We start from the raw sequence: 72089 nt of genomic DNA on the forward strand, positions 1-72089 counted from the left end.
AAATCTTAAAAATCAGTATCTTATTGTACGTGGGATACTGGATTTAAAAATTGGTCAAAATTTACAAAATTATTATAAATTTGCAGAAAAATGCTCAGTTTTGAAGTCATAGGTACTTATTTTTTAATGAAACTTTTTTGCCAAAATAAATATTTTTAACGCTATTATTTAAATTATAATTTTATTTTCAATAGAAAACAATTATAAATATAGATGCGGTTTTATTAAAAGAATTTTCTAAATTATTTAAATTAACGAATTCTAAATAATTCTAGACAATGCATTTTTTTTAATTTTTCGCAAATATGAATGTTTATTCTCTTAATTATAATTTAATGAAAATAACTATAAATATAAACTTAAATTATAAGTAATTTAAACCATATACGAAATTTTGGACCTAATGAAGCGAAGGTTAAGTCAATACAATCTTACTTAAGTCAATACAATCAATACTAAGGGACAAAACCTTAAACTTGTTACATCTTGCAAATGTGTGAGCATGTCGTTACTAGAATTGCTTTGTAAGCTTTTAAATTCTCGATATATAGATATATCTTATAGTTAATAGCTAATTTGTAACCAGCAATTGGAACCAGTGCTAGTGATCTCTCTCAAACTTTCTTTAAACTCTCTAACAAAGATGTTATCCTAGTGAACGCCCTCCATGACATTGGCTTCCAATAGTTATGAAATATTAACCGTTAACATGAATTTAGTATTTTTTACTGAATGCGTAATCCTTGGTGAGTGTTTTGGGGAGTAATCCCTGGCCTGTACCCAAAAGTATCCAAAACTCGAATTTGGGATTCAGACGTGCTCTTCCCAACCGATTACAACAAAAATTTGACATAAAACTACAAAGTTGAAAAATCGCGTGCCAAATTTGATATATTTAAGTCATTCCGCTTTTGAGTTATCGCATTTACATGTTTCTGAAAGGACAGAACGACAGACGTTCAACCCCTTGTTGGATTTTACACAAAATTGACAGGTGTCTATAATATAGATATTAAATTTATATACCCACTTTTATCCATCTTGCTCTCTTAGTTATGTTGCTAGAGTGTTAACTTATATTCGAGCAGTTGGTCAGACAGATTTCTTCTCATGGGATTTTGCTCAAAATTTAATAGAATTCTACAAATTTCATTTTAAGCCTACATGCCAAAATTCATCCGTCTAGCTCAAAGCTTTTTGAGTTATATTCGTCACGGACGGATAGACAGACATTTTCCAGAAATGTGGTTTTCGAATTCAAAGAGATTTAAAAGTGTAGATTCGCCAAAATATCCAGTTCGAATTTTTTTGACAATTATTATACTTTCTCTATGCATTGTATGAGAGAAAGTAAATATGCTTTACATGAAACAAGAAATTATATTTTTTGTTGCCTTTGTCAAAAAGTATATTGACGAAAAAATTAAAATATCTTAAATAAAAACAGTTTGTCTGTTCTACAAGTAAAATATTTTTTACACTGTATGGAGGAGTTATGTTCTTTCATGATCGAAACTGATTATGTTCTGAAGCTTTTGATTTTATTTTTTTAAGTTTATCAAAGCCACCCCAAAGAATTTCCGTGCATTAACTGTTAGTGTTTTCTTCGAGATAGGCCTTCATTTTTTTTTATATCGTCTAAGGTAATAATATTCAAAGTCTTATTCTCAATTAAATTTTGTCACAAAAAATCGACTTTTAAAAAAATTCTAATTGTTAAAAAATGTTTTTTCTAAACACGACTAATAGGATCGAGATTTTGTAATTTTTTTCAAGTACATTAATCGTCTCAAGCAACATAGAATATATCTTTTTATGTCATCTAAGATGCTCATACAAATGGAAGAATATATCTTATAAATTTAAACGAACAATTCTTGAATATATATAAATATATTTCTTGTATTTATGAAATGACTCTAACGATTTTAATCAAATTTTATATTTAGATAAGGTTTTGTAAGGTAAATACATAAGCTTATCTATATAGGTGAATTTTCTGAAAAAAAATGAGATTTTACACATAAAGAACTTTTTTTATAACTAAGAATTAGAATACGTATGTTCGACTTCCTCTTCGAAGTGTGGGCAGTTTTGTAAGTGGTCAGAACAACGGCAATGACAAGTGTTTTACGGGTCATTGGTTCCAATCGTGCTTTTTTTGGTTTACTTTTTTTACTTATGTATTTATATTTAATATTTTTGCTTTGTAAGTTTATCTATATAGTAGGTGTCTTTCCTGAAAGAAAAAAAAACACCCGGGATTTTACTCAAAAAAAATCATTTGTTATAAATAACCATTAGAGTCTTTTTCTATCTGCTCTCTGGCTGGCATTGTCACATAGCTGCATCTCGGACCAGATTTCATCATGGTAAAACTGAGTGCAAGTCCAAAAACATAAGTAATGATAGATAAACTGTAAAATGAATACTGTAATATAGTAGACTGTTTCGAATAACAAATTAAACTAAGTGCATTCATGAGTTTTTTTTTATTTAAATGACCAGTTCATATGTAGGTAAGATTGAGAAATATTTACATGTAATAAGTATGTGATTCGTATCTAAATATTTTCTCTGAAAAATTACGATTTTACAACAGCAAAAACAATAATATAAAATCAGTAGAACGAAGCTTGGTCTTAGAGATATTCTATTCATAATGGTTTAGAATTTAGTACTAAGCTATGATTAAAGTGAGTACACTACATGTATATATACAGCAATTTTACAGAAAGCTGATTGCTAAATAATCAATATAATATGCATTTACACATTTCTATGTTAAATTCTTTTCAAAATTTCCATTTTGACTTTACCAACATATTTTATTGCGAATCTATTATTTGGGAAGCGGTACAGTTTCAAAAGCAACCAAACGACATTCGAAATGAACAAGGAAGAGAAGGTGCTTTTAGTTGTACGGATCTTTTATTGTGCGGCTTTTATTGTAAGGGGCAGGTGCTCATATGGAGCAGGTGTTAATCACATCTGCATCTTCCATATGAGTTGTCCATTGTTATCTAGTAATAGGCTATATATCTTTACCTATTATAATTGCATCAATCTATACTATTGTTAAAAATGAATGTTATGTGTATTTGAGTGTATTTTTATATCTTTACGTTTGTGTTCTACAGTCCAGATCATTTGACATACAACTACCAAATTTGACACATATGTATGAATAAGGAGGTTTGAATTTGCACCTCGTAATTAATTTTTGGTTAATTAATTAAAAATCAAACAGGAAGCTTTTTTTGTGATAACTTCCAAAAATATTATTGCAAGAAAGAAAATATTACACAAATTTATTTGTGCATATTAATTTTATTTTCAAAATTATCTTTTTAATAATACCAGTAGAATAGCTCTGCATGTTTTATTTTTAACATTTTGGCAATTTTAAAAATAATGTTTTTAATAGCGCTTAGTGTCATTTGACCGATTATTGTCACTAACCATTTGACCTACAACTACCAAATTTGACATGCATTGACATTATCTAGGGAGGTATTAATTTGCACGTCTTAGTTAATTTATGACAATTTTAATTAATTAAAAATCTAACTGGACGTTTTTTTTTGTGATACTTCTGAAATTATTATTGCAAGAAAGAAAGCTTTACACAATGTCAAAATTATATTTTTAATAATACCAATTGAATAGTTCTGTATATTTTTCTGAAATTTTATAAATATTTTAAAAATAATGTTTTTAATAGCGTTTAGTGCCATTTGACCGCTTAATGTCATTAACCATTTCACCTACAGCTACCAAATTTGACATGTATTTGACATTATTTAAGGAGGTATGAATTTGCACATCTTAGTTAATTTATGACAATTTTAATTAATTAAAAATCTAACTGGACGTTTTTTTGTGATACTTCTGAAATTATTATTGCAAGAAAGAAAGCTTTACACAATGTCAAAATTATATTTTTAATAATACCAATTGAATAGTTCTGTATATTTTTCTTAAATTTTATAAATATTTTAAAAATAATGTTTTTAATAGCGTTTAGTGTCATTTGACAGCTTAATGTCATTAACCATTTGACCTACAGCTACCAAATTTGACATGTATTGACATTATCTTGGGAGGTATAAATTTGCACATCTTAGTCAATTTATGACAATTTTAATTAATTAAAAATCTAGCTGGATGTGTTTTTGGGATACTTCTGAAATTACTATTATTACAAGAAAGAAAGTTTTACGCAATGTCAAAATTATATTTTTAATAATACCAATTGCATAATTCTGCATATTTTTGTTAAATTTTATACATGTTTTAAAAATAATGTTTTTAATAGCGCTTAATGCCATAGTACTGTCTTCATTAGAATGGTTTACATACACAATGAGAAAAAATTATATAGGGCTGTTAAAATAGCACGGAATCATGGACATGAAGTTGCAATGCGAAATTAAAATAAAATAAAATACAACCCATATTTCCGGCGAATCAATCGGTCGCCACAGGTCACGAATTAGTTCTAATATTTGCAGGATAAAATTTCCTTATTGTAAATGAGTGGGAAGTGTGTTTCCTCTTTTTCAACTATTACTTAAAGCAAATATGTGTCTGTCTGATTAAATACTGTGACTCTCTAGATCAACCGTTGAATCTAGAACTTTCACATTTGCTAAAAACTTACTCTAGAGATTTGGAATGTGAAGTTTGGAATATTTTTTTGAAATATTAATTATTGAAAACTTTAAACAAAATTAAGCGTTTTTATGCTCTACAATAACTTTGTGTGTGTATTGCTACACAAAAATGTTTTTTTTTGTGCTGTATTAAATCTCAGATATGGTGTTTTTACTGGTATTAAACTTAATTTTTTTAAAGTTATTTTGCTAATTTAACAAATTTATAAATGATACATTATATGATATGTAAAAGGAAATAAAAAAAATCATTGTTGTAAATGAAATTAAATATGATTCTTTGCTTCATCTTTTTTCCGTTTGCATGTCTTTCTGTATTCTTGGAAAGTGATATAAAAATTATTACCATTTTTTTTTGAAAGCTGATGTATGAAAACAGACTATTGTCTTCAGTTGAGAATTATACTATAGACATTTTGTCTTCAATTCTAATAAATTTCATAATTTTGATTTTAAGCATAATTTATAACATTATTTCCTTTTCTTGTAATAAAAAGAAATTCTCTTTCATTACTTTGCTAATTTCTTTAATCTGGTTTGAGACTGAAATGTACATGTGGCACTGTTTTTTATTACTTTTTCCCTGAATGAAAAGCAGTTTTAAAAGTTTATTTTTACTTTTGATACTGTTTTAAATGAAACATGCGATATTTCTGTCACAAGTAAGAAGCACTACGATTGCGTAAGAGAAATGTTGCTATATAAATAAGAAAGCTCTCCTACCGAAGGTGAATAATATTAAGAGTTGGGTTTGAGTTATTCCACTTCAATGAGGGAAATTATTCTTTACGGGAGGGTTATACAGTGGACGAAGGTGGGTCCTGAGATTCGATTCCATCTTCTCGCTTCATACTTCCCCGACGGCGGTTAATCAGAACAACTGGGATACTTAGGAACTCATTTATAACAGCTACAATTTCAAATGTAATTGGAATATTGGTTTGAAAGCAAGTAATTAAATTAAATTGAAATATATATTTGTGGCAAATCGGCATATCGCTAGAGTTAAGTAAACTTTATTAACAACAACAAAAAAAAGTTTTAAGTGCGTATTTTAGGCTCTACAAAAAAAAAAAAAAAAAAAAAAAAAAAAAAAAAAAAACCTATCGAATTTGGCATAGATAGAAGTGCGGGAATTTTAACCTCGGAGCATTTTCTTTTTAGAAATTTTGAAAAGAAGTAAAAAATTAAACGAATTTTTTATGCGTTTTCTCGCGATCTGAAAATATTTTAACTCGTAATTAATTTTTGCGCTGTATTAAAATAAAAATAAAAAAATGCTTTTTAAAGGGCATCAGCTTGGTTCCCTTTCAGACTTAAACTAAAGAGTAGTAGGGTTTTAGAAATAGTCCCCGAGATGCGTTAATAATACCCAAAAATCAAATTTGTACTTTAGACATGCTTTTCTCAACTGATTAAAGCAAAAAGTTGATACAAAACTTCACTTCTAGTCTAAAAATCCCATACCTAATTTTATATATTAAATCATTGCGGTTTTGAATGATCGTGTTTATTTGTTCCTCAAAATGTAGACCGACAGATAGTCAGCCCGTTGTTGGTTTTGGCTCAAAACTTGACAAAAGTTTACTCTTTGGATGTTAAATCTGTGTATTTATATTAAATCTGTATATCTAGATTTTATCTATCTAGCTCTTTTAGTTTTGTAATTATCGTATTAACTTATAAACGGGCAGCCACGCAGACGGACTTTTTATAAGCGGAATTTACTCAAAATCAAAAATCTGCAAATTCAGAGTGAAAACCATGTACCAAATTTCAACCGTCTAGCTCAAGACGTTTTTGAGTTATCTTTGTCACAGATAGGATATGTCTTTGTCACAAATATACAGATGGACATTTTCTAAAAATGTGCTTTCGAATTTAGGTAGGTCTCAAAAGTGGAAATTAGTCAAACTCTTGTGTTCGAATTTTTTGATGATAATTATATTTCCTCCGAGCTATGCATACGAGAATGTAAAAATCTCTGAAAATTTCTTGACGCTGTACTTTACCTGAGTATATGTGTGTTCAAATCAATACTCTCTCTCTCTCTCACACACACACACACACGCGTTTTTATTATTAGTAGAGATTGATTCAGTTGAGTATTTATTAAGCCCTTTTAACTTGTGAAATGTTGCCAAAGCTTCTATTACAATGGATGAGCCTCAAAATTGCTCTTTACAACTTTTTTTATGAAATGTAGGATTATCAAGCTACATTTATTCGAATTTGTAACCTTTTAATAGAAAATTTATCATATAATTGATGCAGCATTTTTATTTAAAATGCATAAATTACTTTGTGAGTAATCGTCTTTTATATTATTTTATCAAATTTTGCTTCTCAGGTCACGTTGTAATATCACAGCCGTTGCAGTTGGTTAAATATAGACACTGAATACATTCTACGAAGCATATATTTCAAGGTTTTATGATCATTTAATAAATGGTATTGTTTTCCCTGTTACTGAAACATATGAATTGCAAAAGAAATGCAGGAGTAATTTGGTGAAGAATATTGCCTATGCCTTTAGTAGGAAACTCTTTATTATTTCAGTAATTTGTCAGTAGTAATTGGTTAACAAACGGAATTAGTAATTTATTAAAACAAATGTAATTTTGAATCTCGTTTCTGCATAAGTTAATCTACTTTAAACGCCTTTTCAACGAATTAACTGAAATGTAAGTAGCTATTTCAGATGTTATAATTTTTAATACAATTGACAATTTTTAACCACCCTTAGGCCAATCAATATTTGATTTTGTTGTGACAGTCTTATTCTGTTTATGTATATAAAGCAGATTATTTTGCATTTATTTGTGTTACTTGCACATATCAGAAATTTTTCCTTATATTTTTGAAACTTAGCACATAAGGCTTCTAATAACAGAGAAATCACCTTTTTATCAACCTTTTTTAAATATTGCAATTAATTGTAAATTAAATTAGAATTGAGCATTTAATCGCAATAATTTTTGAAACTATTATTTCAGACACACACATACAAAAAAATATTTGACATAATTTAAAATATTAAAATATTGCCTTTCTAACGGCACATATTTAATTATTGAAAATTTTTCTCTAATTTTATAAAATTTTTCAAAATTAATTCATTTTACCATTTGAAGCAATAACTTTTTAATGCCGTAAGAATTTCAGTTCGAATTTTTCCATCATATTATTGAAACGAGTGCCTTTGCCAGTGTTAAAGTTATTTTGAAAAAAAAGCCCTGCTTTCTTTGTATAGTAAAATCAAAAGATCATTGTCAAAGCCTGAAGTTTTCTGAAACAGAAGTAAGTGAAAATCTTCAATTTTTTACAACTTCAATATACATTTAATTCAAATGAATATATTCACATTTTTCTATTTCATACAATACGTACTTTTTAAATATGAACACGCATTCATTCATATTTTAAGCGATACTTTTTAAAAACTGATTAAATATCTTTTGTTGTTTATACTAAATAGTTTAATTTTTTTTCATATTTTAGAATTTTGGGTCTGCATAGATTGGTGTATCATAAATCGTTTTATGCCTATATTTTTAGCCCGTGTTCATTGAATATAGTTTTATTTGAAACATAAAGTAAAAAAAAAATGTTGTATTTTCCTATATTTCGCCTACAGCATTTCTTTTTGGTTTTGCATTCTGAGTGTCTTTTTAAATTTCGTTGTATTTATAATTCAGATATTTTTTCTTGTTAATAATTACAATTAGATACAGTGTTATCAGTTTTATTTTTTTGTAATTTTTTTTCATTTCATGTTTCTCTGGGGTTTGAAAAACTACACTATTGTTAGACATTTTTAATTTTGAAATAGCTTCAGAAATATGAAGTGGTATAATCAAATTTTATAATTTTGTATAAAAATTTTTTTGTCAGTCCCTCAAATTTATAGAATTCAAGTAATATTTTCCAATTGTAGGTGATTGTTCTTTATAATTCTTTTTGAAAAAAACTGCTTTTTATGATAATTGAAATTATGAAATATATCCAAAAAACATATTTTTTGTAATGCTTTTATGAGCAAATTTTATATTAGCAAACACGCTACTGAGTTCTATCTCTTTTTGTCCATTAAAATAAAGTTCAGATGATTAGATTAAAGAATTAACAATCTTGTGTGCTGAATGTGCGAATGCTTTGCCCAAAGAGGCACGAAATCTTGTCCAACCTAGTTCCACCATCATGCTTACAGATACGAACGCTGTGACCAGATGTAGACTTATAAATCAGATTTCTAGGAAGTCTTTAATCACCGACTTTGGTTTCCCTAGAAATGTAACAATATACTGGCTAGATTAAGAACAAATCACTATAAGGGAATGAAGATCCTTCCTGATGGGACAAGAACCTATATCTACTGCAAGAACTGCCCGGAAACACAGCTCATACCGAGACACATCTTCGAGTGCCCATCTACTACCGCAGATATTTTAAAGCTTGGCTGGTTACTGCCCCTAACCTTTTTCCTTGTGTCCTTGTGTCTACCGCTGATGGACCCACTTCGGGAGATCCCTTTCATTCCTGAAGCACCAAAGTTGGTGGCAATGGTCCTCCGGATATTTGACAATATCTGATACTTTCTTTCCTTACTCTTTGCATTTCCATGGATACAATAACAATAATGAATTAATTAATAAGAAATACATGAGAACATCGAATAAACAATGCTTCTAAAATAGTACATATGTGATTATGAATACGACCTGTGGAAGTGGTCTCTCTGAAACTTCTCTTGCATGGCCCTAGTAAATGATAATTACGAAATATAAATATTTGTCATTAATCTAGTATTCAAACTAATACTATCTCTTTCGGTATTTTGGATGCCTTTTTTTTCCTGGTCGATAAACACTAAAATTAGCAAGAAACTTCAGTTGTGGTCACAAGATAACATACTGAATTTCATTAACTTAATTAAATACGCTTGTGAATTATTGCGCTTACATATATGCCGCAAAACTTTGATTCAAACTTTGTTCATAACCGTATTTTAGATATATTTATATATATATATATAATATTCTTTGTTATATAGCCATTATTTTTGATGCTAAATTCGAGTACTAAATTTTGTTTGCGTACCTTTCTGTGATACTAACGAGCCCACGTGTATTGGAAGATCTTGTGAAACAGATTTCCTGTGAGTATAAATTTCATTTAAAATTTGACAGAAATCTACAAATTTGTTAAAAATGCCTTAAACTGAATTTCAACCATCTACATCAACGCGCTTTTGAGACACACTGTGTTCTTAGACCGACAAACAGAGAGATACCATGCCAAAAATATGTTTTTCGAACTCAAACAGGTCTGAAATGTGGAGGTTCGTCAAAATCTCTAATTTGATCTTTTTAACGATTGCAATACTTTCTCTACACCACGTTAAACTCTCAAGATTTAACTTCTTTCTCAAGCACATTCATTAAGTTGTAAATTTAGATCACGTGATTTCTAGAATGTATCTATCTTATCTAAATGAATCTTACTACTTTCGTAATTCTATTCACTGATTGGCTTATAACAGCGTTTCTCAACCTTTCAATATTCGCGGCCCAGTTTTCAATCATAATTTTCATCGCGCCCCCCCGTTTACAATAAAATATACACAACAATAATGCATATTGAGTATTTTGGATTCTGTTTTTAAATTATTTTTAACTAACTGCCAAAACAAGAGTAAAGGCGAGCCAACGTTGGCGAGAAACCAAATGTGGCATTTTGCCCAGCGGCTGGTGAACAGATGAAGCGAAAGAAAGCGGGGAAAATTTAAATATTATATTTGAAATGAAAGCCAAACAGGGAGATAACGTTAAAAGAATATGAAAGCAGAAAAATGCGTTAATGAAAGTTAACCTAGACGTGGTGAGCTAAATTTAGAAACTGGGAATACATTTTTTCGAATAATAAAAGAAATAAAACAGAAGCACGACTAAAATAACAAACAAACAAAAAGTTACGTTTGTGGAAGGGAATCCACACCACCGATGCCCTCTTGAGCAGGCGCAGTGCACATGTTTTCTCATAGAAAGAAGGAAAATGTTCGATAACGCAAGTTTCAATTCCTGCCAGTCTCATTGGAGTCGATCCTTCTATCGCTATCGAATCTATCGTGAATTTGTATGTTATATATGTTTTCGTGTTAATTGCATTATTAAATATTCAAGGCAGTAGATTTATGCAGACTCGTGGATATATTTTTAAGCGAAAGTAAGCGAGAATTAGACGATAGTCAAGCAGCAACAAATACACAGACGAGCGTAGAAAATAAAACCAAGAAAAATTCTCAAGAATACTTAAATTTTGGGTTTATCAGTACTGAAGTAAATGAAGAAGAAAGGCCCATGTGCATAATTTGCTCAAAAATGTTGGCTGCAAACAACATGAAACCTAATGAACTTAAACGACGACATTTGGAAACGCTTCATAGTTAGTACAACAAACCTAGATAATTCTTCGAATTAAAATTAAAATCATATAAACAGCAAAAATTCCTTTTTAAAGAAACTTTGGGAATAAAAAAAAGCTTTAATTGCATCTTACAAAGTTTCATATAAAATAACCAGATGTAAAAGCCTTCACACCATTGTTGAAGAGCTTATTTTGCCAGCAACAACTGATATTGCAGAAACTATGTTTGGATATAATTTTTCAAAATAATTGCAGTCCATACCTCTTTAAAATGTTACTGTTGCTCGTCGAATCGGTGATATAGCTGAAGATGTACAGTATCAGCTTTTCTCGAAGTCAGGTGAACAATTTGTTTTCAGTACAGCTTGATGAAGCAACAAATAGTAATAAAGAAGCTCATTTAATTGCCTATGTTCAATTTTGTGATAATATGTCAGTAGTAGAACTACTTTTCTGCAAACCAATAGAACTCAAAACAACTGCGCTTGCATTATTTGCTATTTTAAATGATTTTATGAATGAGGCAAACATAGAATGGAAAAATTGCGTAGGGATATGAACCGATGGCGCTTGTTCAATGTCTGGAAGACTCTAAGGTATACAAGCACTTGTAAAACAAAAATTGCCTCAGTGGGTCTGGATACATTGCATGATCCACAGAGAAGCTTTGGTTTCGAAAGAAATGAATCCCTGTTTGAATATTGTGTTAACTACGATTGTAACCGTAGTAAATTATATAAAAATGATACCCCTGAAATCGAGAATCTTTTCCGCACTTTGTAAAGACATGGGTTCAGTACTATTTTATTGCGAGGTAAGATGGTTATCGAAGGGAAATTTTTGCAACTTGTTTATGAATTAAGAGAAGAATTCGCCATTTTCCTAGAAGAAGAAAACAGACTGGAGGCCGAGAATTTTCCCAATGGTTTATTTGTGATGAAATTGAACTACTGGGTCGACATATTCGAGAAATTAAATAACTTGAATCTTCAACTCCAAGGAGCAAATAGACATATGTTGTATACGAGTGATAAAGTTAATGCTTTTTGTAGAAAATTGGAATTGTTTAACAGAAATTTAAAGCAAAAAAAAAAAAAAACAAACTAACAATGTTTGCAAATGTGGATGATTGTACTAAAACTTACAAGGCTAAAGAAGAACATGTAAAAGTTGTTTTTGTACCTATTGAAAATCATTTAGTCATGCTGGAAAAGAATTTTAAAAGGTATTTTCTTGCTGACGACAAATGGATAGCAAGTTACGAGTGGGTTAGGGATTCATTTCATAAGACTCCCGAATGACTCTCAATTCATGAGAAAGAAAAATTCATAGACTTCACTACAAGTGGCGAAACTAAAAGACAATTTAGTAATAAATCACTATTTGAATTTTGGACAGGAATAGAGGATGATATTTCTGCACTAAAAACAAAGGAATTTCGCATTCTATTACCATTTTCAACATCCTACCTTTGTGAAACTGGATTTTCTGCTGTGGCTTCTTTGAAGACAAAATACAGATCTCTGCTAAGTATAGAAACAGAACTGAGAGTAGCTATTTCTAATATTAAGCCTTCCTTCGAAAAATTTTGCTCTGAAAGACAGGTCCAAGAAAGTCACTAATAATTATTAAATTTGTTTTTAATTTAGTATGTTTTAATTAAGTAAATTTTGATTTAGTAAGTTGTTTTATTTAAATAAGTTATTAAATATGTCGAAATGTATTTTGTTTTATATGTGTATGGTAGCTTTCCTTTCAATCAGTTGATCAATTTTTAAAATAATATTTTATCTTGGATATTCTCGCGACCCCCCTCTAGTGTGCTCGCTCCCCCCTAGGGGGGTGCGCCCCGCAGGTTGAGAATCGCTGGCTTATAACGAAATCTCCTAACCATTTGATCTAGGAAACTTGCAATGGATACGTAATTACTACTTGGATGAACCAGACATGATTTTCGGTTTTTCTTAGCTGACAGTTTTTTACTTTCTTTACTTTGCTTACATTTGACTATTGCCATTCGACAATAAATAATAAGAGCGGTTTCTGTTCCATGTAGGTTAACGTTTGATATATATTGTTACAAATCTGTCGTGTTACACGGTTAGTTCAATCACTGGAAAGACCGTTTTACGATCACTTCTGTTGGATGCTGATCGGATGCCGCATTAGTGATCTCAGGATTTGCGATAAACTTGGAGATAATTTGGCGATTTTGGCAACACAATAGATAATGCTGGAATTTTCCAGAATTTTAGCGATAGAACCAATAGGAACTGAGATATGCCTGATTGTTCCAGAGCTTTCTCTGCCTGGCTACAGGAACTATAATAGGCCGGTAGTCACAAGCTGAAGTCAGTCGTGTATTGAATCGTAGAAAGTGTCAAAGGTGAGTAGTTGGATCAGTCTAGCGAAGGGCAAACGTTGTGTGGAGATCAAGCGATTGCTGAATTTAGCTGTGTGTCGAGTCCTGGTGTTTATTGCAGAAGCAGCATCGAGTCGTGTGAGGAGCAGCCAGTCGTGTAATAGTGAGTCTGCAGTTGGTTACAGCTAAAGCGAGGGAACAGTGGAGAATTCCAGATTTTTTGAGAGATCGTAGAGTGAAACTACGCAGATTCCCTTTTCCTGAGGATTCTGTATGGTATCTTTGTGTGCTGTGACAATTACTACCTATTACTACTTGTGGGCTATTGTATGTTGTAGTGTTCTGCAGTGTGTGCGTCTCAGCTGTATATTTGTTGTCTGTGTATTCTTGTCTTCGTGTTTAATAAAAGTAATCGTTCGTTACTAAAGGACTGTTTCTACATCGACTAAAAAATCGAAAGAACTCCGGAATTCATAAGAATATGTAGATTTAATATTACCATAATTTATAAGTATTACTTTAAACAATTCTGTAGCTATTAAATCTTCTTACAGTCACAAAAACAGACTACAAATTATTTATAAATTACTTCAAAATAATTTATACCCACAAAAATGGGATAGAATTGTATTTTTCGTATCATATTTTTATTTCTGAATGACTTTTAGAAATATTTATATAATAATTACTACTGAAGAAGCATAGAATCATATTAAGAAAATTGTGGACTCAATTTTAATTATGTTTTTACCAGAATTGTTCAATTACTGCCACGTCATTGTATGTTGTAACAGGAAATTCTTCAATAATGTAGGGATGACTAATATTAGTTTTCTTCTTGGAGAGACATAATCACATCCTTCGGAAAAGCTCCCAAAGATGCAAATTAGATTTAAGCGCATTACAGAAGTGCATATCAGACATCTGTTTCAACATCTACCTAGATACTACAAGGTCGCGCGGGCCGAAAAATGATGGCATATTTCTTCTTTATCATGTTCTGCCTATTCAAGGGCTTAACTAGTTATAACCGCTGGATAAAATCGAATTCGTTACGATAACATTGAATATAATATAAAAGCCTTAAAATTAATCCTTCTATGATAATATACTAAAAAAAAATAATTTTATTTCTGTTTTGTCTTCATTTTTTTCTACACTAATAATAAAAATGAATGCGCGTATGTGTCTGTGTGCTTTGGAATCAGAATGTTTGACTAACAGCTACCAAATTTGGCACATATGTGTTTAGGAATGGGGGAATGGGCATTCCGGAGAAATTGTTTTTAAATTTTTGATTGGAATTTTAATTAATTCAAAATTAAGCGAAAGTTTCATATTTTTTACACCCTAGTTCCCAAAATCAATATGACATAAGAATAATTTTATGTCACTTTCCAATTAAATTTTTTTCAATGTTATTAATTTAATATTCGTGCATATTTTTTCTAAATTTCGATAATTTTTTAAACAAATACTTTTGACCAATTTCCTGCAATGGATTATATTATTTTCCAGAAATCGCTTTCTCTCTCTCTCTCTTCAAATATTTTATCGCGTGATTTTCTTCTACTTTTGAAACAGATTCTATATAGTACCTATGTAGTTTACAAGAAGTGTAAAAAAGAAATTACAACACCACGTAGATTAGAAGGTAGAGGAATCAGACATTTTCATTTTTACTAGCACAAAGAAATCATGTGAAAAGAAATCATCCAGTTGAAAAGATCTATGTACTGAATGAATAAAATATGTAAAAAAAAAAAAAAAAAAAATTAAAATAGCACAGCTTTAACATCTGATATTTTGAAGTTGAGGTTATGTCTAAACTTTTTGACTGAAGTTAAATTTAACATTATCCTCTTGCGAAATCAAGTAGCTTCAGAGTCAGTTAATCATTACTAATAACTAGGATGAATGTTTGTGTTCGCTGCCTTCCAAATTGCCTTATTGATTTAGAGTTACCTTATTTGGCAGATACATATTTTGGAGGGTAGGAATGTGTATCTTTGAGTAATTTTTTGTGAGATTCTTATTAGAATCTTAGTTAATTAAAAATTAAACTAAATTTTGTTTTTTTTTCTTGATAATTTCCGAAAATATAACAGCACCAAAATGATTTTGTAAATCTTAAAATTCAGAAAATATCTTTCAACTGATCTTCGAATATTTGTGCCTTATATTTTTTTTTTCAATTTTAATATATTTTTTAAGATGTTTTAAGCATATTTTACTACAATATATTTCGCTGTTGTAGTGTAACTCAAATCTGTTTTGCTGTTTATAATATTTCATCTTGGCTTTCTTTTTAATTTTTGATGATCAAGATCTAAAGATTTATCTTATTTTTCCATGTTTCAGTAAAACACATGTTAATAATTTTCGAGAACATAATAGCACCAAAATAATTTTGCAGTATCTCAAAAATTTCATTAAAAATAAAATTTTTGAAATTTTGTTGTATTTACAACTAAAGTTTACTTCAGAATCAAACAATGATGAAACATTTTAAAACTATATTCATTTCTAAACATTGTTGATGACTGCATAAAAATATGGACAAAGAAAAGTAGGGAGATGTATAACACAATGAACAGAACTGTGTAAGTTTTGAAAATAATATATGTCTTTCAAAATTTGAAGTTGAAAAATAATTTCACTGAGAAAATCATTCATATTTATTTTCACAAAATATTTAATTGAATTTTTTTAGCAGTCATTACTCCTACAGGCTACTTTCCATAAGGTAGATTGTTAAAAAATAAAGCATAATTTCAAGATTTATGGAAATTCTATCGTTTTCATTGAATGACAGATGTACTTACAATTTCCAATTAACAATTGTGTTGAAATTTTTGTTGCATTATCACAAATATTAGAATATTTTTGACTTTAAAATTCAAAGTGTGCATAATTTCCATATGATAGTTAAACTACACAATCCACCAATTATGTAGCTGAGACAAAAGGAAAACTTGCACCCGTATCTCAACTAGGCATCAAAAGATTTGGGGAACTCGATTCCAGAACTAATAGTCACAGATATTTACTGTTTTATTTAGAATATATTTATTATCATATGTCACATTATATTTTGATGGAACAAGACTGAGAAATTAATAAAAGGCCTCTTCTTCCTGGAATTATATACTTTGTTGCGAAACCATAAAACACAATAACTTAATAATAGTGTCCTTGTTAGGACTTTATTTATTGACTGAAATAATGTTTATCATATCTGTGATTTCTTTTTATTTATCACCGCTTTGGATTTGAAGGTGACCCGATAAGACAGTTGCCTATCAAGAGTAAGCCCATTGCTGCATTTATGAGGTCAGTTGTTCTTCATTAGGGTTAAACCAATCAATATCGAAGTAATAGCATTTTTTGAGGTAGAACTGAACATTTAATTGATCGTTATTTTAACTATTATGATGGCTATTACGTGATTTGTAAGAAATTTTCCCACATACTCTTAAATAAAGATGTTATTCCCTCTCTCCCCCACATAAAATGATGGGCATTGAGCAAGAACGGAAACCACACAAACGCATGCAATTATTTTTCAGAGTCCCTGACATGAGCGTTTTAGGCTTAATAGTATAGTGCGGAAAAACATGACATATATTCTGAACGCTCTTTTTTTCTACGTATTGAAACCAAAATTTGCTCACAAGGTCACATTGCAAATTTCTTTTATTTATGTAGCTAGGTTTTTGAGATCACGTTTAAGTGCTTAAGAAAGTACGTGCTGTCAGACGGACAATTCTTTTAGAGATTTCGTTCAAAATTTATTTTTGCAGATTTGATGCCTAGACATTAGATGTAAAAGCTGCGTATGAAATTTCATTTCACAAAGTTTTTGCAATTTTCAGTTGTGCTTGAATTTGAAATTAACAAATTTGATGCACATTTGAGGCCACATTCAAATTCATTTGAAAGAGCACACCGACAATCAAAGCTTTGATAAATTTAATAAGAATTTTCACTTAAAATAAGTGTCTGCGTACCAAATTTTATTCATTGAGCTGTAAAAACCTTATCAATACTGTGTTCACTTGCATTCGGATAGTCAGATAGGCAAAATTTTGTGGATGGAATTAATTCAAAATTTGAGAGAAATCGACAAATTTGGTGTACATTTAAGGATACATGTAAAATTTCATTTAATTTGCTTAAAACGTTTTCAGTTATTGTGTTTACAGACAACCAGATATAATTCCAAAAATGCATTTGTGGGGCTCAGGGAGACCTAAAACATTGAGATATATAAAAATCCCGAAAAATCATCAATTAGTTAATTCGTACTACGTATGTATGAAAGTAATAAGGCCAAGACTTTTTCATAATTCTTCAAGAAAACTAACTCAACAGAAAATTTCCTTTTCGATGTAATTGTCTAAAATTACAATATAGAAGAGCTTAGAGAAATTACTACCAAGCTATTTTAAATAACAATTTTATTGAACGCTAGCATCGTGATCATGGTCCCAAGCAGAACAAACACAAAAGCAAATTATTTTATTGAAAGCTAGCATCGCGATCAGGGTCCCAAGCAGAACAAACACAAAAGAAAATTATTTTATTGAAAGCTAGCATCGCGATCAGGGTCCCAAGCAGAACAAACACAAAAGAAAATTATTTCATTGAAAGTTGGCATCGTGATCATGGTCCCAAGCAGAACAAACACAAAAGTAAATTATTTTATTGAAAGCTAGCATCGCGATCATGGTTCCAAGCAGAACAAAAACAAAAGCAAATTATTTTATTGAAAGCTAGCATCTTGATCATGGTCTCAAGCAGAACAAAAACAAAAGCAAATTATTTTATTGAAAGTTAGCATCGCGATCATGGTTCCAAACAGAATAAACACAAAAAAAATTATTTTATTGAAAGCTAGCATCGCGATCATGGTTCCAAGCAGAACAAAAACAAAAGCAAATTATTTTATTGAAAGCTAGCATCTTGATCATGGTCTCAAGCAGAACAAAAACAAAAGCAAATTATTTTATTGAAAGTTAGCATCGCGATCATGGTTCCAAACAGAATAAACACGAAAAAAATTATTTTATTGAAAGCTAGCATCGCGATCATGGTCCCAAGCAGAACAAACACAAAAGCAAATTATTTTATTGAAAGCTAGCATCGCGATCAGGGTCCCAAGCAGAACAAACACAAAAGAAAATTATTTTATTGAAAGTTGGCATCGTGATCATGGTCCCAAGCAGAACAAACACAAAAGTAAATTATTTTATTGAAAGCTAGCATCTTGATCTTGGTCTCAAGCAGAACAAAAACAAAAGCAAATTATTTTATTGAAAGTTAGCATCGCGATCATGGTTCCAAACAGAATAAACACAAAAAAAATTATTTTATTGAAAGCTAGCATCGCGATCATGGTTCCAAGCAGAACAAAAACAAAAGCAAATTATTTTATTGAAAGCTAGCATCTTGATCATGGTCTCAAGCAGAACAAAAACAAAAGCAAATTATTTTATTGAAAGTTAGCATCGCGATCATGGTTCCAAACAGAATAAACACGAAAAAAATTATTTTATTGAAAGCTAGCATCGCGATCATGGTCCCAAGCAGAACAAACACAAAAGCAAATTATTTTATTGAAAGCTAGCATCGCGATCAGGGTCCCAAGCAGAACAAACACAAAAGAAAATTATTTTATTGAAAGTTGGCATCGTGATCATGGTCCCAAGCAGAACAAACACAAAAGTAAATTATTTTATTGAAAGCTAGCATCTTGATCTTGGTCTCAAGCAGAACAAAAACAAAAGCAAATTATTTTATTGAAAGTTAGCATCGCGATCATGGTTCCAAACAGAATAAACACAAAAAAAATTATTTTATTGAAAGCTAGCATCGCGATCATGGTTCCAAGCAGAACAAAAACAAAAGCAAATTATTTTATTGAAAGCTAGCATCTTGATCATGGTCTCAAGCAGAACAAAAACAAAAGCAAATTATTTTATTGAAAGTTAGCATCGCGATCATGGTTCCAAACAGAATAAACACAAAAAAAATTATTTTATTGAAAGCTAGCATCGCGATCATGGTTCCAAGCAGAACAAAAACAAAAGCAAATTATTTTATTGAAAGCTAGCATCTTGATCATGGTCTCAAGCAGAACAAAAACAAAAGCAAATTATTTTATTGAAAGTTAGCATCGCGATCAGGGTCCCAAGCAGAACAAACACAAAAGAAAATTATTTTATTGAAAGCTAGCATCGCGATCAGGGTCTCAAGCAGAACAAAAACAAAAGCAAATTATTTTATTGAAAGTTAGCATCGCGATCATGGTTCCAAACAGAATAAACACAAAAAAAATTATTTTATTGAAAGCTAGCATCGTGATCATGGTCTCAAGGAGAACAAAAACAAAAGCAAATTTATAGCTAAAATAGAGGACAAATAAAAAAAAAAACAAATAGCTAAAGCTTAAAAATAAATTCTGAAGTTAAAGGATTTGAAATTTTGAGTCCTTCGTCATTGTTTTTCTTATTGGTGATAAAATTCTGTTTAATGGACATTAGATAGAAACTTTTTACTCAAAGAATATGCTTCATAGCTCAGAATCCCGAATGGTCAACAGCTTTTTAAAATTAACTATTTTATACAATTATTCAATAATATATTAAAGAAAACTAATTAAAGATCTTGAAAACTTTGGAAATCGTGCTTTTAATTTTGCAGTTTGAATGTGAAGAAAGAAAATAAGTGGTGAAGCTATATATTTCTTTTAAATGTGGCAATGCGAGGAAATTTTTCTCTTAGTCCAGCTAAAACTTCTTACTTTTCAAAAAAGAAAAAAAAATGTTTGTAATCTTTGAAAATAAAATTTTATATGAGGAAGAAATAAACTATTGAGTTAATAACACCTCGATATCTGAATTAAAAAAAAGAAAAGGTAAATCCTTTTTGCATTTTAATTTAGCATAATTTGGCAGTTTTCAATCACAAATTCTTACGCTGGAATATTTTTCTGCTACAAAATCTAACTCTGTTCATTCCAGTAAATACTTTTTCTTTCAATTCAATATACTGTAGAAATAAAATTGTGTCAAGATTTTTTCTCTTATAAATTTCTGATCTTTTTGGAATGATTGCACTGACATGAAAAGAAAATTCTTCATTTAATTAACAGCTGGCATCTTACCATTTTAGATTATTCCAAGTTCTTATTTGAAACCAAAATGTTAAGATGAAAAACAAATATATAAAAGCGTTTTACATGCTCTTTTAGTTATTTTCGAAAATCGACGAGTGGACGGTATTATGGTATTTTCATAAAAATAATTTAATTGCTAAACATATTAATTGCAATCAAGATAAAAAAAAAACAAAATAGAAAATGCCGACATAATTCTATAAAGACATTTACAACATCCTAGAAGAAATTACTGTTTTTTCGATAAATCACTTAAATGGTACTTCAAAATCAGGGAAACATTTAGGAAATTAATATACTAAGTTATTTATTATTTCTATCAGACAAAAGTTTAATGGCTAAAAGGAAATCAGATATCTTTTTTTATCTTTCATAAATTGATGATCCGAAAGGTATCAAAAGTTTCCTCATCTTTTTGTTCATTAAACGATTATTTCTTACGTTTAAAATGGAAGAATTATTAACAATTTACACATCAATTGCTGGTCAAATTTCTATCAGATTATCTTCTTGTAAAAATTCGTAGTGACTTCTTACACGAAGCTTATTTGACTGTAAGTTTGGATTATTTAGCTTTGTCATTAAATATTAATTAGATGTTATATTAATCATATGTTTTTTTTAAAGTTTGGATTATTTAGTTTTGTTATTAAGCATTTGTTTAATGCAATTTTATTCATCTGTTTTTATTAATATTTAAGTCGTCTGCTTTTTAAAGATAAGATATTTAAGATATTAGATCTTAAGGTATTATGATGTGATATCTTAACAACAGATCATCACATTTAATATACTGATTTCTGAGTCGGCAAATTTTGAAGAAATGCTTATTTTTTTTGAATTAGTTATATCGTTGCAGTAACGATTAATTTTGATGAATCAGTTGTCTTTATATATGTAAACTACCTGAATTTTAGAGACAATAAAGTATTAATTCAATATGATATGTGATTACGAATGCTGGAATGCAAGCTTCTTAATCATGATGAATTTTGAACTTTCGGTTCATTTTGTTTTATTTATCATCATAACGAACTGTCTTTCAAAGATAAAATATATAAATTATTATTTTATAGTTACTCATAATTATATTTAGATTATTAAATCTAGAAAGCTGATTTGCTTATCCTGATAAATTTTGAATTGATTATATTCTACCTTTATAATGATTTTCGTTTTCAAGATAAGATATGTAAATTATTTCCAATGATATATTGTTATTCAAAGTGATTACAGTATTTGTAGTATTGATGTCCTTTTCTTCACGAACTTACATCAATAATTTTTTTCCTTATTTTTAAATGTTTGTTGATAAATCATAAAAAAACATCATCTGAAATCTAATTATTTAGGAAAACTATTATTTATATAAAAATCATTCTTATATTTAGATATGTAATCCGATTATTATAATTTAAATACAATTTTAACCCCTTGCCAGCCGTATATATACGTCTCCCCAAGTCAATGTTTTAATTGCCTCTGGTGTATATATATGTCTCGCACCTATATACGTATAAGTATATTCCAGGTACTGGGGGCCGAATTTCGCAAGTTATCCTCGGCAGGTAAGGGGTTAAAGTGTTGACAAGCTTTGAAGCTGTTGTAGAGGTCAGTTAACTTGTGTTCACCTTTCATAATTATACAGTTAACTCTTAACTAATGAAATAGATTCGTGAAAATTTAGATAATTTGTCTTGAATGAAATTATTCTTTTAATTTTTTGAAATGAATTTTATTTATATTTTTCTTTTTTGGTGATTAAGACACTAATCTGTGAAGACAGTTAATAACGAATTATCGCTACTTATTTATTTACAGTTCCCCGGATTCTATTGAAAGAAACTATATATATATATATATATATATATATATATATATATATATATATATATATATATATATATATATATATATATATATATATATATATATATATATATATATATATATATATATATATATATATATATATATATATATATATATCATCAAGATGTTTGCATTATTTAAGCTTGGCGATCTTGGCTTAATCTGAAAATCGCCAAATTAAACTAGGGGATCATATAAACAAACAAGTACCGGATTCTCCAACTTTTAGGCAAACAATAAAGAAAATTGCAACCAACTTCTACAATAAACTTGATAATTGCGAAAATGAGGCAATAAAAGCTGTTGGAAATTACGACTCGGAACCCAATATCAATAGACCAAGAAACATACTTTTACTCTAAAATCAGACCATATCCCAATTCCTAGCTTTCATGACCAACCAAACCCATTTCCATTCCTTGTAAACGCATGCTGATTGGCTCTGATCGAACAATAGATAATCCTAAGCCATACTTAATTACAAGCCGGCTACACTCTCCGATCCGCACTGCAAACCAATTCACCCTTTCCTCTGCAGCTGAGTTCCTATTGGACGGCGTTCCACCTTTCTCTTCCCTCTCCACTAGGGTACTGCTCAAGTCCCGGCCATACAAGTTCATTTCCACCAAACTACCGCCACTACAGGAGATAGCTTCTGGATGAAGAGGGCTCTCCTTAAGTAGTACAAGTCTTCTCCTTTGTAGATCGTAGTTTATTGTTAGCAGAGTTTATACTATTAATTTTTCATGACTTTAATTATGGAATTCATGCCTGATGATATTTTTATATTGAAATCTACCTCTCTTTTTAGACAGATAAAGAAGACTTAAGTCAATCCAAAACATAATTTACTTTCTCTTCTAATGAAGCTATTAATCAGCATTGGTTAAAGGGCTTGAAAGGTTTTTAAATTCAGTTTCTAATAAGGAAATATCATAATTTCAAAATTATTTACAAATTTGCAATGTTTTAAAATTACACATGGGATTTATAGGAACATTGTATAATAGTTTTGAAATATTACAAAAATATGTGCATTTATAAACTGCTTTCTTTCTATTTTTATATACTTTTTTTATCTAAAAAGTGATTTAATTAAGGCTTTTGAAACAAAATGTATATAAATGCTATCAGTATGAGTAACTGAAGTATAATTATTTGACACAAAATTTCTTCGTTGCCAGTTTTATCTTGAATATAAAAATTTATAGTTTTTAATTTCAGATTTTTTGAAGTTTTTAATTCAGATTAATTTTTATTTCAAATATATCTTGAAGTAAAATTCAATTATATAGAGTTTCTGCTCTTAATTATTGAAATAAATATATTTGGTACTGTATAAAAAACATAAATAAAAATATTCAATTCTTTCGCTCTCAAAACTGTCCGATTTATGAAGCTTTGAATTTTATTACTTTAGACCAATAAACAACGACCTGAAGAAAATGGAGTCAATTGATTGGATTATTTGAGATAACCATGAAAATGGTTCGAAATTGTAATATTTAAGGTATCAATAATCGTTCGATTTGGATCGTAGAAGAATATAAGCCTTTTTCTAGTCGGAAGTATATATTTACTGCTTAGAAATGATCTGTTTCTGGAACAATAGACACCTCGGTATGGAATAAAAATTTTACAATATTAAGCTTAAGTTGTGATACTTTAAATTAGAAACTATATAAATACTTTTATATTTTTGGGAATGAAAATGATTTAATATTAGTCTGAGAGGTTACTGATGCAACAGACAACCTTAAGCAATGAAAATATTACGAGATAGTATTTGATTTACGGGAAATATCTTCTAATAATATACCATTACATAAAACTGGTTATCAGATACATGTTGCATATAATAGAAATCGCCAAACTTGGAATAAAAAAAATCCTTGACATAAATAATTAAATATTAATTTTTACTTTTTTAATAATTTAATTATATATTTTTTGTCCTTTGTTTAGATGATAGCCAATGCTGAACTTAAACCATTAATCAAAAAAGTTTGTGCTCTGAAGAGATGGACGGAATTTCTAAATGAAACTGGGGGAAAACAATGAATCAATGCCGATTCCCAATAGTTGGATATCTTTACAGGAAAAAGAACCCCTGAAAGATTATTTTTGTTTACGCGATATCCTTGATGTTAGATAAGGAGCATTAAGGAGTAAATGCGATAAATGGTTCTGTTCTCTGAGCAAATGTATAAAAGTAAAGGATTCCTTTCCTTTCTGTATTTGTTTCCTGCCTCTTTGGATATCAGACGATTTAAAGCTAGTAGAATTTATGCTCTTTTTTTTGATATTTAAAAGGTAATCAAATAATGCATTCAATTATTTATTTAGTAATTGTACAGGATTTTTCAACAAATCTATATTTTGTCATATTATAAAAAATGCGAAATTAATTATTTACATTATTTTTTGAGATATTGCATAAATATAAACACTCATTTTTCTCATTAATTTGGTCCTTAATTCTCCGAATATTAATGATTTATAATTATCAGAGTTTATTTTCTTGTGTATATTTATTAAGCATTTAAATGGTGCATTCATTTATTTATTTAGTAGTTACGAAGAATGTTTTAATTAAACTACATTATGCCAGATTATAGAAAAAGTGAGATTGAATTTTGTATTATTATGCAAGATAAATATATTCATATTCAGAATATATTCTATGAAATATCATAAAATAATTATGTTAAATTTTCAATTCTGTTCTAGCATTACACATTTCTTTTTTTATTAACAGATAAGTATTTGAAGTAATGTCACAACAACCTTCAGAAATGAACCATTTTGAAGAACAAGAGTCTGTTGAAATACCGGTAAGAATTTATAACCATTTTTTTTCTTTTATACAGATACAAATTAAATAATATTGTTACAACATTTTTTAAAGATATCAGTCCTTGAGTATTAACCGCACGTCAGCAATTAATCACCAAAATGCCATGTTATTTGTAATCAGTATTTAAGTACCAAACAAATCACCAAAGATATTATGTTCGTCGATTGACTATCTAACCTTCGTTAATGGCATGCAGCGTGGCTAAACGCCAGCCAATTGCATGCGGTAAATACACAAGTATAATTAATCTTTTGCTATTTATACAGTTGGAAGAAGAATCCCAGATTGCAGATTTGTGAGTGCAGAGAAAAAAATAATATAGAGTTAACTTAGTGAGGCGAAGCATATTTATTTAAAATATTTTTTGATTTTTTCAGAATTCGAATGGTGCAAGAAAGTCAAAACTTGCTACAAATGGAGACACAATTCGTTTTGCGTATGAAAATTTAGAAACTACTTGGGACGCAGTGGAAAATGGCCATAAAATATCTAGTAAGAATGATTATTTTGTTCTAATATTGCATTTGTTATTTCGCTATTATTAAAATGCTTTTGTTATGGTATTGTTATTTTATATTTAAAGGGCTTATTTTTAATAAAAATATTTTAAATATGTTGAATAACAATTATAACTTTAGATTCGTTTTTACCTGTTATATTAATAATACATTAATTATTTTGATTGAGTAAAATTCTCATTGAATAAGATATCTTGATTAATTTATAACGTTTGCATAAATCAATTAATACTCGGAAGGTATACACCTTATATGACACAATAATTTAGTATAAGAATCCATATCGTATCTAGAAGGAGAAGAAAGATGTAGAATTATAGAGTGTAAAAAATTGTGCAATTTTATTTTAAAGGTATGTGCTTTTATATTTGTAATGACATTATTATGGCATGCAAATGGTCTTCGTCCTATACTTAAAAGAAACAAATCGAAACATAACGAAAAGAGGTGTTAAGTTTCTAAAACAGTATGACTTATATGCCTATCAAAATTTGAATAAATTTCTCAAAAAAAAATAATTTTAAAGGGAGACATTAAGACCAATTTCCAAAATATCATATCATTTTATAGAATAAGAAAGGAAAATTCATTAATTACATTTTAAAAACATTGAAATGTGATCAATAAGAAATATATTACTACCCCTTTCAATATTTTTTATTTATTTTTCAGTTTTTATGTTATTTAATTTTTTATATGTCCGAATTTTAATAAACTTTCGTGAAAGGCCATTAGAGAATCAATACTCCGCATTTTCAAGCTGCATTTTATGTACAATAATTTCTAATGTAGTAGTAATTTGATCCACAAACATTTGCTGAGAAGCTATCATATTTCTGAAATCCATTGAAAAAGATACATCCGAAAAAGTCATTATTAACATTTCTTATTTCAAAATCTGAGTCTCTCTTTCTCTGATGGTTAAATCGAATTGTATATTATTTTAGATAAATGCATAACATTTATAATGTATTAAATTTTGTGATAGAGAGCTCTTAACTTGTTTATTTTTTGTAATCAATATGAATGAATCTTTTTTTTTTTAGAAATGAGTGATAATATAAGTTAACAAAAAGCTTAGGAAGTTTATGGGTTTTGTACCATTTTTGTATCGAATTATAGCATCTTTGACTAACTTAATTTTCTCATATCAATTTAAAAAAGAGGATTCGTAGGCCAGGATTAATTACACGCATATTTGAAACCATAGAAATAACACATGAAAGATCCTGAGATAATTTTGACCATTCGCTCAGACCGAAAACAATTTCTTATTTATTTGTTGATGTTTATGACAGATCTCTTGACTGATTATATCATGATTATATTCCTTGTTTTGATAGATATTTTAACGATATTTTTGGTTGATTTCTTTGATTTTCCTGTTCCTAATTCTTTATCTAACACTTATACCTTTTGCAATTTTCGCATTATATTTCCTCAAGCAGTTAAACTGCAATATAAAGAAAATAACCCTGAATTAATAACCTTGAATTACTAACCTTAATTTTGAAATTTTAATTGAAGATATTAGCTTTAAAATTTAAATAATAAATATTTGAATTAAAATTAAAATTAAATGAAAATTAAAATTAAAATTAAATGAAAATTAAAATTAAAATTAAATGAAAATTAAAATTAATACTAATATTTGAGACTTGCTATTCTGAAAACGGTGAAGGTTGAATTTCCAAAATTTTCTCATGAACTTATATTTTTTTATGGAATAGTTCTACGTATATGTTTCATTTGTACTGTCATTTATTATTAACAAACTATGGTATTATTTTTTGTTTCAAATCGTTGTAACAATTTTGGAAAGTATTTAAACATCTTTAAAAGAAAGTTTGTTCGAGCTCAGGAGATCGAACTTAGTTGCTGCTTTGATTTAGAAAGTTCCAATCTTTCCGATAATTAAAACTTCGAAACTAAAAAATAATAATTTATCTGTTATCTATTTTTAGAAAATGGCCGATGTTTTGGTTGGAGAAGTTCAAAATCAAGCTATTCCTGGATTACTTACGATGAAGTGAGTAAGAACTGTTATCAATTCTTCTTTCATTTACTATCAGAGTTTAAATGTTTCTCTAAATGTACAAATTGTATATATTCTAATGTTGAAATATACATTTTCTTGAAATCTCCCCTACAGTTCATAAAAAGAGCAGAAAATTTTGGCTCTGGTTTAGTCAAAATAGGATTGAAACCAGGCCAATCGTCAAACGTTGGAATTTATGCTCAAAATTGTGTTGAGGTAAGTTGATTCACTATTAAACTCCATTGCTCTCGGCAGTTCAAAACAAAGCGGAACTGCCAGAATGACTTTTTTACACCCTCGTATACGAAATATCGAGAAAATATTATATCGTCAAAAGATTTGAAGCCGAGAATTTGATGAGTTTCCACATTTTAAACTCCCGCCACGAATTCGAAAAACGCATTTTTGGCATTATGTCTATCTTTCTGTTTGTCTGCAAAAAAGATGATTCAAAACCTCTTTGACAAACTTCACAACAAATTTGTAGATTTCTATCAAATATTGGCAATATCTATTTGAAGATAGTCTGGCTGTCCAAATATAAGTTACCACGTTAACTAGAGCTAGATAGGTAAAATTTGGTGCACAGATTTAGCATTTAAAATATAAATACTTATCCAGTTTGGAACGAAATTAATCAACGATTTGATTTTCTGTCTGCTTGTACTTTCACAAGAAAGTAAAACCGGTATTTCAAACTTAATGACTTAAATATATCAAATTTCGTTTCGCGCAAGTGTGTGGAGTGAATTCCTCCATGCATGATTTTTATTATCATTCCAGTCAAAAAGAATGCCGCACTTTGAATGTAATATGAATGTCTTTTTTCCATTTTGATTTGAACTATCCTTTTTGGATTCAAATTTTGGGTCTAATGACTTTAACTTTCACTTATTGCTTCATCATCAGCTAATGATAATTCTCTGTTAAAAGTAGATATCTGTGACGGCATTGATTATGATAATTTTATCTTGTTGAGAAATGCTAAAATGAAGAATCTCTTAGGAAACGCTTGATAATCCCGCACATGTGCACTACCATTCTACTAAGCATGGCAAAGTATTATATGCTTATTATATAATGCGATCCTGAATCGCCTACGTATACCCTATTCCTCCTAAAAGTTTGTAACTTTGATATTGAGATACCCTGTCTATAATACTGCACGCCATAGAATATGTTTTCAATGTGTAGAAGATATAATATATGGCTAATTTTTTTGTGCCTCTTTACAGTGGGTTGTTGCACAATTTGGAATTTGGAGTCAATCCGCCATACTTATTCCGTTATATGACACTCTAGGTCCAGACGCTTCTATTTTTATGATTCATCAAGGTGAGTAATGGGCGTTCCGAAAAACTTTTATTGTGTATATGTCTAAAAATCTTAATGTGTATGTGCAAGTGTATATTTCAGCGTTACTTATGAACTGCTGAGGGAAACTTCACAACCCGGTTATATTACTCAACTAAATATTATAAAATATTAAGTGAGGCCAAACTCACTCGCATCTAAACTGATGAATCATCGAAAGACAAAGGACCGACTTTATCCATTAATTTTACATTTATGTTTCCTGAAAATAAACTTACGAAAAATGTGATTATACAAAATACAAGATGGTGTTCCTATTTATCACAGAAAATGCCCGTGTGCTTGTCTGCGAAGTACATTTCACTTACAGTCATGAACATTGTCACACAGATATTAGTATTATAATATTGTATATAGTTACTTTTTAAGTGTATTGATGATATTTTATGTCTTTTTATGTGTATTGATGATATTTTATGTCTTTTTATGTGTATTGATGATATTTTATGTCTTTTTATGTGTATTGATGATATTTTATGTCTTTTTATGTGTATATTGATATTTTATGTCTTTTTATGTGTATTTTTTTATCTTAATAAATACTTCCACGTATATTCTTTCAACCGACAAGGAATCCTAGAGATTCCAAGTTCGGGGATATTCTGTCCTGAAAGAAAAAAGAAAGAAGTACTGGTGACTCAATGAACTTCGAATCTTTATGTATACTTCATGATAATAATTTGAAATTTGACCTTCTGTAGATAACTTCATTGAAGAAGATAGTTGTTCAAACAGCCTTTTGAACACATGCTGTTTTTATGACTCTGTAGATTTTTGGAAATATTTTTTCTATCAGAAGACAAACATTTTTTAGAGTTGTTTACTTAAAAAAAATGCCACTTTTATGAAAATTTTTATAACAGAGGCTGCTTTAACTATTTCCCTACTACAATTGGATGTTTATATTAAAACAAAAACTTGTTGGACTATTGAGATTCTATTATATGATTTCATCAATAAAAATGGTGGTTTGACACAGTCTTTAGATTCATGACATAGTAGTCATGAAAAATGTCTTTTATTTGTTAATCATTTAACCCTTTCTAAGGCCGTGGGAAGTATGCTTCCCACCAAATTTATCAATCTTTGTATGCAATTATGTAGATTGGCATAAGTTCTGACAAATTTTTTTAGAAAGACAGAAACTTAGATGCTTCAGTTCTTTATCTCACACAAAATGATGTGTCTTGGTTTGTCACTTAATTATTAATTAACCAAATCAATTAATTAAACAAATTAAATTTATCTAATAAGCTAAATGAATCTCTTTTCTTATTCTAATTTCAAGCCTAAAAATATTTTTACATAATATGACTAGAAAAAAAACGGCCCTTTAAAGGATTAAAGTAAGAACAAATTTTTGTTGCCCCAGAAAATATAATTCTTTAAGATTGCTTACAGAGAAAAACTGACATTTTTAAATAAATTTTAATTAAAAAATAATGATTTATTTTCACTACTTTTCAGCTGAAATTGAAGTAGCGATTTGCGATCAAGAGCAGAAAGTACGAAACCTGATAGACAGAAGAGACGAGCTCCCGTCATTAAAGTACATTGTAACGATTCATGTTGGAAGTGAAGAATTAATGAACTTTGCAAAGGAAAAAGGAATTCAGATATATTCTTTTAATGAAATCGAGGTAAAAAACAGTAACTGTTTTTTAAAATTGCACAAAATATATTTAAAATTCATTGAAATAGTCTTATAAAATCATTTGTTTGCATTTGATTCATTTTGAAATCCTTTTTTATATTGCAATTAAAATCTCTCTTCATAAGTTGTTAAAGACATGAAACTTGTGATTTAGATTCTGAAAAATATTTTCATTAATATAAAAATATGTTTTGTGAGGTTGCTTTTTTTGATAATTATGTGATATCCGATTAATAATGTTTTATAACTGTTTTTAAAATTAAATTTCCATAATTATTAATAGAATTTAAATTATTTAAATAAAGTCTCTTCTGTTTAAAAATAATTTAAAGTATTTTCTTGTTGTTTCACTACATGTAAGGAGTTAAGCGAAACATTTATTATTATACATTTTCATGTATGTCTACAAAATCTCATTTTTAAATATTAAGGGATAAAATTCAAGACATAAGAATAATTTCAAAATTTAATTTATTAAATCTTGTGATTGTACCTGATGAATCAAGATTAAATTAACTGACTGCATTTCAAATCAAATAATTTTATTTTTCAAATAGAATAGGATGATATTCTTTTATAACAAATTTAATTATTTGGATGCTTTTGAAATGGAAGCATCTGATAAACGCATCTAATTCTTGAAAAAACAAGTCATGTAAATGTAGCAAAAACAGTCATCAAGGCGAGTTGCAATGTTACATAAGTTTCAAAGAAAATTGTTTGAATAGGTGTCAACAGATTCTAACCTCTTTATTTTGGAATAAAAAACCCTATGCATATCTTTCCGAGGAAGCTAAATTTTTAATATTATGGCAAAGTTTCAAAATGAAGCACATTTAAATAAAATAGATGACGGAAAATATTGTTTCAGAGTTTAATCGGAACAAAATTATATAAATTGCACAGAACGAAATTCAAACATCTCTTAATTCATGAAACTATAGTAACGAGTTTTGTTTTTGCATTTATTATTCACAAAAAAGAAAAATAGAATACAAAAGAGTCTAAAGAAATTCAATAAAATCGTTGATTCTAATCGATAAAAAAAATCAAATTGCCTTACTAAATCAATTGCAAATTACTTTTCTGAATCTTTTATTGTTGATTATGAGATAAAACTTTCAACCAGGTAAAAGAAGCCTTATTAATATTTCAGGTCATTGGTGAAAAGTTTCCCGCCGCATTACTGGTAAGTAATAATTTCTGTTATCATTTTCATTTCATTTCTTGCTACAGCATTGTTATATAAATGATACAAATAAGTCAGTTAGTAAGCAGTAATTTAGCAAACATTTACAAGTACCTTCTGAGATGGCTAAGAGTTCTTGTTAATTTTAGCTGAACTATAATTATCGAGAAGTGTTTCTTTGAAATAACAGAAGAACCATATAATATTGTCACGTAGATGCTATAGTATAGAACTGAATGGCACACACAAGAGGCAGAGATAAACCAATTTATTAACAGAACTCTGAACTGAGAATACAGTGACTGACAAATCTTCTGCTTTTATACAAGCAGAGAAAGTTCCGCAATACTCTTCTGGAGACAGTAAGAAAAGTCCAGAACACTTGTCTGGTAAACTAAAGAAATGTCCAGTATCTTCTGGAACATGAAATAAAGGAAAATATGAAATCGAGGAATTAAGTATTTACATATACTATAAATCGCATTGTTTCTAGCGGGATTCGAACCCAGGTCACTTGATCATGAGAACAATGCCATGACCATTCGGCCATGGAGATTCGAAAGTTTTTCTTCAATGTGGCAATATCATTCGATACGAATGTTACAAGAATTTGATTCAATTTTATGATTCAAAATTGTATTTATACGCAGCAATGCATCACGAATTCAACACAGTAGAACTTTTTTATAGATGTGATTTTAATAAATTTACAAATAAATAAATAAATAAAATAAAATAAAAATTGACGATTTCAGAAATTACTTTTTATATACTAAGTTGACTATTTGGTTGATTGCAATTGATTAATATTTGTTTTGCAAACTATATATGTATACAATATTTTCAATAATGATTTACAAATCCAAAAATTGTCATGGTTTTTCTTAATTATTTATTATTATATAAATAAATATCAAGATTACATAGAAGATTCAATACATACAGTACACTTCATACAAAGTTTTAATTAACTCTTGGCTATGAGAGACTCATTATACATTAATAAAGAGTAATTAAACACTTTTATTTATATTGACAAAGTTTATTTGTTTCATCTGAAAAAAATTCAGTTTATAGATTCAAATCTTCATTCACTTGCTCTTGTTTTAAAACGACAAAATTTTCCACTCTAATGCTTTTTTGACGATAATATATTTATATTTTCTGTTCTTAATTCTCATTTAATCATTAATTAATTAAATTTTAAATGTATTATTGGGTGGTTATCTAGTAAAGAATTTGAGAAATATTAAATTTTGAGTAAATAAAAAAGATAAAATAATGAAAATGGCAACGCTCTAATATTAAAAACAGAAATTCATTTAAAAAATATTTTTATAAAATTTTATCCTTAATAAACATTTGATTTTCATATTTTAACTTTTACTTAATTTCAGTTTGTTAAATTATATTTTGTATTGTTCTCAAGCCTCCTCAAACATCTGATACTGCAATAATATGTTACACAAGCGGCACAACAGGCGACCCCAAAGGAGTCATTTTGACACACAAAAATCTCATGTCGGCATGCACAAATGTTCATTTAATGATGGTAAGAAAGGAATTATTTTAATTTATTATTTATTTATCAATTATTTTTTAAATTTATATCTGTTACTGATTCATCATAAGCCCTGCTTTTTTCGCAAAACGAAATTAATTATTTATAATTTCTTTTGATTCTAAATTCATCAATAAAAGAATATTAGTTTTTTTCTTACTTCTATTTAACTTGTTAGTTTCATATTGAAAATATAGGTCTTTTTTTTTAACTATTTTCTACTCATTTCCTGATATGTTTAATTTTTGAAAGTTTCCTTACTTACGGGTTTAGTTTAGTTTAGTCATGTTAATGTCCCGTTTTAAAGCAACACAAGGGTATTTTAGAAAGAGTCTCGTAAGTTTGAACCGCTGTCAGATGACGAGTACAATACCTGAGCTGGCACCCTCTCTCCAAACTTTCACACCACATCATCGGAAAGTATGGGGTTTTAATGACAAGGCTTCATGTCAAATTTTCTCGAAATAAATAATTAATTAATGGATTAGTATAATTAAATTTTTATTCTATACAAATTAAAAATTAAGAAGAAGATGATAAATAGAATAAAAATAATCTATTTTTTTCAGTACACTATTAAAAGTTTATTTTTAATGTTTTAGTTGCTAAATTTTTTTAGGATATAATTAGTTTTTTTTGAAATATTGGCTTCAAATCCAAACTAAAATTACTAATAGGCAATTGTTAGTCTTTAAACTAACGCCTTTAGTCTAAAGCATTTGTTAAGTGATCAGATGATGGAAATTAGCATTTAACGTTAAGTTTTTCACATTTCCTAGTAGGTTCATCTGTGGCTAGTTGAAACGTAGTTAAATTAATCTGATGCAGGTATCCACTAGTTATGATATAAATACAGTGCAAGAAAAAAATAAACACCACTAGAAATAGTTCTGCATGACACCTCTTTTATGGATTGTATTAATCATAATCATTAAAAACATGAAATTATTTTTCATCGGATGAGTTTTGATTTGATATTCTCTCACCATCACAAAACAACAGTTGTGAAGAAAATATAGACGAGTCTATTTTGATAATTCAAGATATTCTACATTCAGGATATTTTGATTTTTAACGTTCGTCAATATAATCTTTTGCATTCAAAATAGTACAGAAAGTTGCACAATATTGTACGATATTGTATTACATTATTCAATATTCAATTATGTTATAAAATATTGTTTAACATCATGCAAAATCGTGCAATATATTTGTGCTACCGAGGATTATAATACTGTAATTTGTCCTTTTTCTATCTCCTTCCCCGCATCTAAAGAAATGTACTCATCAGCTTAAAGTCAAAGATCAACCATTTTCTCATGAAAACCGAGAATATCAGCCATAATTATCAGTGAAATTTTGAAATGCAAAAAGAAATATGTCTAACTGAATCAAAACAGAATAGAAACTATTTTTCATCTGTTAGGGTTTGATTTGATATTCTCTCTCATCAAAAAGCAACAGTTGAGAAGAAAATATAGACGAGTCTATTGTGATAATTCAAAATATTCTACATTCAGGATAATCAGTAAAATCAAAATATCCTGAATGTAGAATATTTTGATTTTTTTAACATTCGTCACAACAATCTTTTGCATTCAAGATAGCACAAAAAGTTGCTCAATATTGTGCGATATTATTTTAGATTATTCAATATTCAATAATGGTTTACAATATTGCGAATATTGTTTAACATTAACAATATTGTATAATATATGAATATACAATATCCTATAATATATACTACCTGGGATTACAATCCTATAATGTCTATGTGATTAGTAGCCCTTTTTGCATCTTCTCCCCGTCCTCTCAAGAAATGTACCCTTTCGTTTAATGTCAAAGGTCAGTCATTTTCTCGTGAAAACGAAAATATCAGCCATGATAATTATTGAAATTATGAAAAGCAAAGAGAAATATGCCTAACTGAATCGAAACATTGGATTTCACTGTCATACGATAATGCAACTCAGCGTATAAAGCTACATCTAACTTTACATTATCTTACTTATTATTTCTGATAAAATTGTAATTCATTTTAAAATAAGTTGTGGTCCATTCCATTCATAACATGTGAACTTCATTCTTTCTTAACAAAATCATAAATAATTCAATTTATGCTGCAATTACAGACCAAAAAAATATTAAATGTTATTCATTTGGATTATAAATGAATGCAGAGCAGATCTCGATCTAGGTCTAAATGTTAATGATTATTGAATGGATCACTCCTTAAATGATTTTTGATTCTTAAAGCAATACGCAAATAACAATTTGGATTATTTTTACTTTTTTCAGGGAAACACAGCTCAGACAAAAGACGATTCAGTGATATCCTATCTACCTCTAGCACACATTTTTGGACAATTAGTTCAGGTAAGAAGATATCTTTCTGTCTCGTTTTGATATGATTCTGAGCATTGAGCAAAAAATAAGTATTAAAACAGAACGGAAAGTGACATATAATCTCTACTATAATAAAATAAAGTGTATTTGTACATGTATGGCTCCTACATACATTGGCGCTCTATAAGCCAGATCGTTGTATTACAAGCTACAAAATATGGCACTTTCATATTTAATATTAAAAATCCAGAGAAAATGTGTAATTTGATAATATATTATTCTAATTTTAATCTTGATATTGTTACATTATGTAAGACTAATTTTTTTTTCTAACTAATAGTTAAAAAAATATCTCTTGAATAATATTAATTTCATCGCTGCAACAATTTTATCAAATTTTAAAACTATTTTAAGAATATTTTTTAACGATGCATTTCATAGCTGCAAAGAAATTCAAGCCCTTATTCTGTTTTATAAAAATATTTAATTGCTTTTCACCTTTATTGCTGTAAGCTAAGACATTATAATTTTTGCTTTCGATTTCGCTTTCTTCGATAATAATTTAGTATTTTTTTCCCCTTTTTTTTACCTTATCAAATACCTTTTTGAGGAATCATCATTCGAAGATCTGTGAAATTTGAAGTATATTCCGAAATATATCCAGTAAGATGAGTGATTATAATTATTGTTATTCAATTCTTTTCATATGCATATTTTAATCCAGCTGAAATGGTATTTAATTTTTAGTGCAATATCAACTTTGATGTTGCGGAATTAATTGCGTATTTTATAGGAGCAATAAGAAATCGAAGTTGATGTTGAATATGTTTTAAATCCTACCACAATTTGAAATTTAAATATATCTACTATACAATTTTAAATATATCTTTAATATATTGTTACAAAAAATTTTCTACAACAAAATACCGTCGATCAATCATAATAACGTAACGCATTTAATCGCTATAGTTCAGCAGCTTTCTTGCTGTCTAATCCTCCAGTTTCTCTACGTGTCGGCGACTCCGACTACTCTCACACATCACTTCTGACGATACACACAACTTCTTCAGAGTCCCTGTTTTTTATAGTTCCGGGAGGCGGGGCTAGAATCTTCAGACCAATCAGGAAGTCTCTGGATGTATCTTGGTTCCTACTGGATGGATCGTGAAACTTCTCGAACTTTCCAGTATGATCCATTTAGTTGCCAAATTCGTCGCCAAGTCGCCAAATGCTCGCCAAGCCCAGCACCACAGGACAGATCGTACAACGGTCTTTCTTACTATTCGTACTATACTATTCGTGCCGGGTAGCAAAATTACAGATTTGTAACAATATCTACTATAGAAAACCATAAATATCAAACTATACTTATTAGATTTAAGTGAAGCTAAATACAATCCATGGCCCAATGAACAATCGGCGGCAATGGGTGACTAGTTATTAGTTTAAAAAAAATATGACGTAACATTTATTCACGTCTTTTAAACAAAATATGGTGTTATAATTTTTCTGCGACAAAAACATTACAACAAAAATTCTGATAAATTTTTAATTTTTTAAATGTTGCATGAAATTTTAATAATGCATTTCTTTTTAACAAATAAATTTTTAATAATGCATTTCTTTTTAACAAATAAATTTTTAATAATGCATTTCTTTTTAACAAATAAATTTTTACTAACACACATCTTTTCAACTGGATTCCAAATAAGCAAATTTTCTCAATACTCTGATTTCCAACACGTTTTAAATTTAAACAAATTTAAGGAAATACACGCCTCTTCAACAATAAATTTCAATGAAACAATTTATAACAATATATAACTTTTCAATAAAAAAACAAGAAGCTCAGAAGTGTTGCCATACAGTTTTAGAAAATATTTTTAGCTCCTGTTTCTCATGGTTGGTGGCAGCATTGGTTTCTTTAGCGGAGATATTAATCAGTTGGTTGATGATATGAGAGTATTGCAACCTACTTTTTTCCCGGCTGTTCCAAGATTGCTGAACAAGTTATATGACAAAGTTAGTTTATTTTGATTACATTATTTTGCTAATATATGAAATAAATGTGCATTTGGATTTGAAAGAAATTACTTCTTTTAAATAAACAATATTCTTTTATTTCTTATTGATGCACATATCATTGCATCTGAAAAGATTTAGATCTTTTAAATGTTGAAATAAAAATCATGCAATTATAATTCTTTCTTGAATTTAACTTCCGTAAATTAAAGTGTCTCTAATACCTCGATTTTTTAATAAATAAAAGCATATGTTCGAACATCTGTATTTGACAGTCTAATATGAATTTTGTTAAAAAAAAGGGCAAGAACTATTATAAGCCATAATGACAAACTGAAATAATGAATTTGTATGGAATTTAAGGAACAAAAAAATTACGGTTTTATTTGAAAAAATATAATTTTTTTTGCTTGGATTCTTCTTGGAATACGCAGTTAAATGTTTATGTATTAATGAGCTGAGGTTTTATTCAAAATACACGTGTTATTTCTGCTAAAACTCAATAGAAGTATAAATAAATCTTGTTTTAAGTTTCATTTTTGAGAATTAGTTGCTTCTGTTTACAAATATAACAAAACTATTAGAAATATTACGATAGGATATCTCTATCGGAAAAATTATCATTTTATACCAAAATAGTTAAAAAATTTCCATTTAAAACTGAATTAATTACTTCTTTTAAACGAAAAAATATCCTTTTATATTACATATCAAAGCAGAAATTTCCACATGCTAAAAATATATGGATATTTTAAAAGTTGATATAAAAGCTATGCAATAGAATTTCTTTCTTTAATTTAATAACTATAAAGTTATAGTGTCTCGTATACCTGTATTTTTTAAAAATAAATACATGTATACTGTACATTTCATTAACAACTGACTACATTCACTTTTTTGAATTTTAAAAATCCATTAAATCTTATATCCTCATTTGATTTATACTACGGTTTTAGAAAATATTTTTACAGCAGCCATTTGATCCCATTTTTATCATCTTTTTACATAAATATGACTTTTATTTGGCTTCACATAGTCAATTTCATAACTTTATTAAAATCCTAATTAAAGCAAATATCCATTAAAATAATTTTTATGCCATGTTACTGAATATAATTTCAGTTTAATGCCATGTTATTACATTATTAATATTTGCCATCAAAGATATAGAACCCTTAGATTGAATATTGAATTTTTCCATATTATTTAATTTTTGAACCTATGAGTAACCTATGGATAATTGGGAATATGAGCTAGAGAAAGAAAGTCACGGATTTTTTTTAATATGCTATTAATCAACATTATTCAATAAATAGTAAATTACTTGGCTACTCTTTTATATTTCTTTACACCAAGCAGTAAGGAAAAATATTTACTGTTATATTTTAAATGATATCGTTATTTTGAATTATAAAACTTTTCTCACCGAAATAGCTTGTATCAAATATATTCTCAAACATTTTTCTTATATCTATATCAATCCACTGATACAGATCAATTGAAGATTTTTCTACTTTTTCGGAAGATATGTCCAGACTTCATTACTTATATTTAATTAAGAATACGAAGAAATTGTCAGATGCTCCTTGCATCTAGTAACTTCACCTTGTATTATATGGTTTTGAAACACCCCTAATTTTTAAGTTTTTAAATAATAGAGAATTTTAAATATTTTTAAGAAATATTTAGAACCATGTTTCTAGTAATATTCTTTTTAATCAAATATTGAATAATCAGAAAGGTCCTACACTCAACTTATTCATAGATTACGTGATTTCAAATTTTCATTAATACTAAGTTGGATTTTATCTCATTTTTTTATGATTGCCATTTCCGGTGTTTACAAGATTTTATTTTTTATTTTTGCTAGGCCCAAGCTTTAGTACGAAGCAAGTTAAAATTTGACCTGTCTGGTGATCATTCTACCAAAGAGTAAGTTACCGTTTCAAGTGATTTAGGAAAATTTATATTTAATAAAAGCATGGAATGAAAATAATTTTTTTATCTGAAATAATTTGTTATTCTTACTATATAATTAGACTTATTTATTATGATTTTATTTAATAATAATAGGTCCTTTTTTTACTCAGATACTCAGTCACTTTTAGGAATCACTTTTCGAAACCTAATGTAATTGCGGAATTTAATGAATCTTCTGTTGAAATTTACAGGAATGTATTTAAAATAGTTTCTGGTTCTATGTAAATTAGGAAAAAAGATAAACATTCAATTCCATAATATTTCCAAACAAATTATAACTTTCCACAAAATAATGAGCATTTAAGCTTTTTAAAAGTTCTAACATCATGAAAATACAATCCCACTTTTAAAATAATTTAATTATATATTCAGCATTTGAAATAAATGTTTTAAATTTAATATTATTTTTGAGTTTTTTTCTATTTTCACTAAGATGGTATTGAAAGTGAGAGTCTCTGTAGACAGTTTAAAATATAAAAATTGTGTTAATAAATAAGAATAGTAGAAAAAAGAAGTTAAACATAGAAACAGATTTCAGAGCAGCATTAGTGATTCTAGCGAAATAACTAGCAGCATGAATTTTCTGTAAACGTACACAAAATGGTGAGTTTTGTATTCGTATGATGAATAATTACAAATCTTATCTTAGAATTTCTTCCTCTTCGCCTAAATTGTGAACTAGTTAGCTTTGGACACCTAGTTAGCAGGAAATATTGGATTGTTAGCTTTATGTTTATAATTTTCCCAAGAATATACTTTAAAACATTAAATCATGACATGCATCAAAAAGATATTTTAATAAGCTCCTCTGTTCATTGTTTAGATGAATTATTCTAACAGATCCCAAACCATATAGCCTTAATAAAATATAAATTTCAAAAAATCGAAGGCATAATAACCTTATTTAAAATGTAAATTTCAAGATAATCTTTATTCTAACTTTCAAGATATCGCAACTTATTCTTTCATTTTATTCCTCATGTAAACTATCAACAAATCAAATAACTTTTCCTTAGCTTGCAACAATGGTAGAAAAATCACATTGTTAAGTAACGAACGGAACAATGAAAACGGTTTGAACTTTAGGTCAATAAGGAAACCTAGAGGTAAAAATTATGTAAAAAGTAATTTCAAAATTGGCGAATTTATTCAACATATAAATTGATTTCAGTAAAAGGAAACTTTTTGAATTTAAATGCTGTTAAAATCAGTTCTGCGCAATGGTATTTTCGAGCTACATAGCAGAAAAAATGCTAAAATCAATATAACTTAATTTTTTTAATTTATTCAAATTCTAATTAAGGTTTTAAAAAATTGATCTGAGATGCATATTTACAGATTCAAAAATATATCCGTGAAATTCGATAGCTCCTAGTTAGGTGGTTTATCCTGCTAAGTATATACCGCCTATTATCCTGCTAAGTATATACCACCTATTATCCTGCTAAGTATGTACTACCTAAGTATATACCACCTATTATCCTGCTAAGTATGTACTACCTAAGTATATACCACCTATTATCCTGCTAAGTATGTACTACCTAAGTATATACCACCTATTATCCTGCTAAGTATATACCGCCTATTATCCTGCTAAGTATATACCACCTATTATCCTGCTAAGTATGTACTACCTAAGTATATACCACCTATGATCCTGCTAAGTATGTACTACCTAAGTATATACCACCTATGATCCTGCTAAGTATATACCACCTATTATCCTGCTAAGTATATACCACCTATTATCCTGCTAAGTATATACCACCTATTATCCTGCTAAGTATATACCACCTATTATCCTGCTAAGTATATACCACCTATGATCCTGCTAAGTATATACCACCTATTATCCTGCTAAGTATATACCACTTATTATCCTGCTAAGTATATACCACCTATTATCCTGCTAAGTATATACCACCTATTATCCTGCTAAGTATATACCACCTATTATCCTGCTAAGTATATACCACCTATTATCCTGCTAAGTATATACCACCTATTATCCTGCTAAGTATATACCGCCTATTATCCTGCTAAGTATATACCACTTATTATCCTGCTAAGTATATACCACCTATTATCCTGCTAAGTATATACCACCTATTATCCTGCTAAGTATGTACTACCTAAGTATATACCACCTATTATCCTGCTAAGTATATACCACCTATTATCCTGCTAAGTATGTACTACCTAAGTATATACCACCTATTATCCTGCTAAGTATGTACTACCTAAGTATATACCACCTATTATCCTGCTAAGTATATACCACCTATTATCCTGCTAAGTATGTACTACCTAAGTATATACCACCTATTATCCTGCTAAGTATGTACTACCTAAGTATATACCACCTATTATCCTGCTAAGTATATACCACCTATTATCCTGCTAAGTATATACCACTTATTATCCTGCTAAGTATATACCACCTATTATCCTGCTAAGTATATACCACTTATTATCCTGCTAAGTATATACCACCTATTATCCTGCTAAGTATATACCTAAGTATATACGCATATGCAGCCATACACACATTTGTCTTTATTAATAGTAGAAAGAAAAAATTTATCCGGAGATTAGAGATGATAAAATTCATCTGACTGTATAGTTGAGTTGTCAAGACCTTATACTGGATTTCACTTATCTAGGTGGGTGTTTTTGAGTTATTGAGACACCTATGCACAAATGGATATTCTAACAGGCAGCCAATCCTTTGACGAATTCCCTTCGAAAATTAATGAATCTATAACTCGACTATGGCGACCAAACAAGTTTCATAAATTTATGTCATTGCGCTTTTGAATCGTTGTATTCATCTGTACCCTTTGGACACGCAGACTGATTTCGCTAATATAGATCTCGATAAAAAAAAAATTGATATATATTATTAAGCTCAAGGTGGTGTAAAAAATTGTTTTTTTAGCAAAAATTTCTATTTTGAAATTTCTGTTTATCTCAATAGTTTCTCTTTGCATTTGCATACTAATCAATCATAAGGAAAAGAAAAAAATAAGAAAATTGATCAAAATAGATTTAAAAAAAACTTTTTTAGTTCAGAAGAAATTTTAGCAATTTCTTAGACCAAATATTGCATTAAAAGGCGTTTTTCAGAAGTTGGTTGGTCGAAAGTTGCAAAAAGGATAATTCATTCAATTTTTAATGTTAATTCTAATGCAAAAAATAATGCTATTGTAAAAAAAAAAGTTTTAGTATCAAGGCGAGATTTCTACTCGAAATTCTCTTGAAATGAAGTTGTGCGTTATCTCTCTACAGGATATTTTGTTTGATTTAGAGTTTTCTAATTTAGCACAGAACTGGAACACACAGCATTGGAATATTAAAACGTGCCCTTTGAAGATTTTTTAATTTTTTTTATTAGATTTTTAAAAAATAAAAAGTAAGCCTGATTTCGGAGCTTTTCCGCGATGACTCCAGAAAATAGCTTGGCACAACAATTACTTTTATACAATTTTGAAATTAAAAAAAAATAGATTTCATTGGAATCAATTTAATCGCTATTCAATTTTTCCGACTTTTGGTAGTTTTGTTTAAAAATATTTTCTTCTAGATTTCAACAGCAAATTTCATTGTTTTAATGAAATTTAAATAATATTGTTTGCTCCATTAAAATATAAATTATATAAATTTCCTCTAATTGTTTTTATTATTGAACGAGTAGAGGGAAAAAGTTGTAAATCATCTACCCAGTTTGCATGGAAGGGTCCCAATGTCGCCGAAGATCAGACGTGATCAAACGATTGATTATCTGGACATATAATAACATTATGACATCATGGGAATTGACTCCTTTGAGAAAGTTTATGTATATAAAAAACAAAGGAAATGAAAAGCTATTAAAATTTCACAGCTTTAATACCTACCAGAATTTGATATTGAAAAATACTTCGTTGAAAGAATCGCGAACAGTTATACAGGGTGTTTATAAAGTCCCGGACCCATTTTGATGTTTAATAACTCATAAAATAATAAATATAGATTAAAATTAATAGCATAAATGGTTAAATAGACTCAAAAAGTTTCATGACCCTTGTCAATGAACTTCCACGTGTGCCCCCTTCGTCGCACGGAGAATATCAAGTCGATAGTCAATTTCACGCCAGGTAGCGACAAGCATGTCGGCATCCACAGAGCCATTTGCGCACATTATGGCGATTAACAATGCCAGAAACATGAAAGGATGCTTCATCGGAGAACATTATGCTCTTCAGAAAATCAGCAGCATCTTCTATCCTCCTTAGCATATCTGTTGCAAAGGCCATCCTCCTAGGCCTATCGTTCGGTTCCAAAACTTGAACAATTTGAACTTTGTATGCATGCAGTCTTAATTTTTTCTTAATAACCTTGTACACTGTCGAAATTGGCATATCCTGTTGCCTCTGATCTCACAGATATTCTAGGATTGTGTAAAAATGTCTCTCTGACACGCTCAACATCAAAATCACTTGTGCAAGGACGTCTGGAACGTTTCTTATCTTCGATACTTCCAATTTCTAGAAAATTCTTTTTCCACCGCAAGATGCTGTTTCTGGATGGAGGATCTTTTTGGTAAATTCTTCTGAAATTTCTCTGTGCTTGCACTATCGATTTCATTTCTATGAACCACCATAAAATCTGTGCTTTCTCTTGTGGTGTACGCATTCTCCTTAATATCCACTCGAATAAAACATCACATACAAAAGTACTACATAGAACAAACACATCAAAAGTAAACATAACATTGCAATAGTTGCCAAAAACAAAAGAGAGAAAAATGCAATTAATAAGCAGACAATATTTAGAAAAGTACAGATATTTAGACTGGAAAATGAAATTATCTGAAAATAACCACACGTGCAGACGATATTTACAAAAGTAAAAATATTAAAACCTGAAAAGGAAAATATATGAGTTATTCCATCAATAAATGCCATAAGTTTGTTTATATCTTTATTATTTTACGAGTTATTAAACATCAAAATGGTTCCGGGACTTTATAAACACCCTGTATATGAGAGATTTAATGAAATTAAACACAGCAAATATCCCATTTTAACCAGTTGATACATTGGCTGTCCTGTTTAATTATACCTTTATTTGAAGTGTAAATAATATTTTTTTTTTGTTATTAACTGTCGCGATATTGAACTAGAAATTAAAATACATACAACGGAAATAAATATTCGTTTAATATTTCGATGCGATTTGCCCGAATCAAGCCAATGAATTTTTTTAAAGTAGAAGAAACGTAGCTTATATTTATTCTCTAATGCAACAGAAATATACATTTGATTTCCATGGAGTAAATTAACACTTGTATATCTTTACTCCTTACACTCTGTGCATGCATATTTAACTATTCTTCTAATCATTATAATGTTTTTCTTTTGCAGAACTGAATTGAAATCTGTATGCAAACCATTTATTGACAGTTTAGGAGGCAGGATTCGTTTCATTTTCTCCGGTGCCGCTCCTATTTATAAAAATGTTCTTGAATTTTACACAAAAATCGTTGGTTGCACGGTAAAAATGAGTTTTTATCTAATACTTACTCGAATACTTTCAACAAAAAGGATTAGTACTTTCTTTCTTTTCTATAATATAGTTCAACTCTTACAGTAATTATTATTATTTTTTTTTTTACTTTCTTAATTTTCTTTTTCATTGTATTTAATATTTATACTGTCTGCAACCGAAAAACTCCTTTGAGATATTAATTAATATATAAAAAATATCCAATGCATTTTTTATTGGCTTTACATATACACCAATTGAATTAACTAGCTACAATAGTTTAATATTTGAATTTTGCATTGTTCTTACTTTACATTTAAACTAAGATATTTAATTACGGGATTGTATGCACACAGGAAATGGAATAGTCAAGATGCTTTTCAAATTCTAAACGCACATCACAATCAAGAGTTTCAAATGCCTTCCTCAAAAAAAAAAAAAAAAAAAAAAAAGCAAGAAAGCTATAAAAATTTTTCCTGTGAAATACAATCAATATTCATAGCAATAAATTATAAAGATGCATTCAAGTGAAGTTTAATGTGAAATATATAATCCGGTTCCTCAATAAATTATATATTAATCTTGTATCAAAACTTTTAAATTGTGTCTTTATAGTCTTTATAGAATTAAGCTATTATACTATTAAATTATTAAGTGACTCTTTTTAAATTTTTCTCATGGACGTTGCAAAATGCCATGGCATTTATAAAAATAGTCCCTTTGAAATTTTGAATTATACTACTTGTATTACGCAGAAAAAAAAATAAACAGTTTTAAGTTTTAGAAAGATTATGATTAAAAAAGTTTTCATAACCAAAAAATGGGCACAATATATTATCTATAATTTATTCAAGAAAAACAGCTAAATTAAAGTGAGAAAAGGGAGTTAGAAATGAAAAATTTAATGATGTTTATTCATGGTTCCGTCAAATACACCTCTGAAATAAATATATAGTATCCATTTCGCATATTTTTTATTTGAAAAAAGTAAAGATGAAGATGTTAGTTGTATTTGCAATTATGCTTAAAATGTGAATATGATACCAAATCAGTGGACTTAACAGTGTAAAGTCACAGAATGACAGTTAGATGATCATATTATTAATGAAAATTTAAAATAACTGCATTCTAAATACTATATATAAAATATGGTCACATTTCACATGCCACAGTCACAATGTAGCTGCATTTCTAATATCATATATGACTACATTTTAAAAGATGCTTGTAACTATGCCAATGATTGAAGATTTCCATTGTTTCATCCAAATATGAATGTAAATTTACAACTCCATAAGAAATTTACAAACGAATAAATAAATAAAAGAAAATAAAGAATGTGAATTTTCTATTTTCATTTAACGGCAAAGCCATTTTGTAAAAATTTGAATTTAATTTATATGTAGTGAATTTATTATAATTAATTTATATTAGTGAAATCATTAAATTGTTTTTTAATGGAATTATTTAATTTTTTGACATTATTTTGAACATTATCTATTTTTAAACCATTATCTTTATTAAATGAAAATTGGTTTTAATACGCTCAAAGAATTACTTAGAATTTTTATTTTATAATTATTGCTAAGAAATATTTTTCTCCTCTTATTTTAAGGTTATGGAAGTTTACGGTCAAACTGAATGTGGAGGACCCTGTAGTTTTGTTTTGCTGGACTCATATTATACTGGTAACCTAATTTCTTTAAAATTTATTAAACTTGCTTTCCAAATATTACAAGTATTATATATATTTAATTCATTATTAAAAAATCCATAAAAAGTATAATTGAAATTTACTCGTGTTGCATATCCTTGGCACAAATTTGGTTATTATTAATATTTATATAAATCACATGGAGTGTTTTACATACATAAATTCATACCGAATATAAATAAATAACCAATATTAAGAATTAAACTTTTACGAAAGGAAAATTAAATAAATTCCTTTTTTTGTTTTATAGAAAACATTAAGCATTTCTTTTTCTTTTTTTTTTTGCTTAAAAATTCAAAATTTTAGTAGTTTGCTTTGTTTGCAGTGGAAGAGAAATTCCGATAAATTATGTTACAAGGATTTCAAAATACGCCCTAGTTAAGTTTTTCAATTAAAAATCAAAACTATTATTGAATTTCATTTAAACATCCTTTCGCTGCCATGTTGACATTCTTAACTGATTATTTTTGTTTTTTTGTAATTCCCGATATTATTTGTTATGTTACCCAGTTTGATACTCGTAATACCTCTAGAATGTTTTTATTAAAGTAGATTATCTTGTCGCGAATAAAAAAAAATATAAATAAATCATTAGGCACTTCCATATATATCTCTGACCACCAGGGGTCACCATAAGTTCGAGAAAGGAAATTTCTACCTTTTTTTCACTTTTCTAGTGAGTATTAATACGCTTTGTAGATTTGACTTTTCTCTACTTTCTTCACTTATTTGCGTTTAGATTTATGATAAAACTCTATAGCACTAATTTGAATGCTCTTCCTGAAATTCCTCTACCTTAATATTCTAATTTACTTATAATTTATGATACGTTTTCAGTTTACCTCGTCGAATGATAAAAAGAACAGCTCGTTTTCTTTCCGTTGAATACCTGGGTGCAAAGTGTTATGCAAGATTGCCCTTTTCTTATAAACATTGCATTATAAATTTGAAATATCAAGCTTGTTTCATTTTAGAGTTACCATTTAGTTATTCATTTCTGAGTTATTTTAGTATGCCGTATTTATAAATATTAGGTAAAAATTTAAATCATTAATTATCAAACAGTTATCAAAACTGAAATAAATAAATTTAATGGCAACTTTTGGTATATCGACAGTTTGATCTATTGATTCTGTCAGTTAAATTCTTTAATAAAGCTGCAACTCTATGGTTTACATTCAGAAAAAGAAAAGGAAAATCTTATTTTCCCTGTATGTGAAGATGTGTAATTTTTTTAAAGATTTATTTTTAAATCAACAAAATCAACAACAACAACAACAACAAAAACATTGAGTGCAGGTAATATTCAATCCTATGTTTTAATGGTATAAAGATAATGCAAACCAAAAATGCTACGCTTATTTACAGGAATCTAATGTTGGATTTCCCGTAAATAAGATACTTAATTTGATTTGATTTTTGTTGTTTTCATTTTGATAGTAACTTTCCGCGAATGAAATTGTTTTCCTAAAGCATGGGATTTAATTTAGGTAATAATTAAATAATAGGTCAATTTTTTTTATTACCTTAAGGTAATGTTGGCGCACCAGTTCCTTGTTGTATTGTGAAACTTGCAGATGTTCCGGAGATGGGATATTTTTCGAAAGATTCGAAAGGAGAGGTGGGTTTTCCTCATTTTTTTTATGAATCAGAGATTTAAAGAAAAGATTTTATAAAAACATACGCCTGGAAGTTTTCTAAAAAATATTTTAATAATTAGTTATATAATAGGGCAAGCTTTTCACATTTTTCTTTTCTTTCAATTGCTAACAATGTATAAGCAGCCTTATATGCATAAGACATATTCACGATGTTGTCCGACATTCTGAATGCCGACCAGCATCGCGTAGATATGATAGTAATATTTTTGGGCATTTTATGCTAATAGGAAATGTATAAAATGTTTGATAAGCTAGATATGTATAAAATTAATGGAATGCCTTGATAAACCATTAGTCTCAATTGATAGTTTTACATTTTATAGAAACATGACAAATTAGGTTAATATTAACATGTAAAAAAATAAAGAAACATTGTTGGCAAAGTTACATTTGAAAAAGGAGGATTTTGTCTACTGTGTTAAAAATAGTTGAAATCTTCCAAAAACACAAAGAAAACTATGAAAATTTGAATTACGAAAACACTTTATACATTGTTAATTACTTTTTATTGTAAAAATTTATTCAAAAATATTTAAATTATAAAAATTGAAATAAATAAATTCAATATCTAACAAATTTTGCAATTTCATCAGAAAAGGTAAATTTCCCGTGGTTTTCATCATAAGAAAGATCATTTATGCATGATATATTTTATACGTTCAATAAAGTTTCATCATTCAGGCTTGAAAATAAATTATTTTCTTTATATTATTTGTAATGAATTCATGATATCTCAAGATCATCAAAAAATGCTTGACATTCTTTTTTCTGAAGAACTTTACCGCAGCAAACATTCCAAGCTTTAACCTTGAAAAATTAGATCAACAAAATCTACGTCAAGTTGATCATCAGGAAGTTATCACGTTTGTCAAAGCTTGAAAAATTATATCGCCAAAATCTAGGTCAAGTTGATCATCAGAAAGTTATCACATTTGCCATATGTGTCAGGACAATATACAAACATATTCTTATCCCTTAAGGTTATTCCTCTGATTATTCTTCCATTTACGAGCCATACTTTCCCACCTTCAATTCGATTTTCTATAAAAGTAATCGGAAAATCATTGGTCTTTTCTCGTAAACTCTAAAATTTAGTATCTGCCTCCTTAAAATCTAAGAAATCTTATCAGAAACATCAAAAGACATTTCCCGCTCAGCACAAGTAAGGACATGTTTGAAGATTTCTGCTTTCTTATCAATGCTGAATAAAGTCTGAAGTTTTTTTTTTTTTGAATGAAGACACTGATTTTTATTCCTCAAGCTTCTTCGAGGAATATTATAATTTTCAAATACTTTTCAACTGGTTATATCCTCATTTCGGCTGGGATAGCCTGGTTGGTAGAGCGTTGGATTCGCGACCCTTCGATTGCGAGTTCGAATCCCGCCGGCCGAAGATTCCCCGCGTGCTTGCTGGCTGGCGCACGTATAAATTTGCCACGGTCACAAAGTCTTCCATGTCGGGAATAATACCACTGGGGGTACTGGATGAGGGATGAATGAAGCTTCTGGTCTAAATTACGATCTGTGGATGAGTGAATGAAATGCGTGAATGAAGTCCGCCCCGTAAAAAGGGTTGTGACGTGAGTGTAGTCAAGTCGCACTCTTGGTCCTAGTTGGTTGGCTCTACGATAAAAACAAGAGGCGCTCCCCCTCAGGCCTAAATCGGCTGTCTTCGAACAGCGGGCTTGTCCGTGGCAAGTGCCATAAGAAACAACTACATTTCCTTATTTACCATAACAAACTTCAAAATATTTTTACCATAATTCTTATACCTATGTCTTTTTTTTTTCTTCATTTAGACCCTAATGCATCTAAGCATTTGAAATCCTTATAAAACAAATGGTTTGAAAAAAATATACAAAAACTTGAGAAAAAGGCAAAATTTTAAATTGACAAATTTCCCATTTTGTTTAGATATCAAGTGGAATTTGTCCAGTTACATTATTAAACCGAAGTGCATCGTAAAATTTAAAAGCTAAAAATGAGATTATATGCCGATTTAAGTAAATTTTTAATTTGATTGATTTCAGAAAAACAAGTAATTTCTATTTATGTTTCAACGAATTAATTTTTTTGAGCCATTAATTTGACTAAAAAATTATTATTCATCAAATTGAAAACAAAAACATTTACTAAAATTTATAAACAACTTATAAGGATTAAAATGGTGAAAAAAGCAATTATTAAAGATCTACTCTATGTGATTAAATCCTTGGCGTCTTTTTTTCTTAATTTAGAAACTTGATTAGACGTTAAGCATAATTCCTCCCCCCCCCCAAAAAAAAATGAGCAAAGTTGCTTTAAGTGACAAAGTTCATAATAATATTGAAAATAATAATTCATATTCATAATAATAATTTAATTTTTACGTATTTATTATTATGAATATTATGGAATATGAAGAATAATCCTCTTATTTTTACAACCAGTTGGTGCCACTTGTTTGAAAATGAGATCTAATTGTAAATTTAAGTTAATTAATTAAATAATAATAGCTGCTGAAAAAATCAAAATATTATATTGCGACAATGCTCAATATTTCAAAACTCAAGCACACCAGGAAATAAAGCGAAATTAGATTATACAATTCCCTCTTCACATCCATTAAATTACTCAATTTTTGAATAATGATTGATAATTTTATGCCTTTTTGACTAATTTGACTTTTATATTCTAAGAAATAGAATTCTGTAATCTTTTGCACATTGCCTGATTTAACATGGTTTTGAAATTTTGTATAGTTAGTGCTCCTAATATTATATTTTTTATGTGTGTTGGATTCATTGTGAATTGGCTTTTTTAGGTATGCATCAAAGGTCCCGCTGTATTTAAAGGATATTTGAAAAACCCAATGAAAACTGCGGAAGCACTGGACGACGACGGTTGGTTACACACGGGAGACATTGGAATGTGGTTACCTGTACGTTCTATAATTTGAACACTTTTTCTAGCACATTTAGAAATACCATGTGAATAAATGTATTATGGTCTAAGTCAGATAATTTACACATAGTGTGAATAATAGTTGATCACTAAAACATTTTAAGCACATTTAGAAATATCATGTGAATAAATGTATTATGGTCTAAGTCAGATAATTTACACATAGTGTGAATAATAGTTGATCACTAAAACATTTTAAGCACATTTAGAAATATCATGTGAATAAATGTATTATGGTCTAAGTCAGATAATTTACATATAGTTTGAATAATAGTTGATCACTAAAACATTTTAAGCACATTTAGAAATGTCATTTCTAGCACATTTAGAAATATCATGTGAATAAATGTATTATGATCTGTCAGATAATTTACACATAGTTTGAATAATAGTTGATCACTGAAACATTTTAAAAGGAAAAAAAAATGAATTTGGAGGTAATTTCAGGTGTAGCATATTAGAAGAATGCAATGACAAAAAGCAGTTATTTCATATGGCATTCTAATCCTAAGTCGAAAGGAACTTCATTTTCCGTGTTCCACCCAAGAATGAACCTAAGTAGAAAGGGATTCTTATGTGAGCACAAACTAATAAATATAATTAAAAAATATTAAAATGGTCAATTTTGCTATTTTTGAAGCATGGGTATAAGAATTTTTAAGAATATGCATAAGAATTTTTTTCTAAAAGTGCTAAGCATTATAAAAAAACCCATCTTATGCTTATTTCGAGTAATTTCTTTGAAATTAATTGATGACTAATAAAACATGGCACAAATTTTTCCAGTCATTTTTTTTCAAACATTGTTAAAATGCATTTCATCATTAGTATTTAGAAGCTTTAAACATTTTTAGATTAAATAGGAACACTAAAAGAAACCTGGAAAACATTGTTCACCGTCCCGCCTATCATTTATATTCTGATGTATTTAATTATACTGATAGAAGCTATGCAAAAACTAATATAGACTGTTAAAAGTAGCTGATTCAATACGAAACACTTTTCTGAAAATTCATAATTAAAACTGGTTTAGAACAAGTTTAATAAACCTAAATTTTCATTCAAATGCGTATTTGCATTCTTTAAGAGTATCATCTGCATTTTATGTCAAAACTTACTTCAAATAATGCAACTATAAATGAACCAGTAATTTGAAGTAGACAACGAATACAAAAACTATTTTCTCTAGGAAATAAATAAATAAATAAAACATTTTCATTTCTTGTTTTTTTAATGAAATGTTTCACTGAGATTCTCAGTTATTTAGTGATTTTTCATTTATTTTTTTGAAGATAATAATGAGTGTCTATGTGATAATATAAGTTTTGTGCATGTTGAGTGCTTTCAATTTGTAGGTACTATTTTCATTCTTTAAACATCTGATTCAAATGTAATCGAAAATATATTTAAAAAAACCATTTAATTAACTAATGTTTTTTTATTGGTCTAGAATGGCACTCTGAAAATTATTGACAGAAAGAAAAACATATTTAAACTTGCTCAAGGTGTGTACGTAGCCCCAGAAAAAATTGAATGTATCTATAGTCTTAGTCCATTTGTTTCACAGATATTAGTTCATGGAAACAGTTTAAAGGTATGTTATTATTTTCTTAACTCAATGAATATTTATATTTATATAGATAAATTTATTTATATAGATAATATTGACACAAATGGATCAAAATGATAATTTCTTATTACTGAAACGAACCAAAACGCCTCCATGTCGTTAAAGCATTTGTAAAATTTATGAAAATTGGAAGTATTAACCATGAGAAAAGGTAAGATATGGTCATCTTATCCGTAATGTTGATTATGAGAATGGAAAAGAGAGTAGGTCGTGTACATGAAGCATAACATGAAACATTTTATATGAACCCTTTCAAAGCAATTAAAACAACATCATATTAGTTAAATTTGGCCACATACACGGCCATAGGCTTGCTTCACAAAGCTTCAGGATTCTACGCAATCAAATCCTCCCCTTCTGAAACGGATGAATTTAAAATATCGACTTGACCATCTAAGAATTAAAATATCGTCATACTCAAAGGAATTTCGGGTGGAGTTTTAATTAAGACAAGTAAAGAAAAAAAAAGAACATTTTGAGTCGCTCTATCTGCGGCTTCAAATAGTTTTGTTGCATGGTTATCTTTTTCTTTTTTTTTTTTTAGTAGCAGCTTGAATTTGCATGGATCTTTTTAGAACTCTTTATATATAGCCACAACTTGATTGACATTAACTTCAAAATGATGGTTAGTTTTGCATTCGAAGGATTGTGATTGGAGATGTTAAGCCGAAATTTTCCTAACGTCTTGTAATATGAAATATAACGAAGCAGACTTCTTATAAGGCGCATGTCCAATAGAGATATGCAGCAAATCTGATCTTTGGATAGAGTAAAAATACAACAATTTGGTTTCCCCAAACTAAAAAATGAGGTGGTAAAGGGAGACAAATAAAAGCCTATGGTATATAGCCTAAATGGAAAAGGACATTGGTTGAAAGGATAGAGAGAAAATAAAACGTTTAGATTTCACCAAACTAAAAAAATGAGGTGGTAAAAAGGAGACAAATAAAAATCTATGGTATATAGCCTAAATGGAAAAGGACATTGGTTGAAATGATAGAGAGAAAATAAAACATTTTGGTTTCATCAAACTAAAAAACGAGTTGGTAAAAGGAGACCAATAAAATTCTATAGCATACAGTCTAAATGGAAAAGGGTATTCGTTGAAAGGATGAATTATCTAGAATTCTCCAAGTCACAATCCAAATGTTCAACACAGAAGTTGGGTTCACTTTCGAATTGGCTTTAAATACTAAATGTCTAGTCCTGCCAAAAGAATCCTCTTTATTATTTTTCAGAGTTACCTGGTCGCCATTGTTATGCCAGAAAAGGAAACTGTTCTGTCATGGTGCAAACAAAATTTGAAGAAATTTGATTCGTGGAGTGATATTTGTAAAGAACCCGTGAGTTACCTTTTAAACTTTTTTCAAAAATATTTCAAACTATTTTCACCGATCGGTAAATTTGAAAAAAAAAAAAAATATCATAAGTATTTATAAAATAAAAGTAAATGCAGCGAATAGTTTTATTTACTAAGCCTTCTTTTAAATAAAATTTAATTTAATTAGCAAATATTTTATTTCCAGTTTCCCAGAAATATCTATCAGCTATCTATTAGATTTTATATGACTAAATGATTTTTCCTTTTCAAAATGTGATGCATTATTTTTATTTCGTAATAAAAAAAAGTAGTTATTTTTCAAGGAAATATGAAATATTTAAATGAGGAGGTACAATGTTTGCATTGTTAAAACAATAATGCCGAATAAAGACAACAATTATCAAATAATTATAAAGCTAAGCAATGTCAAGATTTAAACAAGGATATAAATATTTTCATCCTCATGAATAAGGCTTAGTAATTATAACTAAAAACTATTTGCTAATATTTTAAATTCTAGTAAATTCATGAACTGATTGAGTCAGGAACATTCTTATATTGCCAGAAATTCGAAATGTCACATTAAAATCAATATAGCATAGGTAATCTTGTGTTTTGAAACCATTAGTGGGGGATTTAGGACGGTTCTTGCTATTTGGAACCTGGATTAAAGGCATCAACTTTGGCCTGAGTATTCCCACTCATTTGCCATATTAGCGTAAACTCTAATTGCTGTAGATCTAAGGTCCTCCAAACTTATAGAAATTATGGATTCTTTGGCGAAATCAAGCCTAGAAATCTACGGTCGTCTTTCTCCAGACCTCAGATTTTATTATTTTGTCGATATTTAAAAGATTTATAACTTTGACTCCATATGATGTAGTTACTTGAGGTTAACACATTGTATACTAAATGTAATATGAAAAAATCAGGCAATCAGGAAATATAATTGTCAAATAAAGCGTTTATTAATAATCCATTTTTGTTATTTGATAATAAATCGAACGATATTTTGTATAAAATACTCATTAATATTAATCTAATTCTATCGAAACGCTAATTTACGATAATTAATCAAATTATTCGATTAAAAATCAGGCAATCAAGAAATATAATTGTCACATAAAGCGTTTATTAATAATCCATTTTTGTTATTTGATAATAAATCGAACAATATTTTGTATAAAATACTCATTAATATTAATCTAATTCTATCGAAACGCTAATTTACGATGATTAATCAAATTATTCGATTAAAAATCAGGCAATCAAGAAATATAATTGTCAAATAAAGCGTTTATTAATAATACATTTTTGTTATTTGATAATAAATAAAACGATATTATGTATAAAATACTCATTAATATTAATCTAATTCTATCGAAATGCTAATTTACGATGATTAATCATGGTATTTGCTACTAATTTAGAAGTAAACATAGTAAAGGATTAAATATAATTAGTAAATGTTGTATCATATTCTATGTAACTTGTTGAAACGTTTTTATAAATCCTTCAGTATCTTCTAAGCATTACCTAATCTCCAAATATTGAAACAAGCTGTGTTGTTATATAGTCTACTGATAATTTACCTCATCTGTTTTATAGTCAGTAAGGCAACTCATCTTTGAAGATTTGATGAGAATAGGAAAAGAAGCTGGCTTGCTTTCATTTGAACAGGTGAGTATTGAGCATATTTATTTGACCAGAGAAGTGAATTGATGAATGACAGTTTACATCCTGTAAATTTAAATCCAAGCTTTGTCTGGCCATATATAACTTATTTCCAATGTTATAAATCCATTTAATATTTTATTAGGTTGCAGTTACAGGAAAGCATATTTAAAGGTTAATAATATAAAAGCAAAAAATGATACCAAAATATTTTTGACAAAATAATGTAAATGCCTGTGTTTTCAATTTGGAAAATAATGTTTGTGTTCAAAACACGAAATGGTCGAAGTACATGTTGGTATATATCGTCAGTGACAAAAGTGCCTTCTTGTGCGACTTTGAGAACTTTACATAGATCCTTATTCTTGGTGCTCTTACATAAAATAAAGAATATTGAAAATAAATACAATAAGTACCAAAGTATAAAAAAAAAACTTTTCCAAGAGCTAAAACATACTACACATGTTACACCAAGAATGTGACGAGGCCTGTTAAAGTATCAAAATTGACAGGAAGTTTATTTTTTGCTCTATTACAGAATTTACAATTTGGCACTTTCTGTGTTTTCCATTTCTAGTTTTCACTTTAAGAACGGTCATTAATATTTACTCACATATCTATTGCAAAGTATTTTATAAAAATTGGTAAGAACGTTTCCTTTCTTCGGTTAATGAGAAAAAAGATAAAAAACGGAAATGGTTGATGGATCAGTAACATTGGCCTGTAAAAGAATTAAATATCGAAATTATCCTGAAATTCCGTTTAAAAAAATCAAATTGCAGTTTAGAACTTACTATGTTTTCCATTTTAAAATTTCCAGTTTTGTTCCATCATCCCAAAGTTCATCCAATTTTTATTATTATGAGAGTAGTATTTATTTGCAAGGTAATTATAGAAAGACGAAATGTCTAAGGCGTAAAGCTGCTGCTTTTGGGAATCTGGAAAGCTTTCAAACAGCTGAAAAGTCCAATTTTTATATTATTTTTATGAACACTTTTTTACATGCAGATATTTATAATTTATATGTCTCTAATGAACTGAATTATAATTTGAATGTTAATATCTATTACAGGTAAAAGACATTCATTTGCACCCTGGAGTTTTGACTTTTGAAGACGGTTTCCTTACACCGACTTCAAAATTGAAGCGAGACGTCTGTAAGAAACACTTCACCAAAGAGATTGCTGCATTGTGCAACAATATTCAATAAGTTTCTCTACATGTAGGCCGATGCATAAAAATGAACTTTTCTTATCTAGTTCTTAGAAAAAGTTTTGATTTATTCCAGTGTTGTATCCGAAATTTGTATACTATATCTGGATAATTTTTGAGTTATGTATCTGGATGAGCTTTTAATAACTATTTAGTCGCTTCAGAATTATTAGTCTTTTAGTCACTATTTAGTCTTTTTATTCACTATTAGTCACTATTTAGTTTTTTTATTCACTATTATTCACTATTTAGTCTTTTTATTCAATATTAGTCACTATTTAGTTTTTTTATTCCCTATTTAGTCTTTTTATTCACTATTATTCACTATTTAGTCTTTTTATTTCCTATTAGTCACTATTTAGTCTTTTTATTCCATATTTAGTTTTTTTATTCACTATAATTCACTATTTCGTCTTTTTATTCACTATTATTCACTATTTAGTCTTTTTATTCAATATTTAGTTTTTTTATTCACTATTATTCACTATTTCGTCTTTTCATTTTTACCATTTTTTTCTTTTTTTTAAATTTAAATTTTATAATTCATTAGTTTAAATATCATAAAAATATTAAATCTATTACCTTTCAAAATCACTATCAAGCGCTACCTCATTTAGAATTGAAATTTAATAAAAAGTTTATCTATTAATTTTTAATTATGTGCTGAAAAATTAAAATATCATACTAATGTGAACAACAAATACATATACAAATTTCTAATACATAAAAAAGCGAGTGATAAGTCGATTAGATTTTTTTGCATATAGTCTTTGTCGATTAGATTTTTTTGCATATAGTCTTTTTTTGCATATATATTTAGCATGTTAAGTTACACAAAGGAGTTGTATACGTTTGTTTCTTTTTTCATATGATGTTTTATATCATGTTGTTTAATGAATTATGTTTAATATGATATATTATGAATAAAAATAAATGAAATATTGCTTTTCATTTTATTTTTCCGTTTCGATGTGCCATATTTGTTAATTTTTTTTTTGATTTGAATATATTCATAAAGGCAGAATAAAATTTTTAAACCTTCATCATATTTTTATAATATATTAAAACTATTTTCGTTATTTGTTTTTATATTTTTTGTGTTGTTGAAATGCATATAATGTTTAGAAATACTTATCTGTGAAGCTCATACATTCAAGAAATGCTTCTTTTGACAACCTGGTACCGATGTTGGAGCGTAATTCAACAAGTAAGTTAAAGAAAGAGTGGAGTGGGTGAAGAAGTTTCGATAAAATAAGAGAATTTTGAAACTAACACATGAGTATTTCTTCCTGATTTATTTTAGAAAAGAATCTTATCATTTGCTATGGTTGTCAATGTCATCGTAATTCTATTAGAATTTGAAACTCCCAGTACTGAATAATTTAGCAAGAATGCGTTTACATGAAATGGCTATACTTATCACTCTCGTTATCATTCTTCATATTCAATCATCTAAATGTTGATAGCTATTTATTTTATAAAGGGTATCCAAATATCAAAGCAAGATTTTAATTTGCCACCATTCATGCAGTAAAGTGTTGGTAAACCTATTAAAACCAATTTGACAGCTGATAGTTTAGGGTTAGTAAAAATGGATCGCTACATGATTGAAAACTTATTTTCATTACTGAACAATATTTCAAAAATAATGAAAGTGTGGCGGCCACAATGCGAAAATTTGAGAATTGGCCCCCTAGATCGTGTAATTTAGCACCATTGGATTTCTTGTTATGGAGTTATTTGAAGTCAAAGGTCTATGCCAACAAGCCCACAAGCACGCATGAATTGAAAGAGGAAATTTAACCCTGCATCAACGAAATTCAGTGAGATTTATGCAAAATGTCCATGGAAAATTTCGTTTAAAAGCACGTGCAAAGCCGTTTAAGCAATTTGCCCTATGTGTTATTCCATAAATAACCCTATACTGTACGATTCAATAAAAATATAACATAATAAAACTGTGCCTTTTATTTAATTCTAATCTTGAGTTAACACGTTTCTCTATCGTGCAACACTCCATTTTTATTAACCTTAAACCATCAACTGTCAAATGTTTTATTAATAGGGTTGCCAACACTTTCCTGCATGAATGGTGACAATCATTTGGGACACGCTTTATGTTAATAGCAAACGTAAGCGTGTCCGAAAATTACGTTACGTTACGTAATTTTGGGACACGCTTTACGTTTGCTAAATTTCCACAAATGCTAGACATGACATTCACAGCATTTGCTGAACGTTGCTAACGAGAAAAATGCAGCACACTTATGTAAGGCCATAACTAGATGCTCTAAGTAAGCATCAGACACCTGTCTAATAGAAACTTTTGTGATGAAAAACTTTCTAAGCTTCAAAATATATACATCTTATTCTGTTATTCCTGAGGGCGGTCTGATTATCAGCTAACAGGCCAAATGCCAATGGATTGGTGACAAAACCAAATCAAATAGACAAATATTGATTTTCCACAATGTTCAAAATGAAATCCACTTATCAAACCAAAAACGTTTTCCTTTAAAGCTGTGATTTTATAGATCAAAGAGAAGATTGAATCTCCAGCATTCATTAGATTTTTCAGTAGTTTATAAAGTATAGATAAGAAATGTTTATCCATATAGTTATCTGATTTTTATCAGGTGCATTAGACAAAAAAATTGCAGGAAATAGGAGATTGGAAATGTTTTTTTTTTTTCTCGATTTTCATTCGTTTTTTCCACATACTCTTGTTGCAACCTTATTAAAGGAAATTTCAGAACACTTTTTCTTACTATTCAGAAATGGCGAATCACTGGATCTTAATTTCCATTCGTTTCCTTCTTATTGAAACCCTATTGAAAATCATTTCAGATGGATTTTCATTAGTTTTTTTCAACAGTTTTCTTTCTCTTAATAAGTCTTTAATGTGTTAAAAAAGAAATCTTTTAAAGATTATAAATGTTGGTAACAAGGAGAAGGTTACTTAATACTTAAAATATAAACATATTCGAAAAGTGATGCGTTTGACGACACAGAGTGGATACAAAATTGATATGGTAGGATGCATCGTTCATGTGAGGGGGGGGGGGAAGGATGGAGCATTCGGTAATGAGAGCTATTTATCGTTTGCTATAATAATCATTTTAAATACTGCAGAGTCCCCCGAGGGCATCTTGTAATGAGGATGAGAAACTTTCGGCATGGTGGTTGGTTCTCGCCACACTGGTGGATACATAAAAGTTGGGGGACTGGATTCTCCCAATGATGACGGGGCGCACTTCCCAACGGAAGGGTTGTATTGTGGCCGGTGATGGCCCTTTGAACTCAACCACAGTCACCGGCAGTGTTGATGTCATGTCAACCACAGTTACCGTATGCCTTCCGACGAATCGGAGTAGCCGGTTTGTGGCTAAATACTGCGACTTTAAGGTCATTCAGATTGACGCATACGCTTTGGTAAATCGGCGGTAGTTCATTCGTGGATTAAATTTGGACTGAACTATTGACTATGTATGATTTTATACATTTTTTTTCCATTGCACTCTATTCTTGTTTAATTTATTCACAGTTCACTTGAAATTTATAATTAAATAGGGGGATTTATAAATTAATCCAAAAAATATGCTTGTTGAATCGAATCATTTTCATAATGAAATATAAGGAATGAAAGCATAATCATTGTGCACAGTGTTTGAAAACTAGATAATATATTTGCGTTATTTAAACTTTTATAAGATTAGTTAATAATTATGCAGCAATTAGAAAGCAAAACTTCAAGTTTAAAGTGTGATTAAACATTTTATATATTCATTTATATTACAGAAAGCGTCAACAGTGTTTAAAAATGAAAGAATTAAAAAAACAATATTATTGGTTGCTTATAAAACTAAATTAAAAATGTAAGCACAATAAAATTAAAAAAAATAATACGATAATGATTTAAATAGAAACCTACTCTGTATGGAAAGACAACCCCAGTCCTCATATCTTAATTAGTGAAAGAAGTCCAAGAAGAAATATTTCAATACTAATGAAAATTATTTTTATATCATTATTGCAAGAAGTGTCTTATAAATGTAGTTAAAGATATTTAAAAAAATAATTAAAATTGAACAGAATTGGTTTGTAAACAAACTGGCATAATTAAAATAATTTTAATCATAATTAATATTTTGAACTTAATGTAGTTAAATGAAGTTATAGTTAAAAGACGTAAAAAATTGTAAACATAATTCTAGACCTAATTTCAAAATAAATATTAAATACACTCCTATCGTCCAAAGTACATATGTAGTAAATTTACAAGCTCATCTCTCCTTGTTCTCTTAATAGTTAAGCTCTAAAATAAGGAACACATATACACAGGAGCGCCCACGTCTTCTATGTTATTCGCAATTTTAATTTATATAAATGAATGATCTGAAGCGAGAAGGATCTGAACTCGCTTTCAATTATCAGTTTAAAATTACATAGTGATTCAGAAAATTAGATCAGTTAAAAAAATAATTGAAAAAATAATAAGAATAGAAAAATCCTCTTTATTTAGAAAAGATTAAACGAATCAAGGATATATTAGTAACTTAGTTTACCGTTAAAACCACCAGCTGTTTCTGCTAAATGGTTGAAGTAAGCCTTTCGCAAGATAAGTTAATGAATATCTAACTAATATTCAACGCGTTCAACATTTAATTATTTACCTAAGAGATAAGAATCGACACTTTTTCATAACATTTTACAATTTATCAGTATCAATGTTTCGTCATGTCATTAAAAATGGCGTTTCAACTTTTTTAGTTCAAACTATAGTTTATAGTTCAAACTTTTTTATAATTTGGTATTTAGAGTTGATTAATACTTTTTTTCCAACATTTCTAATCACCGGATGTTGTAATAAAAATTTATTCGATGTTTAAATCAAAAATAATTTGTTTAACTGATAACCAATTACATTTTCTTATAAACATTGTATCTTAAGATTCTTACTATATTACTTTTGTAAATATTTACGAACGTGAGTTTCAAATGTAAACTAAAAAATTCTCAATGAAACCATCTTAAATATCAACAAAAAATACTAATCCCTTTAAAAAGTCATGTTTTCCAGTGATACATTGAATTTAAATTGGAATTCATATTAAATTAGGAAAAAGCTGTAAAAATGTAAGTTTCATGTATGTAAGCTTAATAAATAAAATTTATTTAAAAAAATTGAGAAATGATCTTTATTGTTATTAATTAATTTACCAATTAACATATTTCGTTGTAGATTAAAATAAGATGCCTAGCGTTTTATTTATTAGGAAGAAAACTTTGCAAGACAATAGGCTTATTAGGAATGTCATACTTCTGACTCTCCGACCCGCCGGAAGGAACACGGATAAAAATACTGAATGACCGGACCGCCGCAAAAGCAACACTGGCGGGAACAGCCGTTGAGTCCTAAAGGCCATCACCGACCACCGACCCTAAGGAAGTAAGTCCCGTCATCGATGGGAGGAGCCAGACCTCCACCTTTTCGTGTACCCTGCAGAGTGGCGAGAACCAACCACCATGCCGGAAGCTTCTAATTCTCAATTCCAGGTGCCCCCCCCCAGAGGGTTAGACTTATTAGGAAAAAACATTTGCAAGAAAATAGGGCAAACTTTCTTTACATATTAATATCTCAAAATATTAATAACGATTGCTTTGATTATTAAAGCCGCATTAATTGATAAATGTGTTTAATAATACTTTTTTGTTTTTTCTGGAGAGTTATAAACACCGAACAACTCTATTTGAAGATATTAAAACAGCTAACTATGGGCATATAAAATTTTAAGGAAGTGGATAATAAATATATTCCTTACGATCTTATAAAGGGTTAAATTTAGTACATTGATTTAAGAAAATTGCAATTATTAAACGCTATGATTATTAATAAAAATGAAAGTATAATTATTTCTAATTATAATTATTATAATCATAGAAAAATGTTATTTAAAGATTAATGAGTGAGTAGAAAACCATATGCAATGTACTAAATCAAGAATTTTTTTTGGAAGCATTGGTTTTATTTGTTGTTCTATAGGTTTAAAGAAATGCAAGAAAGTAAACACATTAATTTTCAAAACCTATATATCTTTCTTTATGTACAATTTTAAAAAGGAAGGGATTCAGTACATTACAAATTGAATTATATATTCAGTGTATTCAACAATTATTACTTTGTAAATTAATTATATAGGAAGCAAAAGTTTAGGCTTTAGTTATTCTCTGCTCTGTAAATCATTTTTAAAACCTTGCCGGAATATAAGATCTTTTTGTCGTGCTGCCATCTATTGACAATCATTGAAGAAAAAGTATAATGGCTCATAAATGAATTTACTCAGCTGTAAATTAAACAAAATATTTTTATCGATTTTTTAAAATAGTTAACAATCATCCTCAGTTATTCTTGTTTTAAGAAGAAAATATAAGAAACTTAACTTGAGTAATGCAAAAATATATTTCAATATCATAAAAGTGGTTAACTTATTAAAAGTTCTCAAAAAATTTATTTCATTAAAAAGAGATGTATTAGATAGAATTTAATGCGAGAATAAATGCTGCAATATATAAGTTTTGAAACTGAATTGGTTTAAGTATAAGTATTTTGTTATTTAATTTCCAATTTGAACATTGAAGAAAATAAAAGGTACATGTATTCTACAAAATTTTACTAACGATAAAGGACAATGTATGTCTGTCTATGCGTTTGTGATTTATAAGATAGATAATTTAATATATAGTTACTAAATTGGTCATGTATATATTTTTAAGAACAAAAAGTAGACTTCGGATTACTTAAAAAAAATATTAAAGAATTAAATGAGATTTTGGATCTTTTTCCCGATAATTTCCACCATCATATTTCTGATTTCATGCCATTTAACATGATTCGACGATTTTAACATTTTTGAAATCTTTTCAAGCAGTAAGATGGAATTTTGAATGCATAAACTCTACCATATTAATAGTGCAACTACCAGGAAAGCTAATATTCAGTGCGAAAATGCAAATAGCAGAAGGCAACTGATAGGTTATAAATACTTTTTTTAGTATAATAAAACGTAGATTTTTTTTTATTATTTTGCACATTTTAATCTTTACGCTTTAATTTATTATTTTAAAGAATATTGAAACAAATTCTTTCTGAAATTCATTACGCCAAAGTTCGTTTTTTGCTTATATTTAGATCTTTTAATCTATTAATTGAAAATTCCCCTCTCAAAATATTAAAACAGGATATCTTTATAGAGATTCCATAATTGGCAATTTTAATTGGCTCCTAGAACATTATGAATCGACTAAAAATTATTTGAAAATGCTATTTTTAGATGTTCCAGCAACTCAATTTAAATAAAAGTTTCACTCTCTCTCTCTTTATATATATATATATATATATAAACACGGAAAACGTTGATTTGTCTGCTGAGTGGACTATACAGTAAAATTGCTATTTTATTTTCGCGATACTTATGAAAACAAGTTTTATATACTTATGTGCCATACTCTGCATTTTTGAACAGATTGTGATCACTTACGTTTTTGTTTATTTAGGTTCAAATGATCTAAGGCCTTAAATTGCAAGTGCTGCATATAACATGTTAACAATTAAAACAGTATTTCAATTAAAAAGAACTTCTGAAGAAGATAAAATTGTTTTTTAAAACATTTTATGTAACAATAAAAGTGATTTGGAAAACTCGAAACACTAATATTAAAATAAAAGAAAGGGACTTTAATTATCAATTTTGTTTTGCTGAATGTTGGCAATTTTTTAAAATGTTTTTTTGAAGAATTTTCAATAATAATTCTCATTGTTGGAATGAAACTGAAACTGTTTTCACTTATTTCTTCCTATATTAAATCCGTCGATTTTCTCCTATTATTGAAAGCTAATGAAGAAATATTCTGTTTAGTATCTGCATAGACTGCATAATTAACAAGAAACTGAACGTAGCGAATACCCTGCGCAGTTGAGAGATTGATTAACCGGGCAGTTAATTTTAATCCCACTATGGTGTAGTACTATTTGTATAGTTAATATTTTATTTAAGTAATAAATAGTACAAATATAAGAGTATTAAAAATATTTAACAAAATTATTTTTTTCTATTAAGAATATTTTTATCTATTAAATATTGTTTTTAATTGAATAGAACTTTTGACATAATATTTTTGAAATGTTAAATGAAATCAAATTGGAATATAATTCGAAGGCGTAGCTTTTTTTTAAAAAAAAAGTTAATGTTTCTTTAATATCAACATAAATTAACAATTTTAATTATGAACTACATATAACTTAATTAATCTGATTGACTTAATTGGCATGAATTAACAATTTTAATTATGAGTTACATATGATTTAATTTAATTCAACACTAGTTACAGCATAAAGACTTTTTCTACAACAATTTTACGTTTCATTTTTGTTACAAGTTCCTTCAGTTTGTTATAAATATCGTGAAAAGATTAAATTAACAGCAATTTAACTAGAACATTGTTTAATTCGATAGCAATAACAATAGGACAACATTATTAAGGATAAATTGACATTATGTTTCAATGTGAAATAATTAATTTGCCCTTAAAACGCATCGTTTCTGCGACGAATTCTAAAAAACAGGCCTTTTTTAAACCGGAAAAAAATAAAAACATGATCTAACTTTAATTTTGTAAAACACACACACACACACCTTATCATAAATAAGCACTTCAATCATTATATCATTTTTAATAATTAGTTATTTTCCCCTTTTAATAAAACTATCGCATCAAAACAAATTGATAGTTTTAAAGTTTGCTGATTTGTTCTGATCTTGTGTTTTTATTAGGACAGAAAATTGAATATTTAGAATCTGAGTCTATTGTCAATGAAATTCTTCTTTTTGGTCATAAATATCTCTATATAGCCAATACATTAATTTTTCCAGTATTTTCATTCCTAAATATAAATCGAAATTCTAATATTTATAATTACTTCACACTTGAATATATATATATATCTTAATATATATAAATTACGTGTCACGTTGTTTGTCCGCGATAGACTCCTAAACTACTTAACCGATTTTAATCAAATTTGCACACCGTGTGCAGTTTGATCTAACTTAAAAGATAGGATAGCACTTTTTTTAATTTTTAATTAGAATTTTAATTACTAATTAAAAACTAACTTTCCCGCCAAAAAATCTTTTTATTTTCCCCACCGCCAAATGAGTACGGCTTCAAATTTTTTTTCCCAACAGTCATGAGGCTAGGCTTAAGATTTTTCGGCTGATTATTTGAAACGATTCTATTTATTTTCTTAATGTTTGATGCATTTAAAATTAAACATTGTTAATTAATCGATCTTTCAGATTCATTCTTAAGTACTTTTGAATTAAAATAAATCAAAATAAAGGAAATTAAAATTTTTTAATCTGCATAGCGTTACCCCAACTGGCGTAGAAAAACTCACGTATTTGCGTTACCGTAACTGGCGTTGAAAATTCACGCATGCGCATTGTGTTCTGATTGTTGACATGACAACCATTATCAACGGATGATTTAAATTATTTTTAGGTTAGTTGCATGTTTTTGTAATTAAATTGTATTTATGTTAGTTATATATTTTTTGTATACGCTTATAGTTTTAAGTACATCATTTTTTTAGTTTTTTTTAACCTGTTTTCAACCGATTATTTTAAACGATTCGTTTTATTTTCTTAGTGTTTGATGCATTTAAAATTAAACATTGTGAATTAATCGTTCTGGTCATAATGAATCTGAGAATATTTTGTTGACAAATTCTTGAAATATTACATAAATTAGGAAAGATATTCTTTAGTGCCCATAAAGTTTAAACGCTCAGTGACTGTTTTCAGTAATCATATTACAAAAAAATACTTTGTTTCAGTAAAAAATATTATTATATTAATTGCAGATTAATCCTTTCCACTTCAATTTATAGTATAAATTTTACGGGAACTAACAGAAAATTAGAGAGATACATATTACGTTATGACTGAAGGCGTTTATAATATTATGTGAGAATTATATGACTATCAAAATTTGAAGTTTTAAAATATTTTGATAAAGAAGCTATTAAAGTAGGAATTGCATAAAATATTTAATTATTAAAATTTTAATGAACATTAAGATTGGCGAACCGGCTGGCCGTCAAAGGCGGCTAGTATATATATATATATATTCCAATGTGAAAATAATGGCAATTAAATACAATTCGTTTAAAATTAATATAAAAAGGTAAATTTTATTGAAAATGTAATGCATTACAATATTTAAACAAACTTACTGGCAAAAAATATTTCAATTTTTTTATTGATGGGCGAATATTCACGAGTAAGCTTTAATTGAAATGATAAATACAGTACAATATAACTCAGAAACTAATATTACTAACCAAACTGTTTGAAATAATTTATTCTCTAATTTATCCTGAAGTAATTTTCATTTCGGACGGTTAGACTTCACAGGAAACGAGAATGGATAAAACTCGGGGGAAGTAGGACATTTGTTCACCGCATTCCTCAACCCTATTCGAATTGAAACGCAAACAGTTCCAAAATAATCCTCAGGAGAAAGATAATGTTGGCCTGAATTTCTCATCATAAACTACGGAGATAGTTAAGAATATTTTACTAAAGATTATAACAATATTTCACATGGACTAGTTGATAAAGCACCTCTCAGTTCATAAGTAGGACAAATATTTTTCTTAGATAAGAGTGACCAAATCATTGCTTCATGTGTAAGAAGTAGGTAAATGTCTGCCATTCAATTAATGTGTTTACTGCAGTCTTACTCCCGCTTAATCAAGAGTTGTCTGGCTCTTATCGCAACTTTTATTTATCAAAAATAATCACGAATATTAATAGTAAAACATATTCTTTTTCCCTTTCATATTTTTTATAACTTAACAAATTATATAAAATACAAAATCATTTAAATAATTAAAGAAGATATATTTTATATTATGGAAGATAAATTGGAACGTATTATTTAAAGACAATGGATTATTGAATGTTTGTTAGGGATTGAATGAATGATTTGGATGTTTTTAATTCTTATTGAACAGAAATCCTAATTTATTCTGTGATTTTCTTTTAAAAATTTCCAATTATATATAGTTAAAATAAAATCTTCAGATCGAAATTGTTTCAATAGGTTAGTGAAAACTCAGTTTGTTTTATTGTTTAATTTATTTTTTAAATGCATCTTTTTTAAATGCAATGATAGGTGTACGCAATAATTATAAAGGATTGCTTTTTAATATCTTAAATTGATTCTAGGATTTTCTTCATTTTGGAAAACAAAATATTGTTACGTCAGATAAGCTTTGCTTGGTGTATTTTGAAATATTATTATACAAATGTTATACTTAAAATGCTTGTATTACTTTGTCATTAAAATGACTTATTTAATGGATATTCATTGTTCTTAAAGTCATTAACACTTCTTAAATTAACGAGCCGTCTTTGGCAATCACCTTGTTCTCCCAGATTATTGACGTTTTGGGCTGTTAAATTCAATATTCAATTCATTTTGCTTTTGATAAGACCGAAAAAATGAATATAACAGAATAATTCAAAACAAATTAAAAAGAGTATATTGTAACATTCCTCGTTTCCCAGTACTGATAAGACATTTACAGCCAGCTGTGTCGTCGGTGTTACTTACTAAACCCCTCGAGATAGCCAGATGGTGGATCTTTTCACCTGGGTGGTTTCGCATCTGTGCATTAGTGACTACAGTGAAAGACCACATGTGGAATTCCTCATCCAAGAGGTATTGATAGTACCTTCAAAGAGAAAGAGGTGTCCAAACGCCTGGATGCTAGATGTTTCTCTTTGTGAAAGGACATTCCCACGACTCACTGGCGCCCCTGAGAGAGCATACTGCTGAACCCGGATTGGCCGAAAGAGAGCTCAAATGACCAATGTAAATTAAGAGGCGGAGATTGTCGCCGAAATAAAGTGCGAAGATTTTTTTTTTAGGAGAGAAGAAACGAATTGCAGGCGGACTGTTGGACTACGCCCACGAGTTCGGAGTCCGAGAACCAACTGAGTTTCAAGAAAGCCTTCGACTTTAACTGTTGTATCTCCTACTACAGGTGTAAATAACTATTTATTTAACCAAGATTAGAACAAGTTGTTCTTTTGTATATATAGGGCTGTAAAATAAAGAATTGTCTGGAAATTCTGCTTCATTATTTGATCAGTCTAGATCAAGACATTACAATATATAAAAACATGAAAGCGGATTGTTTCAAATATAGTTTTTAATTACCTAATGCTAATATTTTTGGTTACATTATTATAATGATGTATATATATATATATATATATATATATATATATATATATATATATATATATATATATATATATATATATATATATATATATATATAATAATTATTATCTCCTTTTAGGATTAAAAACTGTCGTATTCCCGATTGTATCAAATTTTAGAATCAATTTTAAATAAAACTTTTTGAATAAAACGAGTTTTTATTTCGGTTTATTTCATTGTTAAATAAGTTAATTCTATTGTTTAATCTTCCTTTCCTTTCATTAATTTTGGATTTAAATGGATATATTTAAAACCTTGTGCAAAGGTAATGAAAAAAGAATGCAAGTCCATTATTAACTTTATTACAAAAATTGGTAAAAAATTTACGGCGCGAAAGCACGCTATGCTTGCCGAAATAATTTTAATGATTTGTAAATAACATGCACATCATATAACAGTTCATTGATCTTCTAGGATTTCTTATTTTAGCAAAACTATTCATCAAAATTATTGGATTTTTACATAGTGTAATAAAAAACATTTGTCAATATTTACTTTAAAAATCTTAAATTCCTTTATGGATTTAACTTAATTTATCTTGCCATGTTATTCAAAATAAGCAATTCACGCGAAAAAATATTTTTAAGAAATATTAAAAATCAATATTTAAAAGTTCTGAGATACAAGTGTAATCAAAAGACAGATTCGATTTCCTATATGCAAAGTGCATTCTTTCAGAATAAAGAGATTTTTATCCCGGAAAAGAACACAATTTTTATTTTAAAAAATTAAAATCTGATCGTAAAATCGATTGTTTCTCCCTAAAAAAAATATTGTGAACAAAAGTGGTGAATTCATATTTCGTATCATAATCGATAGTTAAATAGTTGAGATTATAGAAGGAAATTACAATTTTAAAATATTATGTCTATTGTAAAGAATTTTACCCCTATCTCCCAGGTTTATTCCGTGGTTCGTTCTCGATATTGGTTGGCTCACTCTTTGATTCATGCTATTTTTTTTCCGCGCCTTATTTAACTACAGGCAACTTTATTTTTCATGATACAATAAGATTACAAATGAGATATAAAAATAATATGCAAGAAAAATAGCGCTTTTTTATTCAGAAAATTCGAGAAAAATAGAAAACTAGTCATTTTCTATTTTGCAAGCATGCAGGCATTTTTAAAGTTTGCAATTTGATACAATATTTATTTTTTTGAAAACACCTCTTCGGTCTGGAGGGAAATATTTTCATTCAAATCTAGAAGATTTTTGGCAATTCTGGTTCAAATATTCATAGGAATTTAAGATACCACACACCCTTAGTCATCCATTCTCTAAGACATAGTGAAACCTGTACCGAATTGATATACTATATCCACTTTATTTCAGTTTTAATTCATATCAATGCTAACATTTAATATTAATATCAACCAATTAATATCTATTATCAATTTTGCTATTATCTTGATCTTATCTCAAGTTTAATACTCTTGTTTTGTGAACCATGTAAGAAACTAATAATTTAATAAACTTTTGATTGATCTCTTTTCTGAAACGAATGTCAGTCCCAAATATTGTAATATATTTTAACAAAAGAAAGTATAAAAAGGCACATTGTTCTGAAGGGATAATTTACATGATGGCTGGGATACTATATGGAATGTTCCAAGCAGAATTTCATGTACTTTCATGCGAAAGCATATCGAACAAAACTTTTCAAAGTTAATGTTAATTATTGGAACAAATAGAGGGAATTCTAATTTGAGGTTAGAGGATTGATCAGCTTTCCACCTTCATTGATATTTATTTAGCTTAAAAATTCATACACTATGGCAAACTCTTTGCACCATCTTACGCACAAAGAGTTATTCAAATTGTTCTTTTAAGTATTTTGAAGGTGATAATCCTAATTAATTTCTTTTTTGCCTAACTGTGATATCAACCAAATCACGAAATTAATTATCACCATGATATCCATGTCCATCTTGAAAATTCCACTTTATTTTTACACTTTTATATACGAGATAGGCAAAGAGAAGAAATTAAAATAATC

The 72089-nt window shown here is 28.4% G+C and overlaps 1 protein-coding gene across 4 annotated transcripts; it reads left to right on the forward strand.

Moving 5' to 3' along the window:
* Window positions 1-7143: 7143 nt before the first annotated feature.
* Window positions 7144-58680, forward strand: LOC129963273 (long-chain-fatty-acid--CoA ligase 5-like). 4 transcript variants are annotated; one of them, XM_056077522.1, is made up of 20 exons: window positions 7144-7360; window positions 25275-25350; window positions 25751-25865; window positions 27856-27920; window positions 28044-28145; window positions 29165-29264; window positions 30771-30943; window positions 32114-32146; window positions 33576-33698; window positions 36006-36083; window positions 37941-38075; window positions 39946-40007; window positions 45461-45590; window positions 47197-47269; window positions 48828-48916; window positions 51760-51876; window positions 53350-53493; window positions 54768-54872; window positions 56459-56530; window positions 57597-58680. In XM_056077522.1, exons 2-20 carry the CDS (start codon window positions 25291-25293, stop codon window positions 57732-57734), a joined length of 1914 nt encoding a protein of 637 aa, XP_055933497.1. In that variant the 5' UTR covers window positions 7144-7360; window positions 25275-25290; the 3' UTR covers window positions 57735-58680. The 4 variants fall into 4 exon arrangements, with proteins under 4 accessions (XP_055933497.1, XP_055933498.1, XP_055933499.1 ...); XM_056077523.1 differs by having other exon boundaries at window positions 7154-7211; XM_056077524.1 differs by lacking the exon at window positions 7144-7360 and adding an exon at window positions 7958-7976.
* The last annotated feature ends 13409 nt before the right edge of the window (window positions 58681-72089 follow it).

Source organism: Argiope bruennichi, chromosome 3 (genome assembly GCF_947563725.1).
Source record: "Argiope bruennichi chromosome 3, qqArgBrue1.1, whole genome shotgun sequence".
Classification (NCBI taxonomy): domain Eukaryota; kingdom Metazoa; phylum Arthropoda; class Arachnida; order Araneae; family Araneidae; genus Argiope; species Argiope bruennichi.

What these genes read in the sequence shown, in the direction of transcription:
- LOC129963273 (XM_056077522.1), top strand. Translation starts at nt 25,291, where the DNA reads ATGTCACAACAACCTTCAGAAATGAACCATTTTGAAGAACAAGAGTCT. An exon ending in ATGCTCAAAATTGTGTTGAG is followed by an intron (nt 28,146 to 29,164) that starts GTAAGTTGATTC and finishes GCCTCTTTACAG; the next exon opens with TGGGTTGTTGCACAATTTGG. An exon ending in GCTGGACTCATATTATACTG is followed by an intron (nt 47,270 to 48,827) that starts GTAACCTAATTT and finishes TATTACCTTAAG; the next exon opens with GTAATGTTGGCGCACCAGTT.